General features: G+C 35.2%; 1 protein-coding gene and 2 pseudogenes across 1 annotated transcript; 2 read left to right on the top strand and 1 right to left on the bottom strand.

Moving 5' to 3' along the window:
- The first annotated feature begins 20,625 nt into the window (after positions 1-20,625).
- Positions 20,626-21,267, top strand: LOC111985465 (succinate dehydrogenase [ubiquinone] iron-sulfur subunit 2, mitochondrial-like; annotated as a pseudogene).
- A 19,757-nt stretch (positions 21,268-41,024) lies between these two features.
- On the top strand, positions 41,025-53,392 carry LOC111985466 (putative ABC transporter C family member 15). Its single transcript, XM_065766250.1, is given in 16 exon segments — positions 41,025-42,238; positions 42,325-42,489; positions 42,492-42,980; positions 42,983-43,148; positions 43,150-43,298; positions 43,301-43,749; positions 43,843-43,929; positions 44,025-44,418; positions 44,421-44,626; positions 44,727-44,891; positions 45,017-45,236; positions 45,239-45,289; positions 45,616-46,136; positions 46,253-46,316; positions 46,439-46,678; positions 52,926-53,392. Coding segments are annotated over 16 exon segments (4,332 nt in total). The 5' UTR covers positions 41,025-41,397; the 3' UTR covers positions 53,051-53,392.
- A 2,963-nt stretch (positions 53,393-56,355) lies between these two features.
- Positions 56,356-66,406, bottom strand: LOC112007693 (uncharacterized; annotated as a pseudogene).
- Between the last annotated feature and the right edge of the window lie 2,729 nt (positions 66,407-69,135).

The raw sequence follows: 69,135 nt of genomic DNA, 5'->3' as shown, positions 1-69,135 counted from the left end.
TGATGAAGTGGAACGTCAATTCTATTGGCCTGGTCTTAAGAGGGGCGTTGCCAAGATAGTTGGTCAGTGTCGTACCTGTCAACTGGCCAAACATCGCAAGCAAAACACTGGCCTGTACACGCCTCTACCTGTGCCAGACCGCCCATGGCAGGATGTGAGTATGGACTTTGTGTTAGGTTTGCCCCGCACCTTTAGGAAGCATGATTCCATTCTAGTAGTTGTTGATCGCTTCTCTAAGATGGCTCATTTCCTACCTGTTCGAAGACCTCTGATGCTTCTAAGATCGCAAAGCTCTACTTTGATGAGATTGTCAAACTGTATGGTCTTCCAAAACCATAGTGTCTGATAGGGATGTTCCTTCATGAGTTATTTTTGGAAGACCTTGTGGCATTTAGTGGGCACTAAATTGAAATTTTCCACAGCATTTCATCCTCAAACTGATGGTCAAACTGAGGTGGTTAATCGTAGTCTAGGCAATCTCCTTCGGTGTCTAGTGGGTGAAGCCAATAGAAATTGGGATTCAATTCTTCCTGTAGCCCAACTTGCATATAATAGCTCTGTCAATAGGTCTATAGGCGCTAGTCCTTTTGAGGTTGTGCATGGATATACACCTAGGAAGCCCTTAGATCTTTTGCCCATGTCCCCACATGTTAGGGTGTCTGAGTCTGCTGAGGCATTTGCACGACATATTCATGATTTGCATAATGAGATTTGCAAAAAAATTCAAGCAAGTAATTCTCAATATAAAATTCATGCTGACACTCATCGGAGTCATGCAGAGTTTCAGGTAGGGGATTATGTCATGATTCGGATTCGCCCTGAACGGTTTCCCTCTGGGATCGTTAAAAAATTGCAGGCTCGTAGTGCTAGACCATTCAAGGTATTGAAACGAATGGGCCCAAATGCTTATGTCATTGATCTTCCTTCTGATTATGGTATTAGCTCCTCCTTTAATATTGAGGATCTAGCTGCTTATAAAAGTCCCACAGCTATTCCTGATACCCCTTTTGATGAGTCTTTGCCTAATCCTATTGATGCCCCTGTTCCCACCCCTTTACCCTTACATCTACCTTATGCACATAAAGAATCTATTGATGCTATTTTAGATGAACAGATTGTTTCTACCAGGGATGGAGGAGTTCACCGTTTCCTAGTTCGGTGGCGAGGGCGACCAGATTTTGATTGCACTTGGATTACTCGAGATGAGCTATAGCGACTGGATCCTGACTTGTTGGAGTATTATCAAAGCTCTTCAGATTTCCACTCGACGGGGTCGAGTTCTTCTCACCCGGGGGGAGTTGGTGCGGACACAAGATACAAGCCCCCAATTACACGCACGTATAGGAGAAAGAAGATGGCCCAACCTGTGACCTTATGGCTAGGGCCTATTAGTCATTGGGCTTGAGTTTCAGCAAGCCCAAATATTTAATAATTAGGGTTTCTTTAGGGTTTCTTTATATTAGCTATTTAAACACTTTTTGGGATTATTGTAAGACAGTTTTGATGATTATTAAAAAAACGTGTGTTTTCTTTTACTAGTGCCGACTCCAGTTTTGCTTGGTGCTGACTCCAAGCAACCCTTAGGTGCTGACTCCTAGGGTTTTATCTACTTATTCTATTATTTCTACTGTGTTTGTGGTTGTCCTACGTCAGAGGAATAGGAGGATGTTTGAAGAACATTAATTATCTCTAGATAGATTCAAATTTCAGTTCCTAGGATCACTATGCTATTGGCTATCCTTAAATATGAGTAGACCACCTTCAATATTTGATTTCATTGAGGTTCCTCCGTTTAATGTATTTCTACCCATCCAAAAAAAAAAGAAAAAAGAAAAAAAAAAGAAGGTTGGCAGGAATTGAATCATAAGTACATTGCTTATTTTTCAAGGAGCGTTTTGGAACATCTTATAGAATCTATTTTCAAATTTTGTACTACACTGGATCAGATGGTTGTAAGGCACCAAATTTTATAGTTTTATGAAGAAAGATTAGTGATAATTAGGTTGGTACTCTCTTTGCATCCACTCTTATTGATAATTAGGTGCATGTAAGTGTATTAGATAATTACATTTGTACTCTCTTTGCATCCACTCTTATTTTATGTCTTCTGCTTCTTACCTGTTTTTCTGCAAACGTTTTTGAATCTTTATGGGATTATCAATGTATACATATTTCGGTTTACGACATTCAAGAGTGAGTAGGTGGTGATTTTTTATTCTTATTGTTCTTTTACATTTGCAAGTCTATTGTTATAAAGTGCTTCTGCTCCACATTGTAAGTCAGATTTTGCATCTTGCTTCCACATTCCCTCCCTTCCCCCACCCCTATCTCTCTCTTCCCATTCTTCTGTAACAGCTATGAATTAGTTAACATAAACACTTTTAGCTAATACTCTTTGTGTCTGGGACTTTTGTTCAATTGTGTCTGGCATTATGTTGGTTATAAAGTTAAAATCTCATATGAGACTGAATCAGTTCTGTCACATGGCTCATAAATGTCAAGGTTCATGAAGTTCTTGTTTCAAATATGACAAGAGAAGGATATGATTAATGGATAGGTTTCTAACATACCTACTGGTTGAATATGAATCTTTCTGGCAGTGGATAGGGAAAAAGCTACCTAGTTCATGAATAAGTTGCCTCTCATAATCTCCTATCTCTCTTTTCCTTGCATTTAAATTCAAATCAGTAAGATATTCCAGTTGGAAATGCCATTTTTTTCCTCATATGTCACGGAAGAGGGAAGAAAAAGAGTATTAAATTGTCCAGGCGACCTTTAGCCTGTGTGGGGATCTTACAACTTTGATGCCTAGACATGCATTCTGATATTTATTGTTTTTTTTTTTTTTTTTTTTTTAACCTTTTTCACATTCTTTTGTGTTTCAGATTGATATCCAGTTATACCTGCTATGATCAAATTTATATATAGTTGGAAAGAAAATGTACAGCAACATCACACTACACATAATCCATAATGAAAAAGATTATATATATATATATATATCTACATATATGTTGCACACATTTTTTTTCTTTCAATCTTTAAAAATTTCACATTTCTTACAACATGCTACCTCACTAACATGGTGTTCATTGCACCTTTCTGAATGCTTATTCATAGGTAGCCTTTCACAATTCTGCCACAATGGAAAGGTTGTGCATTTGGATCAACTTTATCTTCAACCTCATTGTCTTCCTTGTTTTGATCATCTTGGTGAGCCTGTCAAGGTCATCTGTTGATCCCAGTCAGAGTACGTCTCTCTTGTTCTTAATAAAGTAAATTACAAAAATGTGTGCAGAAATTGACAACTACATAAAACTCAAAGAATGGAAGAAATTGAACTCTTATGTCTCCCCAAAATTAAAACACTTCAATGTTAATGTGTGGAAATTTACACATATCAAGCATGTTTCTACCTACAAATTATCTTCAGATTTCTTTTAAATATCAACGCTTAACTAATTCATTTGATGATCTATCTCAGGCTTAGCAGGACTGGCAGCTACCTATATTTTGAACATAAATGTTCTTCAAGCATTGGTGATATGGAATTTGTGAAATATTGAGAACAACGTCTTATTGTTTGAGAGAATTCTCCAATTGACTAATATACCAAGTGCATCAGCAGCACTGAAGGGGTCATCAAGGAAAAAAAATCCACATCACCATAGATAGCCTTGACCAGTTGGATTCTCTGCTTTTGCCCTCCACTTAAGTTCATTCCCCTCTCTCCAACTACACTTAAATTTCTGCCTTGCCAAATATTGATATCTTGATTCAAAGCACAAGCTTCCAATATATCATCATAGAATGCCTTGTTCATTTCTTTGCCAAACAAGACATTCTCCCTAATTGTACCATTTGAATCCCAACACTCTGGGGGACACAGGCTTTTTATTCCATAAACTATTACTCCTCTCGCATAAATCCTTGGAATTTCACCTAGTATAGACTTTCCTGGCCCAACAGAACCACATACTGCAACCTTTTCACCTTTCAATATTATCATATTCTCCATAATTCTGACTGTAGGTCTCTGTATTTTTTTCACCACTTTCCCAAGCATATTCCCCAATATCAATTTCAATAGCAATATTGGAATCTATTGAAGTATGATAATTTATCTTCTTTTGATCTTCTCCAACTCTTGGACACGATCAATAGAGAAAAGAGGGGACTGTTCCTGCTATCAAAAGTATGTACAATATTATGCAAATTCCAAAAGTGAAAATAGGAACAAAAGTTGGTGAAGCCTAGAAAAGAAAGGCCACTAATGAGCTAGAAAATAGGTATCTTTTCAGCCAGTTTCCCTCAGATAAAGGAGATTCTTCAAGAACATGGGTTACCATGGATGCAGCTTCAACACTCTCATACTCTTTAGAGTTTCTGAAGTCACTTTGATTCTTGCAGCTTTGGCTTCCATAATCTTCGAGTGGAGCCTTTTTTGCATTTTGGCCAAAGGTGTGTTGCACACCATCTCCAAAACTGTGGCAGATGATGCAGCAATGGAGGGGGCAGCTCCTAGATTCCTATAGAGGATGATTGAGGCCAGAAGGAACTGGACTGGAAGCCAACAAACTCCGTGAATGTATAAGCAGAAGCCTCCAATTTTTTTGGCATCCAAGTTGGTTGAATTTATGATTTTGTCATTGCTTGAACCAGCATGCTTAATTGATAGAGATTTCTTGTAAATCAATACCATTAGAGTTACTTGTATTCATACACCAATGTCTGAGCATTGATTATCCATTGTCTTTGAGTAAGGAACTCCACTGTCTTTGCAAAGAAGAAAATGATTGCAAGACTGTAACTATAGTTGCTAAATCCCAAGTCATGGAGAAGAATGATTTGATAGTGATAATTCTTTGATTCCAGTATTCTCTGTACCTTTTAGTTCTGTATGGAATATTATTATAAAACAAAAATCGAATGGAGACCAGAATTTGAACAGTCATTGCTTCTCCTTTATTGGATTTATCATATCTGTTTTCCTGAATTCAAGCTGTCAATTTTTGCGCACTAAGAATATGCTCATATATGTCTTCATTTCAACGTTATATAACTTCTTAGTCCTTTTTATTTTTATTTTTTAATTTTCAGTTTTCAGTTTTGAAAGGAAATTAAAGTAGAAAAAATCACATTTGATATTGACCCTATTGAGTATATCGATTTACATTAACTGTCAATGGTGAATGTAAAAATGGTGGCAACTGCCAACAATGGATCATGTTTCCATCAAAAAATTGTGAAATATATAATTTAAATTCCTATCATTAGTCCATGCTACAAGGATCTTGAAATTTATACTACAAGGGTAATGCTACATTATGCTGCCTATGCACTTTGGTAATTGCTGCCCATCCATAGTCCTTGAAATACTTGACAGAGAAGGATAACAATTAGCAGGAACTAGAGCTCCTTTATAAGCAAATGTGACAAAGGTTGGGTTAACAATCCATTTCACTCTACAAGTTTCTGTTTCTTCTTCTTGAGCTCTCTTTGTAAGTTTTCCATTGCTGATTGGACCTTCAAAATTATCTTACAGGGTATACTAATTAAGGACTTATAATATTGGAGTGGGTTGAATTGAATAATGATATTTTATTGCGAAGTATCGCTTGTCTCTTCTCATTTGATCGTTTAAATTTAAAATTCAATCCTGACATTTGAATATTGAATGGGTGTGGTATCAATAACATTACCAATTTTCATTGTTTCATCTTTTGCAATCATGTATCCCTTAACTAGGTTTTCTCTGCATGGGGAGAATTGTACAAAATAAGTCCTTGTGTGTGTGTGTGTGTTTGAAGTAGTGTTAGTGCTACTGTGCAAAACCTTGATTTGAGGTGAATGGCAGCAAGGATTATTAATTTCCCTTTTTTTCCCAGAATTAATGGATATTGTATATCATTTACATAGCAATGTGAAAATGTGCAGATCACAGAATTTTTAACAATAAGAATTTGCTCAGATAAGGTTCCAGATATACAATGGATTCTGAGTTCAATCCTGAACTAGTTTTGTGATATCAATGCCAAAGCTCAACCTATGAATACTTTTTTGCGGGGGGGTCTAAATACTTGAAATTCATCGGATCCCTGTTTTCTTCTTTTTCTTCGTGGGACTATGACAGACAAACTCATTGTGTTAACCAATTTTTGTCATTACATGGAGGTGTTTCATTGGGCAAAATTTTGCATATTGATGTGAAATGTTATGATATTGATGCACAGCACAAAAGTAGTTCTATTTCTTGTGTTTTAGTGGTTGAGTGATTTTGACTTTGGAAAGCTTTCTTTTCAATTTATGGAGAGGGAATTGGGGAAATTGTCATCTTGTATCGACTCTCTAAGAATGTCTTTTGCATGAATCTAGTCCTTATTTATTTGGTTTGTGGTTCTCGGCTGCCACTTACTGTTTCTATTCTGGTTATGCAGGACTATGTCAGGGGTGAAAATGAAGAGAGTACAAAGAATTTATTGAAGAGAATAAATGAGAGAATTTCAAATTGGGTGATGCTCATTTCGTGATCCAATTTTGTTCCTTCTAAAGAATCTAGTTGAATAATGCCTTCAATTTTTTTAGTGATGTCTCATATTGATCAACTACACTGTAAATTATACAAGCAGAGCAACCAATGCATTGGTTACGGGTTTTGAATATATTTCTTTTGCATTTCAATGATTTTGTAAATTGGATTCAGCTTTGAATTTTGTAAGCATGTGGATGTAGACAGGAGTTTTACAGCCACAACAAAATCTTACAACATTTTATCAAGATGTGAGATGTCAATCCACCATAGCTCACAATAAAATGTTTAAAAAAAATAAAAAATAAAAAATTATAACGGAACTCACTAGAGCTCAAAACGAGGATGTTGTAAAAATGTTGATAGATTTTATTGCGTCCCTTGACTTTCTCTATAAAAATAGTCTTACACTAGTGTAGTGATGCAATTTTTTGTTTGTGCGGTCTGAAACATACTATCAATTGCAATAAAGTAGAAGATTGATGATTAATCATTCTCTGTGAGAGAAATTTCTTTGTAATTATTTTTTTGCTCATTTTTCACTCCACTTGTAACATTAACATTATTAGCCAAAAAAAGAAGAAAAGAAAAAAGAAATCGGTAAAATATCCTTTATTGAAAGGAGAGAAATACTCAAATAAGTTAAAATTGCTAGGGAAAGGAAGAGTAGATAGAGTAGTTGGTTGTTTCGTTGGAGGCTCTGCTGCAAGCCCCTTATTGGAAGTTAGAGCAAGCTCATTTTGTAGCTAGGGAAAGGAAGAGAAGGAAAATACATGGAAAAGAAATTGATAAGATGTGTGTGTGTGTGTATATATATATATATATATATTAAATATGATAGAATTTTAGTATATGGTGTCCGCTAAATGATGATTGCCTTTTATTATCAAGCTAAGGCACAAAAAATGGTTTATTCAAAGACGAGATTTTAGTAGTTGAACTAATTGAAAATCATTGATAAAATATTCTTTACTTTATTTGATAAGTTGACATTTTCTTTTTAAATACTCATTTATTTATTTATTTTTGATCCCAAAACGTTGGAAACACTAAGTGGTTTGATGATGATTTTCTTTAGGTTTCCTTTGGTAAGTTTGATGATTTTCTCTCCCTTGCTTTTAGATTCAACTGAGGCCCCAGCAATACAAGCTAGATTCAATAAATTAATTGCTTTTGTAATAATCCTTCATTTGAATTGACAGTAAGGAATCCCCTCCCATTTAAATCTTCCAGTTCTCTCCATTTTCTTTTTAATTAAACTAGTGGATATCCTGTGCAATGTGCGGTGCATTTTGATAAATTTAGTAAAAAATTATTTATGATCAAATGATTTCTTGAATACTATTATTATTTGTCATAATTAAACAATGAAGTTTTCTAGTAAAACAAAATTGAAACTAAATAAATTGGGGGGAAAATTCTTGTAATTCATGCAACTAACAAATGTCACCATATTACATTCACATTGTCACCTACAAACCCGGTGGTTCTTAGGTGTCTTTCTTGTATGATTTATTCTTTATATATAGATTTTATAGTGTTAATTTCTATATTTCTTATGCCACTAAAGTCTCTATCTCCACTATATCAACACCTATAATTTGTATGTCAGTGAAAATAGCTTTTCTTTAGTTTCAGAATTGATATGAGATAAAATTAAGGCCCATTAATATTTTAATTAAACAAAAGTTTGATTTTCTAAGACCTTAATTATAATAGGGTGAAAATTGAAAGAATGATATCTTAATCAATTAGCTATAAAATTTACTAAAATACAACAACAGAAACAATAATGTCATAATAACGCAATAATATCACAATTTAACCTCCAAATTTTAATTGAACTAAAAGCAGCCAAAACACCAAATATACTACGAATCCTTACCAAGTATATGCATCATACAAAAAGCCCAAAATCTAAATTAGCACATAATATGGAAAAACCATCCCAACCACATTACAAAGCTACATTAGTAAAAACATATACATAAAATCTAAACAAAATATTAAAGACGAACATAATATTTTGGAAGTTAACGTACCTCTCAGAAAGGGAACCAAAGATATTGTGAGAGAAATTATGGAAGTTTGATTTTTAAGTCCAAAGGAAATGGGGATTTATATTTGACAAATGTGGAGATAAATAATCATAGGACAAAACTTAGGTACAGTACTTTAGGTATTATTCCTTAGGTTCCTCTTTTAAGATTCAACCATGTGGTTAATTAAAAAATACACTTTCATTTCATGAAAAAAAATCCATATGGCAAAATTTTAAAAGGAAAACCTAAGGAACAGCACTTAAGTATTGTACCTAAGTCTTGCTCATAATCATATTACTCAATATTCATTGAATCTGACTTTTGCAATTCTGCATTGAAGTTAGACTTATGCATAAAATTGAGAAGTTTTCTTAATTCCTATATTTTCCATGACTTTTTAGATCCACCTTTATCTATCCAAAGCATTTCAAATAATAAATGTATACACATTCTTTGAATTTTATTAATGCATCAAAATAAATGCATATGTCATTACTTAATAGTTTGATATAAATGCTAAATTTAGATGAAGGGGAAGTCCAAATGAAAAGAAAAAAAAAATGTCATACAATACACCACTTGGCAGAACCTCATGCTCTTGCACATGAGGTCTCTGCTTTTATATATATACTGGTCACTAACCCGTGCGTTGCACGAGATTGTTTTAGATCAAATATTAACATGTTAAGGTTTAAACATCTCTTAAATTTCAACTATTGAAAGCTATCATCTCCAATATAAGATGAATAATGTAGTTTGAACATTTCTTGTAATGAAACAATCAAAATTTTACACAATATCATTAAAAATGAGATACATACAAATATTGAAGTAATATATTATAATAATCATAATGTGCTCTTACATTTGGTTTAATAAGTTTTTTTTTTTTTTTTGAGAGTCAATTTGGTTTAATAAGTATTACAAAAGAATCAGTAAATCAAATAAATATACAACTGCGCTTACATCTTAATATCAATAAATTTACAATTAAAGATATTAAGATTGAGTCAAACTCAAATTGGCAAAATCCGCCACAAACTTTGTAATTCAACTAATTGGCACCTCTTGGTGTTTCCAATGGAGACATTCAAGATTCAAATCTAATAATCTCCAACTATCAAACAAATTGAAGTTGCATTAAAAAAATAAACATAAAAATCTATTCCCATAAAAATATTATAATATTAATATATTTTTCACTATTGCACACCTTTGGTGCAGTGGTCACTCCACAAGTACTTGTGGGTGTGGCGGCAAGGGCTCGAGTTCAAGTCTTCAAGAGGGAACTTCACACATATATACACTTAGATTATGCTAGAATAGAAATTCTATCTTGTATGAAAATATATATATATATATATATATATTTTTTTTTTTTCAATTACAGCTGATGTTTAATGTTCTTTCTCAATAAAGCCCAAGCCAAATAGTCTTTCACTTTACAATACCTGTTCAATTGCCACTTTCCTTAAAAATTCAAAAGAAAAAAAATATATAGATATATATATATATATATATATATATATATATATATGAACAATCAAAAGTCTCTTATAATTAAATTATTATAATATTGGAACAGCTGAAACAATCATTAATATCTAGTTCTTCGACTCTTCCTCTCTTTATTTAATTGAATTACTTCTTCATAACTATTTAATTGCCACTTTCCTTTTAAAAAAAAAAAAAATCAAAAGACAGTATATCTGAACTATCAAAACTCTTTTGCAAATTAATTATTAATAATTTTGAAGTAGCAAAAAAGTTATTAATATCCACATCATTTATTTTACCTTTACATAGTAAAAGGTGAAATGAAATGTTAGAAAATGGGATATTTAAATTGGTTACTTTATTTTTATGTAATTTACATTATTATCAGAGGACATATCTTAGGTAGCTATGTTGTTTTTATTGTTTTTATAATGCCCTGTAAGTCTCATAAGACACTTTATGTGGAATTTAAATATATATATATATATATTTGAATTTAAGAGCTTCCAACAATGTGTAAATTTCAAGCAGTAATTCAAAAAATAGTTGATGTTGTTTGTTCATGCTTTGATTGTATAGTTCTATTATGGATTTTGGATTTTGAGTTATAAGTTATTTAGGACTATATATTCTACTTCCTTAGATGATAAAAACATATATTTCCATAATCTCTCTCTCTCTCTCTCTCTCTCTCTCTCTCTCTCTCTCTCTCTCTCTCTCTCTCTCTCTCTCTCTCTCTCTCTCTCTCTCTCTCTCTCTCTCTCTCTCTCTCACACAGAAAATATATGTACATTAATAGATGTGGAGGATGTAGTTGAATTTTAATTTTGAATAAAATGAGTTGAGATTATATTTTAATTGTTAAAAAATGGGTTTTTATTTCATGGAATAAAAAATGAGTTTTTATAAAATGAGATTATAAGTTTTTATTTCAGCTTAAATGAGTAAATTTCATGGAATAGTAGTAGTCACAATTGCTGACTGGTATTGATACGATTCATTTTTTTTTCCTATATTTTACAGTTTATTTTTATTAGTGCTAGTGTTTAATTGGATACCCTTGATTCATTTACCTCATGGGGGTTTGTTGTTTTATTTATTTATTTGTCATTTTAATGATAATCAAAGCAAGTAGAAGTTAAGAATGTGGGTAGTATAACTTGTATAAATTTTGATTTTCCAAAGAGGTTTTATTATTAATGGATTAAAGACTTTTATTTGATTGTTTTGACACAATATGAATTCCTATATCTGAATTCCCATCCTAAACACAAACGATTTTCCAATGAGCTTTTCTATTTTCATTTAGTAGGTTGAAATTTGCATTCATCTAATAAAACATTGAATATAATTTACCATATTCTTGTCAAAGTAGATGAAAAATCATATATGCTAATTGTATGGTCTTACAGTTGCACATTTGTTTGATAGTTCTATTGCTATTGTTTGAGGTAATTTTTCAGCATCAAAATAAATACAGCACACAACTTACTATTATTATTATTGTTGTTGTTGTTGCTGTTGCTGCTGCTGCTGCTTATGAAACTAATATGAAGTCTTGTTATTTAAAAGAAAACAATCTAATAAACCAAAACTCACGAACCAAAAATCATGGCCATCAATTGATGGTGTCAATTTTACACAAAAGTATTATAAAGCCTGAGTTATGGTATTTGTCTATAAACAAAAATGTATAAATAAAACATCAAACACGTGATGAGCAAATCACCATATGACCTTAATGTTTAAACTTAAAGATTGAAAATTCAAACAATAAATTAAGAAAGTGCATTGCTAACAAAAATAAAGTGACACCAGTCTTTTGCATTTGCATTTATATTTGTTTGGCATTTGCCTATTCCCATAGCGTAGGGCCAAATCTTGGAGGCTCATAAAAAACTCCCATATCAATAGCACAATATGCATTGCATGTTACTAAAACTATCAATGTTCATATTTTTTTTTTGTTATCCGAGCATGTCCATGTAACTATTTTTCCCTTTTTTCCCTCATCTTTTAACTGATCCCATTGCTTTTAAAAATATTTAATATATTTATTTCGCATTCATGTGAAAGTGTTGACAATTGATTGCATCCCATTACTTTTATAACATTTAATATATTTATTTCACATATATGAGAAAGTGTTGACTGTTGGTCTCTATGAGCGAGGGAGGGTGAGAGAGTTGGAGGAGTTGCCGCGTAAGGTAAGGTGAAAATTGTAGAGGCATTAAAGAGAGCTTTTATTTATTTTGGTTATAGTGTAGAAGGCATTAAAGAGTAAGACTAATAGAAGAAAGAAAAAAATATATATAATGGGTAGTCTAAACGTTTGTATCTTACATGGGGAAACAAACAAAGGGAAAAAAAAAATGAAATGAGCTTATTTTCCATGTAATTATTTTTTCTATTTATTTTTTTACATCAAGATGTAACTTATTTTTGTAATATCTATTATATATATATATATATATATTGTATTGAATTATCTTTTAGACAATAGGTTTAGGCTCAACTGTGAAAGTGCATTTTTTTTTTGTTATCCGAGCATGTCCATGTAACTATTTTTCCCTTTTTCCCTCATCTTTTAACTGATCCCATTGCTTTTAAAAATATTTAATATATTTATTTCGCATTCATGTGAAAGTGTTGACAATTGATTGCATCCCATTACTTTTATAACATTTAATATATTTATTTCACATATATGAGAAAGTGTTGACTGTTGGTCTCTATGAGCGAGGGAGGGTGAGAGAGTTGGAGGAGTTACTGCGTAAGGTAAGGTGAAAATTGTAGAGGCATTAAAGAGAGCTTTTATTTATTTTGGTTATAGTGTAGAAGGCATTAAAGAGTAAGACTAATAGAAGAAAGAAAAAAATACATATAATGGGTAGTCTAAACGGTTGTATCTTACATGGGGAAACAAACAAAGAGAAAAAATAAAAAATAAAAAAATGAAATGAGCTTATTCTCCATGTAATTATTTTTTCTATTAATTTTTTTACATCAAGATGTAACTTATTTTTATAATATCTATTATACATATATTGTATGATTGTAAAATTGATAATTTATATTTTACCTTGAAATTGGAAAATCAGAGTTACTTTTGCAATGGTTGCACCAAAACTCATTTTTAGATTTAACTTTTTTGTTGCACTTTGAGCATCCGATATAGTACCATCCAAAGTTTGTTTCAAAATTTTTTGTTGTTGCAAGGCATGTGAATACAGTTTCCTACAATATAAAAGAAAAAAAAAATTTACTTTTTTTTGGTTAAGATTATTGAAAACTAAATATATTATTGGTGTAACGTTATTGAAAAAAAAATTAGAGTACCTGATCATCTGACTCCCATTCCAAGGATATTATTTGCTTGATTTTCCTTCTTTTTTCAAGCAATATTTCCTCCTTGAATTGTAGAGGAATTCCATCAGTTCGAGTATTTTCCACATTTCTTTCATGATAGAAGATTAAAATTAAAACATAGTTAACAATCATTAGATATGTAGGTTGTTATTGTACTAAATTAATCTATTAGGATTATTTTTTTTAAATAATCGATTAGAGTAGATCAACAATCAAACAGAACAAAAAAAAAAAACTTAAAATATAAAATTAAATCACATCAACCAAAAGTAGAGTTCTAAAGATTACAAAAATTTATCAACCTAAAGCAGAGATGCAAGAAAAATAAAAACAAAAACAAAAAATAAATCGAGAGAGAGAGAGAGAGAGAGAGAGAGAGAGAGAGAGAGAGAGAGAACCTTTGTTTTCGTGACGGAAAACTATGCAAAGAATGGAAGAGAGAATAACAAATTTATAGTAAAATAGTGTGAATAAGAAGAGACAAAATAAGGGAAAGATGAAGAGTGGTATTAAAGTAGAAGGTAGTGGGGATATGAAAAAGTATAGGAGGGAGAAAATGTAAATATTAAAAAAATGAGTAAATATTAAAAAGAAATATAAAAAATTATAAAGAAATTGGGTAATGATGTGGACGCTAACGTGGCTCAATTAGAGCGTAGCAACAATAAATGCTACGCTTCAGCTTTTAGATATATATAGATATAGATTACTCGGTCAATGATTTTCCTTTCATCTTAACCTAGCCATCCACCGCCGTCCCTTGAGTTTCGGTCACCACATTTCGACATTTATGATTTTTTTTTTCCCATTTTGGCACCTTGGTGTATTTATTTCAATCAAATACTCCCTTGGTAAGTAATCAAGCTTCTCTCCCCCCCCCCCCCCCACCCCCAAATTTGAGGTCAATTTTACTTAAATCCTATTGTTTTGGTTAGAATTAGAGAAACCCTAAGTTAGGGTTACACATAAGGCATGATTTAGGGGTTTCTATGTTACACTTATATTTTCATTCAATTGATAAATAAATCATGAAATTAAGCACCAAATAAATGATTTAAACAACCAATTGATCAGACAATTTCTTATTAACATATTTTTAGAGATATTGCATATTAGAATTAGGGTTTTATGCTTAAATTTTGGGTGTTTTGTGGTTTGGCTTTTAGTCCATTAAAATTGGTTGCTCAAGAATGCAATTAAGGGTCCCAATTAAAGATTTAAACTCCCAATTTGGTCATAGTTCGATAGTTTTGAAGGTATTTAACAGAAGATGGATTTTAAAGCAACATGTTTATTATGAGAATTAAGGTTTTTCAATCTGGTTAGGGGTTTAATTAAATTGGATGAAATAATATGAAACTGGGATATCTACTAAGTGTTTTTAACACCAATGGGACGAAATCATCATAGATTTGGGATTAATCAAAGAGTTAAAATTGCTAAAATTAGGGTTTAGGCCAATTTGGGGCTTTTGGTGTCCTTAAAATTAGGGTTTTGTGATTTGGCTTTTAATACATTAAAATTGGTTGCTCAAAAATGCAATTCAGGGTCCCAATTAAAGATTTAAACTCCCAATTTGGTCATAGTTTGACAGTTTTGAAGGTATTTAATAGAAGATGGGTTTTAAAGCAACATGTTTATTATGAGAATTAAGGTTTTTCAATCTGGTAAGGGGTTTAATTAAATTAGATGAAATAGTATGAAACTGGGATATCTACTGAGGGTTTTTAACACCAATGGGACGAAATCATCATAGATTTGGGGTTAATCAAAGAATTAAAATTGCTAAGATTGTGGTTTAGGGCAATTTGGGGCTTTTGGTGTTCTTAATGCTTTTATAAGAAATTGAAGGTGCAATTATCAAATTAAGATATCTAATTTCAAGCAAGAACATCTAATTGGTGAAGTGACCAAAAATAGTATTAATTTAAATTTACCTTTAGTATAAGGATCTTACTAGTTATTAATGTATAAGATGAATATTTGGAATTTTGGGGTTAATAATATTTCTTATATTTTGTGTTTGTGTGGGTGTGGAATTATTTGTGCCTTCATTATAATTATTTGCGCATTAAGCCAACTGGGACTTCATACACCACCCCCCTTACCTTCTGCATGTTCTGCATGTTAATTGATAAAACCACTTGAATGTCCATTTTTTTATATATATAAATTTCCATGCTTATTGGATATCCTTAAACTCATTGTCATTGTCTTTACATCTTACATTTAATTCTTATATCTTTGAGTCATTTCATTTGTGAAACTCATTTGATTGTGTTTATATGAAAGTTTGATTGTACAATTTTCTTTAAATTAATTTCAGTGATCCCACCCATGGGGAAAATGCGTGGGCCATGATCTAGTGAATTTGATTGGTTTTGTGGAGATTAGGATAATGTGGTGGTAGATGTAATTTTGAGTTTTGACTGGTGGTTACATGTTTTTCAATGGCCTTACCCATGGGGAAACACATGAAAGTGACCTTGTTGCGGGGGCAAGACAAAGTACATGACATATTGAATTTTATGTTTTTGACATTGTGCTAATAATTCTGCTATGCATATAGTATGATCATTGTTTTATGAATATGTAAGTATACAAATATCACCTTGTTTCCCTTTATTTTTATGTTGGAGCGTTCTAAATATAAACTTGTATGGTTGTATATCAATTACTACTTGAGCTTTTAGCTCATTCTCATTGTTCCTATATTTTTCCAGATTAGCTACTCTGTTTCGTAGTAACAAGTTGATGCTAGAATGTGATCATTGTGCTGTAGGTGAACTATTGTTGGGATTTAAAGCACTTAGTTGTTTTAAGAAAGTTTCTTATGTATTAAGCTTTTAAGTTCAAATTTCAAAAGATAGCTTTTGTGAGGAGTTATTTAAGATTGTTGTTTATGTTTAAATCATTTGATTGTTTTGAAAATTAGTTGAACTAGTCACATACCCGCAGCCGCGGTGCGATACACAAAAAAATTTGACCATTTGTTTTTTTGTAAAGTGAAAAATGAAAATAGTATATGAGACTAATAAGAGTTAGTTTAAGGACAAAATGGCGAAATAGCTTTTTTTTGCAAAATATTCAGCAATATAGACTATTCGTGAAATATGAAGGCAGAATACCACTCTTTTAAAACTTGATTTTCAAAAAATCAAATTCTACACAAAACTTGATTTTATAGAAATTGAGTTCCATTAGTGAGGTGCTATGGTAGCACTCAATCACCTGGCTTTTATCAATTAAAAATTTCTCGTAGAACTTGATTTTAGGAAAATCGAATTATGTGTAATGTAGAACTTCATTTCCTGAATATCAAGTTCTTTCTTAAGTTGGTTAAAGTAAAGTCTTCAATTAGATGGAATGGTGGGTGTCTCTCTACTAGACTACCGCCAGAACCACTTAAGTTGTTTAAGTAATGTCTTCAATTAGATGGTCCGGTAGGTGTCTCGCGATTGGACTACCCGCCAAAATCACTTAAGTTGGTTTTTAAAGAGCAATTGACAAATTTTGTTTTTTAAACCACCCTCTCTCATTCTCACGATTGCCATTCTTTCAAACCCTCTATTTTCTTCGGCAATAATCAACCACGATCATTCACATTTCATTCCCCAACTATGTTTAAGGTACCTTCAAACAATTTACATTGACCACAATCCTTAGAGTTCGTTTTTGAGATTTTGAGTTCTCGGTTGGACTTCACTCTATGGGAACATAATTTCTTGTCAAATTTCCTATCCATTTTTTTTGTTTATTTTTTATGAAGTTCTTTGAATGTTGGTCATTGTCAAATAGTTAAATATGCAGAAAAGGTAGATTTTCACATGTTCATGCATTGCTTTATATACAGATGGTATGTTTGCATATAAGGTGTTTGATAAAATGCCTCATAGGCATTTTCCACTATTAAAAAAAAAAAACAATTTACACAAAACTTGATTTTCTGAAAATCAAGTTCCACTATATTTTCTAAAATTTTTTTTTACAAGAACTTGATTTCTAAGAATCGAGTTCCACTTAATTTTCACAAAATCGGTTCAACATGGCATTTTTTATTGTGAAAATGTCTAGTACCCAGGTATAATGGTGTGAATAGTTTTACCATAGGCTTGGGTCCGAGGACCATGCAATACCTTGGTTCTGTCTACCACTTCTATTTTTCTGTAAGTATCTAGTTTCCCCATAGGTTTGAGTCCGAGGACCATGCAATACCTTGGTTCTGTCTAGTACCCAGGTATAATGGTGTGAATAGTTTTACCATAGGCTTGGGTCCGAGGACCATGCAATACCTTGGTTCTGTCTACCACTTCCATTTTTCTGTATAGAGGTTTGTCCTCGGACCGCTTTACTGGAGATGACTCCTCCTTGGGTCGGATTATGATTTTTACACGTGGCGTTGATCTCGCCTCCAGCTCGAGGCCCCATCTTTTTCATTTATGAAGCACCCATTGTCCGTTCGTGTTCCGCGCTTGACGCTTCGGTGCGTGAAACGCGCCTTCATTAATGTCCTCATGAATTAACACGAGTCCGACGGTCTATGGCCTCCTTGGAAATTGGTAGCTTCATTATTAGCCCAGCTGATAATTCTCTTTTCGAACTCTGCATAAATTAATTCTCACTAACTCCCATCCCCTATATAAGGTGAGGAGATGGTTTCTCCACAATCCATGAACTTCCCAACACAAACAGAAAATACACCTCCTTTCAGCTTCCCAATCCCTTTTAATAACCCCGCTGGAATTGTGATTGGAGTTGACAAATATGAGGCGGCTTTGGGCGGGTGTGAGGACATCCGTGCCAAGAGCCATTATGGCCGCAGCCCCCACTGGGCTTCCGGTGCGGCAGAATCTAGGCGTAACCCTGATGGCGCCATATAAGGTGGCCCGGAGGGATGTTGTTAGAGTACCTAACGTCTCTCCTCGGAGCGCACCCCCAACGAAGAAGACGTGCGAATTCACCTCATGGGCGGTGCTCGAGTGTTGCCGTCTCCAACGGCCAACACTCGTGAGGATCGGGGAGAACCAAGGGAACATCATGGGGGAAGGTATCTCGGAGCCCCTGCATCTGCTCCTCTCTTTGTTCCAGCTCCGCCGTGCCGAGAAGGGAGTTGTCGGTGGCCTGGAAACATGATGGTCCTTCCCCTTCCCTGCCTTTTGTGTCAAGCTCTCCCATTCTCTTTATACCAATAAAGGGACGGCTTGACACTTCCCACCGGCTAGCTTTTTTAGGGCGGCTCCATCTGGGCCTCTGATTGTAGAAATAGCTGGTAGGATTAGCTTGTAAATTTTTTGGTGAAACACACCTGCCTGAGCCTCTGATTGTAATTTGTACTGTTTCTATTTATAAAATAATAATATCAAGATTTCTCACTTCGCTGTTGAATCTTCTATTATTATTATTATTTTTTTCAACCTACTGTAAAACGACTACTTAGAACAATCGCCTGGTGCGCCGGCCAGCACCCTAATCCTTCCCACAGACGGCACCAATTGTAGGGACTCAGTTTGGATTGACCCTGAGTATGAATGAGTTTTCAGCCCAACAAGCCCAAACAATAAATTTATAGAGAGTGGGTTAAAGGTTTAGGCGCTGGCCGTCGTTCATCAAGCATGAACTCCCCTTTATATAAAGAAAAAACACTTAGAGTTTCTTTACAACTGGGGGGATGCTCCTCGGCCACGGGCCGAGGAGACCTTTTTCTTCTCCTTTCTTCCCCCCCCTTCTTTTACTTTACTTGCTTTTCTTATATAGTCTTCATCTTCCTATCTCCTTATTCCATCTGTTGATCATCCATTTGCATCTCTTCTGGCCGTCCGTCCCATCAGAGGCCTTATCAGTACTCAAGTGGTTCACTCTGATCAACGTTGCCCTGCTAAGGGGTTATATCCCCATTAATGCGGCCAGGGGGGTTAGGTGAACGCATTAAATGTAAGGGTGACAGCTTACTTTGGACCTGGTCTTTCCCAAAAATCATCCTTGTCAGGCCGAGGATGAGGAAGTCTTCGGCGTGGATTGGGAAAAGAGACTTTCCCCAATTTAGCCTTGAATAGTCAGTATTCCTCGGTGTGGGCCTTGGGCCTGCTACACGATGGGCCGAGGCTATCAGGCCCACGGGCCCCATAAATAGCATTTTTAATTTATTATAGTTCTATTTTTTTTGGATGAATTTATTATGGCACTACATTACACATATTCAACTCATTTTAAAACTTGCCTTTTAGGTTAGCTAATAAAAAACACTAAGGGAAAAAGAACATGAAAAGAATTGATGAGGTATTTAAAAGGTTCTTATAGTTGATATTTATTAGCATAATGATGTCATAGTTGATATTTATTAGTATTATGGTGGCATTTATGGTGTGCATTTAAGGTTTTTTTTTTAAAAAATTGTATTTACTGTTGGCATATGACAAAAAGATTGACATGTGTACCAATAATTATATGCCACGTGGCATTATTTTTCCCTATCATACCTAGTAGATGGAGGAAGTTACAAATTGTGATACATGTTACAAGTAATGTTACAACTACAAATTATTTTTATAACATTTTTACAAATTGTTGATGTGACTAACTTTTTATTGGTTTTCAATACTTTTCATCAAGGCCCACCATTAACAATTTAACATCACTTTTTCATTTACCAAAAACTACTCACTACATCATCAGTTTGTAAAATTTTGGCGAAAAGCACATTTTAGTCCCTACATTTTTAGGCGATTCCTATTTTAGTCCCTAAATTTTATTTTTACCGCTTTTAGTCCCTATCCTGAAAAACGGTTCCGTTTTGGTCCTTGCCGTTACATCAGAAACTGATATTGCTGACGTGACAAACGGCAATAATAAATAATATTTGTTTAATGTCCACGTGGCCTAATTAATAATAAAAAAATATTTTTTGACATTAAAAAATGCCACGTCAGCATATAAATTAAAAAAAAATTTAATAATTTTAACTAAATAAAAAAAATTAAAAACAGAATAAAAAATTAAAAATTTTATGAATTGTGATCTAAGTGTGTCTTGAACAAGAACAACAAGAACACAAACTTAAACCCAATTACATAAACCCAGAAATTTAAAAAAAAAAAAAAAAAAAAAAAAAAAAAAAAAAAAACCCAAACCCAGATCAAAGTATACCTTGAAGAAGATCAAAATGAACAAAATTCCAGATCAAAATGAACATGCGCCCGAGCTCACGCAAGCGAGGCCGAAGCTCTGCAAGTCGAACAAAAGGCACGCGCCTCCACGGCGCTCAAAACCTTCTCGATCTACTGCTGGACCCCGGAAAACCCGACGAAGCTGGAGCTCCAAGACTACCAGATCGACCTCAAGGACTGTGGCCCCATTGTCCTCGACGCCCTAATCAAGATCAAGAACGAGGTGGACCCCACGCTCACGTTCCGGTGATCGCGCCATGAGGGGATCTGCGGGTCCTGCGCCATGAACATCGACGGCTGCAACGGGCTCGTGTGCCTCACGAAGATCGAGTCCGAATCGTCGGCCTCGATGATCACGCCGCTGCCGCACATGTTCGTGATCAAGGACTTGGTGGTGGATATGACGAACTTCTACAACCAGTACAAGAGCATCGAGCCGTGGCTGAAGAGGAAGAACCCGCCGGAGACGAAAGGGAAAGAGGTTTTGCAGAGTAAGAAAGATAGGGCGAAGCTGGATGGGATGTACGAGTGTATATTGTTAGTGGTGGTTTGGATTTGGAACTGGCAGTGTGTGTATATGGGTGTTTTTTCTTTCTTTGTTCTTTGGTTTTTTTTTTTTTTTAAATTTCTGGGTTTATGTAATTGGGTTTAAGTTTGTGTTCTTGTTGTTCTTGTTCAAGACACACTTAGATCTCAATTCATAAAATTTTTAATTTTTTATTCTGTTTTTTATTTTTTTTTATTTAGTTAAAATTAATAAATTATTTGTTTTTAATTTATATGCTGACGTGGCATTTTTTAATGTCAAAAAATATTTTTTTATTATTAATTAGGCCACGTGTACATTAAACAAATATTATTTATTATTGCCGTTTGTCACATCAGCAATATCCGTTTCTGATGTAACGGCAAGGACCAAAACGGAACCGTTTTTCAGGATAGGGACTAAAAGCGGTAAAAATAAAATTTAGGGACTAAAATAGAAATCGCCTAAAAATGTAGGGACTAAAATGTGCTTTTCGCCTTAATTTTAATCTAAATACACTTGATGCGGAATATAAGTGATTAGCAAATTAATTGTTCAAAGCACTCAAAAATTGCATGGATGAACAAAATAAATGCAATGTTAAAATGGAAAGGGCAGTGAGTAAAAGAATAGCAAATCCAAGATAACACGGCGATGTATTATCAAAGAGAAAATTGAAGAACTCGACAAAAAACCTCTCCACAACCCTCTAAGTTGAAATGATCCACTAATGAATAAGTTAGAGTACAAAGATACCAAAAAGACTCTCTAAGTCTAATCTACCCAATGTACTTGAGCCCCCTAAGCTTTAGCTACCAATGGACTTCTTAGAGTCTTGTCTTCACTAGTTATCCAGATCCTGCAATACTACCCGATTGCATCCGCTAAGTCTTACCGGCTTATTTTGGCAAATACCCAATACTTTCCAAACTCTAAAACACTCTCTACACTTTGAATAGGTATAGGTTATGTTTGGATACAAATCTCCTCTCAAGGTATGACAATGGAAGAGGTGAGGAGAAGAGACTACAATGATTTCTCTCGTAAGGATGAGTAACTCTCTCTAACAAGATGGGTGTTGTAGAAACCTCTCCAAGGTTTTCTTCTAAATAGCTTCCTTACAATTTTGTGGGTAATGAGGGTATATATAGTGTGAGTAAAGGGTATAAAAGTCATACTTAAAATCATCCAGGCAAAGAGTTTTGCAGGTCACTCGCGAGTTGGCCAAGTGCAAAGTGACTTGCAAAATACAATCTGGCAAAAGATTGTTCAAATTCCAGAATGTGCTTCTCACGTGATCTTTCACAGGTTGCCCACTAGTGAGTCAGTCGCGAGCTAGCCACGAACTTCACTATCTTGAGTAATCTTCACCAACTTAATATTAAACCTATTATAATTAAATCTCATAAAATATAAGGGAATAAATTAATAAAATTACAACACTTTTTGTCATGAAATAAAGTCAATATAAATGTTATGTCAAAAATCATAACTTAACAATCTCCCCATTTGGCTATTCCGTGACAAAAATGTCTTATAACAAACTCTAGACTTAAACATAAGTTTAGAAACAATGGCAAAACTCACTCATACCTAAATCTAAAACTTGTGATGAACTTGGAACCTGTAATAAGATTTTCTATTATAATTAAATATATAATTTATGAATGGGAAATAATGTGTATTACACAAACATTCTCAAATAAATGATATTTATTATCATGGATGATCATATAATGTATTGATTGTGATTAATAAAAATGTAAGAAATTAATGAATCTTGGCCCTTCTGCCTTGTCAAGAATTTTGAGTACTTATGAAATATATTCAGAGTGTTACTAGCCCTTGATTTAATACCTCATTTCTTGGGAAAAAAAATTATTAAAAATGTTAGAACATATGTGTTTCACTTGTTAAGAACATATGTCATTATTTTATGTAATTGGCTAATCCTTTGACAAAACGCATTGAACTTGTAATTGGGTAGATCTAGGTATTCTTAATACTTCAAGAAATTGTGTTTCAAGATCAAGTGTTGAAGTCATCAAGTCTGTTCAAGAAACAAGCTGAGAAGTGCAAATTTACTAAAACTCGACAGCTAGCATATGTCGAAGTTTAAGAAGCTGTTCAGCCCCGTGTGTTCGACACCTGTTCGACAGCTGCTCGACACCTTCCATCTGTCAAGGTTTAAGAAAGAAACAGAAATTCTGATATGTTTTCTTGGAATCCATGAATGTGTCTTTAGACATTCTTTACTCCTAACTCTAGATATATAAAATGATTGTTTTAAAGGCTGTCAAAGAGTACACAAGTTGCACAAGTTTTGAGAAAAGTTTGCTCAAGCAAATTGTGACCAGAGACAAAATTTTGCCCTAGTTCATCATTCTTGAAGAAGTTGCTGTGTATGTGCACCATAGGGTTTTGTGACTAAGGATCTTCTTGATCTTCATTGTATAGATGAACTGAAGAACTTTGCAGCAATCTTCTTCTAGTTGGTGATTGAAGTCGCGTACTGGGATCCGCACATTGGTTAGTCGCGTACTTGGGAGCCATGCATCAAAAGTAGAAATTGTTACTATAGAACAAGTCCAATTGGGTATTGAGGTAAGGGTTTAGCTGTAGGTTGGTATAAGGTACTGAGATTCCTTTACTTGTAACCGCTCGTTGTGATAATAGTGAAATTTTAGGAGTGGTGACCTGAAAATCACCCAGTGGGGTTTTTGCTGTGTAGGTTTTCCCCATTCGTAAACAAATCACCGTGTCAATTTAATTTCCGCTACGTACTTTGTTTAGTTGGTGATTTGTTTGTGCTACCACGCGCTTTGCATGTTAATTAACTTAATTAATTCACTTGGCTAAATTAATTAGTTAATTTATCACAAGGGGTCAATACATGTTTGGCCTATCCAAAAAAAAAAAAAAAAAAAAAAAAAAAAAAAAAAAAAAATTAATTTAATAATTATTTTAATTATATATATATATATATATATATATAAACATTAAATTAATAAAAAAAATAGAAAAATTAACTAAAATAGTCCAAAACAAATATAGATAGTATTTTTTATAACATAACTTTCATAATACAAATAAAAATTATTAAATTCTAAAAAAACATAAATAGCTATTGAGTTTTTAAATTATTTTTAAGTCATGCCAAATCACACTTTAGTACCTAATAATTTTTATTTTATGAAACCCAATAAAATAGTTAAGAGACAAATTAGTTTATTTGCTCATGGCCAAGCCCATTTGACTGCCGATCTTTTTTTTTTTCTCCAAGCCCATTTGAATAGTCACTGTTCACCATTTATTTTGAATTTTAAAAATAAAAAATAAAATCAAAAGCTAGATCTAAAGATGTCCATGCATTTAGAAATTGTTAAAGTTAAATAAATAACAAAACCCAGGAAGGAAGTGCCTGACAACAAGCAAGCATTATATGGTAGTAGTTGACACGCAGCAGCAAAGAAGAAGTCTCCAGAAGCAGCAAAGAAGTCTACAACATTTTTAGTAATACTTTCACAACAAAATTTATATAAAAAGTTGTTACTAGTTCTAATTTGAACGCATTATTGAAATTATTTTTTTACTCATCAATATTAACTAATAACAATCTGTTACTTAAAATTTATTGTGAAATATTGTGAAAATATTGTAGTAACATTTACTTGTGATTTTTTATTCTTTTTATTATTTTTCCTTTCTTTCCTTGCATCCATATGTTTCTTTTCCTTTTTTTTTTTTCTCTTGTTTTTTCGCCTCCACACATGTATCCCCATCCCCACTCCTCTCAAGTCTCATCTTGTTTTTATTTTTCTAGACTCTTCCTTCTCCACAGAGCGTGTCCTCTGCTTTTATTTTTCTTTCTTTATCTCTAGCTCTCTGTTTCTCATTCTCTTTCTCTCATACTCTCACCCTGTCACACACACATTATTGGCAGAGAACAAAGCCAGAATTTAAAGCTTGCTTCGCCAAAGAGAAGAGTTTCTAAAGAGAGAAAGCTGTGTGGTGTGCTCTAAAGAGAGAAGAAGAAGAAACATAAAGACATGCTATGTTTCTCTGGAGATAGCAGTGGCAAAGTTTCTGAAGATATGATGTACTCCCAGCAGTTGTGTTTCTTTTTCTTTTGTTTTTCTGTGTTATTTTTTTTTTATTTTTTTTTTATTTTTTTTTAGGTTCAGATTCAAAGGGAACCATGAGAAGCGGTCTAATCACGGTTCTCAGAATCGTGGGTTGAACCACAGTTCGAACAGTTCCTTACTTTTTTGGCATAGACCGGTTCTTAAGCTTAAAAGAACTATGATTGTGAGAGGTTCACGGTTTTCCCGATCAGATCATACGGTCTAGTCTAGGTTTCAAAACCTCGCACCACACATTACACCTCATAAAGTAGGGCTACTCATATACCTAGCCAACTTTGCCTAAATCGTCTGACCCAAGCATTCACAAATGACTTTGGTAAATGTATCAATGTATTATAGCTGAAAGCTCAAATAGTGTGAAACACTATAGTCAATTTACTCTAAATTAAGTGCAAAACAAGAGTAAATGATACGCAATAAAACCAAAATACTACTCTAAGGCATAAGCAAGTACAATAAATAATAAATCTAAAGCTTAAAGAGTAGGGAAGAGAGATGCAACACAAGAAAACACCGAGATGTATTATTGAAAAGCAAATCAAAGTACTTGGCGAAAAACCTCTCCATGGCTCTCTAAGCCAAAATCGATCTAGTAGTGAATAAAGTTGGAGTACATGAATAACGAAGAGACCCTTCGAGCCTAGTCTACCCAATGTACTTGAACCCTTTAAGTTCTTGCTACCAATGGGCTTCATGGAGCCATGTCTTCACTAGTTGTCTGAATCCCGCAATTAGTTCTAAATTGCATCCGTCACTCAATGGCTTCTTCCAATGCTTCCCATATGCACCAAAACTTCTCTCAACACTCAGAATGGGTGAGGTAAGTGTTTAGAATAAGAACCTCTCAAGGATGTGTAGAAGGAAACTTTAGAAAAATGGTGTAAAACAATATCTAACTCTCAAGTGTTTGGCTAGGGTTTTCTCTCTTAAAAAATTCTTTGAAAAAACTCCTTTTTTATTTTTATTTTTTATTTTTTACAGTTTTGTGGGTATTGAGGGTTTAAATAGTATTGGTAAAGGTATGTGAAAAGGCATACTCAAATTTATCAGGCAGAGAGTTTCGCAGGTCACTCTCAACTTGGCCTGAGTCGTGAACGACTCACAAAATCTAGCTTGGCAAAGACTCTTCAAATTCGAGCATCTGGTTCTCACATGGCCTTTTCATGGGTTAGCACTTACAAGCTAGTCGTGAATTCTTCATTTTCATAGAATCTTCACCAATCTCTCACACACAACTCTTACATTATATCCCATAAAAATACAGGGAAATGATTAAACAGAATTACAATCAAATTTGACACGAAATTAATGCCAATATAAAAACATATTTTTAAATCATAACTTTACAATCTCCCCTTTTGGCTATTCTGTGACAAAACCCTTAAACAGACTCTAGACTTAAAATGTGAGTTTGGGTATAGAGGCAAAACTCACTCATACCTATATCTAAAACTTGTGAAGCACTTGAACCATATACACATGCATCTTGAAGCACTTGCACATAACAAATAGATTCATTAAGTTTGAGACAATTAGAACACAAGGCATGCATATAGAGCAAGTAAAATGCGATCCAGTAAATACAGATGATATATGAGCATATAGTATAGCTTGATCAAACATGAATAGTCATTAAGAAATGACCACAATGAACTTTTAACGAGTAAATGAACATCTAGACACGTAAGCAATTAAGAGTAGTGCAAAAATTAATTGCATGTCCAAAAACACATGATGCATTAAAGAAATTAGAGCAAAAGGAAATAGATAACTAAAAGCATCAAGAAACAGCTATAAAAACCAAGATACACAAAGTGCTAAAGAAAACCTAGTTTTAGACTAAAGTACTTAAAGCTTTAAATAAAGCAATGTAAATAAGCTATAAGAGCAGTAAAAGTTTCAAAATTCTGCTCCCCCACAAAATATACTCCCTCTCAAGCTAATACCACTCCCCTTTTTTTACTAGAATGGCCAAAGATGCTAGTCTCCGCTCCCCATATCTTGTATTTAGGTAGAGAGAGTAGTGCTTTGCCTTTTGAGGTAGGTGAACTGATGTGTGGAGTAGATAGAATGCTCATTAAATGATCGTTGCAAGTGATCTAGATGGTTGAGAATAAGATCAAGGCGATCTGGAGCATGAGCTAGTGCCTATGGCTACACTTAAGGCTAAGCTTGTGGCTGCTCTTAAGGTTGAGATTGAGTAGGTGAGGCATCCATATCTTTTAGTACAAGGGTGAAGTTGTCAATCTCATCATCAGTGTTACCACCCTCGTGAGTAATGTCTTCATCTGGTGCTTCTTTTTCCTTTGCAAGACCATGAAGTCAAGCTTTGCTCCCAGTCATGGTTTGAGTAGAAATAGGATCTTCCCTCTTCATGATTGGAAAACCTGAGGGAGTCTTGACCCTCTTTTGATGCAAGATAGACATAATCAATCCCGGGAATGGAAGAATCATCTAAGTCTTCTTCTTGCTAACACACTTCGTAAGAAGATGATAGATATGAGCACAGATGTCAATGTCCTTCTTCTTGTACAAGTCATGAAGAAACAATGCTTGTGGTTGAGAAAGAGTTGTTAGATTCTGCATTGGGTAGAGGTTGAAGAGCATGATGTAGGCCAATGTTCTCATATTTGGAGAGAAGCTAATAGTGTGTAGGGACTGTCTCTTTCGTTCTCCCCTAAGATCTGGAACTTCTTCCGAAACTGGTGTTTTTCTCTTGTCATAAGTAAGAAAAGACTCAGGGATCACTGGTCGAATCTGCAGCAATTATTGGGTTGACATGGTTGAGATAGAGAATTCATTTCCTCTCACCCAACGATAGAGGTGATCTCCTTCCACGAGGGCATTCAACAAGAACTTCTGAATTAAGATATCATGCACCTGTACTAAGCCTGTGAGAAGAGGAGCCCAAGTGTGGTCTCTAAACACACAAAGAATGAAGGTTCTCTCAAGAGACTCAAGGTCCACCTTTCTCTCCACAATAATCATCACTTCCTTATAGAATTCCGAGAATGCTTCAAATACATCTCTATTTCAGAAGTGATGCTCTTCGTATCATTGACACTTAAGAGGTTTCTTGGCAGTGGTTTTCTTGCAAGGAGACATCTACAAAAAGAAACAAATAGAAACCATACACAAAAATGGCAACAAACTTGATTAAATGCAAGTTAGAACAAAAGCCAAGGAAACAACTCTTAAAAACTAAGTAAAAGAGCATATACTAGAACACAAAGACATGAAAACAATGCTAGAAGTCTAATTAGACAAAGGGCATGAAAATATGCATGACATGTCAATTGTGATAGGGTGTGTGCATCAAGTGTGCATGTGCAATGCATGAGCAAAACATGAACAAGTACCCATGGGGAAAAGTATGTAAAACCCATAAGCAATGATAGAAACATGTTACAATTAAGTCAACATGACAATCCCAAAAGTTTGGTACTCATTGGAGTCCAAATGTGTGCAAAAATGCCTAAAGAGCATTTTATAAAAAACTTTACATGCATACAATTACCCTATATGAGGAAAAAAAAATGCACGAACATATGAAAATATACCTCAAATACATGTTAAAATGCCACAAGGGGCCAACAAAAACAACATCAACACAAATGGGACTAAGCCAAATCAACAAAATTTAAAAAATTTACAAAAAAAAGAAATTAAGTTTTCCCAACCCAACACAAATAAACCTCAACCCTAAGTTTTAAGCATTCTAAAACAAAATATAAGGAATTGAAAGATTAAAAGAGATGAAAAATACCTTAGAGAAGTCTTAGAATAGAAATCCAAAAGAGTTTAGTTGAGTTTTGGAAGAAATTTTGAGTTTTGGCGGGTGGGAGTCGTGGAGAACAAAAAGACAAGGTTTTTGAAAACTGAATTTTCGAGCCTTTAAAAACTGTCTTTTTCTGCATTTTGCGAGTTAGTGACTTACAAACCATTCACGACCTACTTGCGAAATGTGTAGATGCACAGGGCAAAATTTCGCAGGTCAGGGCTGAGCCGCAAAGCACTCACGAGGGAGCCACGAAACTCTTTACTTGAAATTTTTAAAAAATTGAATTATCTAAAAAATCTCATGACTTGGAACCACTCGTGAAAGGAGTTGCGAAATGGCTAAACACAAAGTTTTTCAACACAAAAAATTTGACATTTTGAGAAGAAATTTCACAACAAAAGAGACAAAAATCACTTCCAGAAACAAATAAAATACTCAAAAATCTTTTTGGGTTTGATCATCAAGCAATTGAGCATACACACATCACATTTAAAGACGTACAGTCACACAAATGAATTAGTTCATAGTTTAGTATGAACCTTCAATGGTCAATTCAATCAAATCATACACAAATAGCACGAAGTCAAGTGACCAATCTCATTAATAGAAATGAACATATATGATTCCTCACCAAAGTGTTTACAATGATTGAAAGCTTTTTATTTTACTTCCATTTTTCATACTTTTTTTTATCAATACAACCCAATTTTTGAGCAACGATGCCATGAAATTTTAGATTTTTTTTGAAGAATAAGCCTTTAGCTTTGGCATCAAACAATTTGAATACATTTTTGCTCCACTTTTTCCTAGTCTCACTAGTTTTCGAAACAAGGCTTTTTCAACTCTTTCTCCTTTTAGAGATTGACATTTGAAAAGTTTTTTGACATAAAAATAAATGTGAGGACATATATAGGATCAAGTTTACATGTATCAAGATCAATCAAGACTATTGGCTAGACATTCATGACAAGCTTGAAGATCTATTTACAACAATCAAATATTGATTTCTAGATTTTACTCACATTCCATATGTGCATACATAACAAGCTAAGCTCGTAAATACACTACACCATTAGTACGAAGGTACAAGGCCAAACTCACATGTGATATGACATAACACAAGTGATCAAACTTTTTGAGATTTTTTACTTTTTATGAGTTTTTGGATTTTTACTCACACAAAAAAAAAGAAAGCAATAAAGTAAGATAAAATAAAATAAAACAACCTTTTAAACAAACCAAAAAAAAAAAAAAAGTTAAAAGAAACATGATAGAGAAGAAATATTGTAGTAAGAAGAATGCCTATGGTATTATGCATGATACTATGACCTTAAGACATTTGAAGTATTAATGCATGGGCATAGTGGATGAATCATGCTTGAGTACCCTTCTTCGCCTACACCGCACGAGTGCTTTAGGTGAGATCCTTAGACTAAGGGGTACGACCAACATAACTCTTAAACCTTGGGGTGAAGCTAGCTAGGCCTGATGAGATGTTCTTAAGCATTTCCATGACATCTCCAATGAATTGACTATCATTTTCTCCCTTAGCTTGTTTTTCTCTTGGCATTCTTCTTTCATTTCCTTAAGCATGCAAAGAATCAGCCCTTTTGAGAGTGTGAAGCTGGAAGCAATTTGGTCTTGTGTGCCCTCGAATACCACAATGGTGACAAAAATGCTTCACTTGAGGTCTCCTTTGACTCTTAGGTAGCAACTTTCCTTTTGCCTTTGATTTTGGCTCAATGTCCTACTTTTCAATGATAGGGATCTCAATCTTGGGCTTTTCTACAACCTTTACCGATACGAATTTCATCGCCCTTCTTGGTTCTTCACTCAAACTTCCTTCACCGGTGTAACCTAGTTTGGTTTTGTCTGAAAAAGGCTTTTGAGATGAAAGAACATTATCAAGTTTCTTGGTTGTGATGTGCTCTACTTTAACATTAGCTTGAATCACTTCAAGTTCGAGAAACTTAATCTTTAAGTAAGCATTCAGCACCTCCTCTTTCAAGTCTTTAACTTCACATTTGGCATCCTTGAGTTGTGCAAGAGTGAATTTATGGTCTTTTTCAATTCTCTTCATCTTCTTGGCCGCACTCTTAGCAACTTTGGAATACTTGCCACAATCCTCAAGCAATGCTTCATAAATGGAAGCTCAATTAGTGTAGAAACACTAATGCTTGTTTAGACCCCAATTTTAAATTACGGCTTAGTTACTTTTACTCTAACTTAACTAAGTGCGGAATAAGAGTAAAAGATGCGCAATAAATCAAAACACTACTCTAATGCATATGCAAGTACAATAAGTGATAAATGTAAAGATTCAAAGAGTAGGGAAGAGAGATGCAAATACAAGATAACACTGAAACGTGTTATCGAAGAGGAAACCAAAATACTCAGCAAAAACCTTTCCACAGCCCTCCAAGCTGAAATTGATCCACTAGTGAATAAGTTGGAGTACACGAATATCAAAAAGACTCTCCAAGCCTAACCTACCCAATGTACTTAAGCCCTCCAAACTTCAGCTACCGACGGACTTCTCTGAATCTTGTCTTCACTAGTTATTTGGATGTTGCAAATCCGTCCGATTGCATCCGCTACTCAATGGATTCTTCCAATGCTTCTCATAAACATCAAAACTTCTCCCAACACTCAGAATGGGTGAGGTGAGTGTTTGGGCTAAGAACCTCTCAAGGATGTGTGGATGGAGAGGTTGGAGTAATGGAAACTTTAGAGAAATGATGTAGACGATTATGGGTAAACAATCTCTAACTCTCAAGTGTTTGGCTAAGGTTTTCTCTCTCAGAAGCTTCTTGTAAAGATTCCTTTTTCTTCTTACATTTCATGGGTAATGAGGGTTTATATAGTGTTGGTAAAGGAATGTGAAAAGACACAATTAAAGTAATCAAGCGGAGAGTTTTGTAGGTCACTTGCAACTTAGCCTGAGTCGCGAATGACTTGCAAAATCAAGCCTGTCAAAAACTCTTCAAATTCCAGCATGTGCTTCTCACGTGGTCTATTTCTCAGGTTTGCACTCGCGAGCCAGTCGCGAACTAGTCGCGAAATCCTCATCTTCATAGAATCTTCACCAAACTCTCACACACAGCCCTTACATTAAATCCCATAAAATACAGGGAAATGATTTAACAGAATTACAATCAGATTTGACATGGAATTAAAGCCAATATAAAACATACTTGTAAAACACAACTTTACAATAAACATCTTGAAGTTTCTTATCACCTTCATTAAGGTACACTTCCTCACCATCCGAAACTTCATCTTCTTCAACATCGGTGTGTACACTGAGTTCCTCAACCAATTCTCTCAATTCTTCTTTTGAATCAACCGAGGTAATTGCCATAAACCCAAAGTAGTTACCATCACCATCACATCTTTCTTTAAAATCTGAGTTTGAGCTCTCCGAATCACTAAGTGTGGTTGTTAGCACCTTACCTTTCCCTCTCAAATAGTTCAGACACTCCTTCTTCAAATGCAAATGTCCATTGCATTCAAAGCAAACAATGCCTTGGGGTGGTGATGACTTTCTTATATCCTTCTTCTTGAAGTTTTTCTTATAATTCTTGAAGGATGAGAATTTTCATTTGCCAAATGACTTCCCATTGTTCTTCATCTTCAGAAATTTGCACAAGTTCTTACAAGATAAGCCACCTCTTTCTCAACATTATCCTCATTTGAGGAATCACCGGTTCTCTCATTTATAGTTTTGAGAGTAAGTGATTTCCTAGACTTGTGAAAAGGTAAGCTGGGCTCATAAGTTTGAAGAGAACTGACAAGCTCTTTGATCTTGATCTCATCTAAGTCTTTACTCTCCTCAATGGCAGTGACTTTGGCTAGGAAGCTTTTGGTTAAGGATTTTAAGACTTTCCTTACAACTTTGGCATCCTCAATATTTTCTCCAAGATTGAGCTTGCCAATGACAATCTCATTAAGTCTACCATAGAATGAGTTGAATGACTCATCTTCACTTCCTTAAATCGGGTAGTGAGCATTTGCAATTTGGTGTCCTTGACGTTCTTGGTTCCCTCATAAGTGGTCTCGAGAATTTTCTACACCTTTTTAATGGTCTTCACATAAGAGATCCTATGAAATTCATCAGCTGAAACACCACAAAAAAATTGTATTAATAGCTTTGCTATTGACATTTGCCAAAGTAAGGGCAACCTTGTCCCACTTAGCCTTGGGTGTTGTTGGTCTCACCCAACCATTCTCAATGGAGTCCCAAACGATCTCACCAATAGCACATAGAAAAGCACACATACATATTTTCCAAAATGCATAGTTACTCCCATCAAAGAAAGGAGATTCGTTGAGGGACTAAGATCTATCCATCTTAAATAGGGTCTAGGATCACACAAAGATAAAGAAATCCAAAATGTGTGTAAACTCTAATACCAATTGAAAGCTCAAATAGTGTGAAACACTATAGCCAATTTAGACCCCCATTATTAAATTACGACTTAGTTGCTTTTACTTTAACTTAACTAAGTACGGAACAAGAGTAAATAATACGCAATAAAACTAGAACACTACTCTAAGGCATAAGTAAGTACAATAAACAATAAATGTAAAGCTTAAAGAGTATAAAAGAGAAATGTAAACACAAGATAACACTGAGACATGTCTTTGAAGAGCAAATCAAAGTACTTGGCAAAAAATCTCTCCACAACCCGCTAACTCAAAATCGATCCACTAGTGAATAAAATTAGAGTACATGAATAACAAAGAGGCATTCCAAGCCTAATCTACCCAATGTATTTGAACCCTCCAAGTTCCTGTTACCAACGGGCTTCACGGAGCCATATCTTCACTAGTTGTTCAGATCTCGCAATTAGCTCCAAATTGCATCTACCACTCAATGGTTTCTTCCAATACTTCCCATATACTACACCAAAACTTCTCTTAACACTCAAAATGAATGAGATAAGTGTTTGAGCTAAGAACCTGTCAAGGATGTGTAGATGAAGAGGTAGGAGTAAAGGAAACTTTAGAGAAATGGTGTAGATGATTGTGGGTAAACAATCTCTAATTCTCAAGTGTTTGGCTAGGGTTTTCTCTAAAAAATTTCTTTGAAAAAACTTTTTTTTTTATTTTTTTTTTTTAAAAAATTTATTATTATTACAATTTCATGGGTAATGAGGGTTTATATAGTATTGGTAAAGGTATGTGAAAAGATACACTTAAAATCATCAGGTAGAGAGTTTCGCAGGTCACTTGCGACTTGGCCTGTCTCGCGAATGACTTGTGAAATCTAACCTGGCAAAGACTCTTCAAATTTCAGCATGTGCTTCTCATGTGGCTTTTTTGCGGGTTGGCATTCGCGAGCTAGTCGTGAATTCTTCATCTTCATAGAATCTTCACCAATCTCTCACACACAACCCTTACATTAAATCCCACAAAAATATAGGAAAATGATTTAATAGAATTACAATCAAATTTGACACGAAATTAAAACCAACATAGAAATATAGTTGTAAATCACAATTTTACAATAACCATAACGGTTTGGGTCATTTGAATTTGGGTAGACTTGTTAACCAACCAATAGTAACACCCAATGTAATTGGGTCAAGTGATGAGTTAAAACCAAACCTAATCAAATCAACCCATGAAAAATTGTACCACGTATTATTCAAGTACTCCGAAAAGGAATAATCTTGTTACATACTCATCATTGCAAACTTCCTAAATATTTTTCAAAATCGACATAATTTCAAAGAGGTATAGTGCGCTTGAAATAATCATTGTCCCTCATAAAATGTGGGAACTTAGCAGCAAATCTCATCTATCTTTATAAAAGCATGTGAGTCATACTCCACTATTCTGATTCCATTTTTAGTGAGCCCCCGTATAATAATTGAACCTTAAGACAAAAGGTGCAACATACCTTTTTACACGTTTGTTAAGAGAAAACGTGCTCGAATTTCAGTAATTTGGGAATTTTTTAATTGTGATAGAACCTAAAGAGGTCATATATGAATGAGCTCGTTCAATTAAAGACGGCTAACATTCATGTATTTAGACTAATTAAATCAAAAGCTTTGTAGTTCAACACGCATGAATTTCCTAGTGTTTTCAATAGGAAGCATTCAAAACTAAGGATATCTAAAATAAAAATAAAAAATAAAAAAAAAATGCTTTTGATATATAAAGGACTGATAGAATTACTTTTATCAGCAGAGAAAATTAGTCTCAGCACAAGATGACAATTTGTCAAAAGTGTTCTGGTTCAAAAGAAAGAAAATTGAAACGTCTAATCAATTTTTGATATGTGATCAGCTTCCTTCTACCACTGTCCAATAATACACTAGCTCTCTAAAGATTAGGATAGGATTCTGTATTTATGATTTTATGTTTGAGGGAGAAAGATGAAGGGAGCACATGTAACTCCACGATTGATGATTCATGTTGGTGTAAGATAATTCTGGCCAAGGAAAATAGTTGAAATTGTCAAATCAAAATCTTCATGGTGGTGTAAAATAATTCTGGCCAAGAAAAGGAGTTTGCATTATCAAATCAAAATCATCATACATGAATGATCAATGTAGGAAAATGAAATGGAGGTCCAGAGCTTTCCAGAAGATAGTACATGTGATTAGTAGGCGTGAATCGAAATTCAAAAGATTGGGAAGTAAGTGGTCCTTTCCAAGTTAGGAGGCTTTGAGGCTACCAAGGAAAAGTATACATCTAGTCTTCTTTTTTTCCCTCCTTTACTCAGAAATGTCGACACCATGTACTCATTGATATCATCATTTTTGGTAACAGTTAGTGTACCATGTTTTTGAAGTTAACAGTTTTTATTCTTGCTATTATAATTATTATTATTGAGGCCGTTGTTATTGGTAAATTTATTACATTTTTAACGTAATATTAGTTGACCCAACATGAATCATGGATTTAAATATGGCAGAAACTCAATTACTCAAACATGAATCATGGATATAATGAATCGTGGATATTACTTAAACTTAGATCAAGAGTTTTATAACTTAATTGGCATCTCTTCATTCACAAAGTGTTTGAAGGTTTAATGAAAATAATTCAAAAAGTTAGTAGCATATTGTAACTATGTAAAATAAAATAAAATAAAATAAAAATAGGTTCAACTTTATAGTAATTGAGTTATTCTAGCAGCTCATCAAGAGAAATATACCCAGTATCAGTTATATGCTTCTCCTCTCTCACAATTAGTAGGTCTTATCGAGTCACCAATTATAAGAGAAAAAAAATAAAATTTATCCATTGTGAGAGAGAAGAAACATAAACTCGAAGATGTAGGGAATTCCTTCTCCCATTCAAGGAATCCTATATTGCATAATAAAATCACCATCATAGGTGAGAGACAGGCTTAAAAAAAATCATTTCTTTCTCTCTCTCTTCAGTCCGGGTCCTTATATGCACTAGGCACTCTCAACTCAATATAATAGTATAAGTTCTATTCAATCAAAGCAAAATAATACTACAGTACTATTTCTATAATCAGAAAGTTTGATCCAAAATCTTTCTTAAACAAAGAAAAAGAATAGATAAATAAACAAGTCGCCAGAAAGCAGAAACTTTATTGAGTGGGGAAAGTGGGTGTCACGTGTTAATATTTCAGAATAAAGTTGTAGTGCTAAATCAAGTTGTAAAGAATGATGTCGGTTCGGATAACGCACACTGGAAAACCTAAGGTCCGTAACTCCATAAATGCACATAAATTAAATAACAATATAACATTAATTTACGTGCATACAAAACAAAAGGACCTCTTTTTAAATTCAAGGACAGAAAGGGCCACCATCCCGTTTGTTTTCGCTTTTGTTTTTATTAAAGGTTAGACACCATTATTTTATTTCAGAAAACTACAAAACCACCAAACTAAAATAGAGATTTCTACAAACATTACTCTGAATTAATATTAATTTAGTTTTTAAACATTACAATTTCAATTATTAACCCCTTAATTAGACATGAATTTACTAACAAAAATGTTTCAATAGAATTTTATGAATTTATTTTTTGATAATTCAAATATTACAATAAATGGAGGGGAAATTTGAACATTTTTATTTATTTATTGAGAAATGGATATTTAAACCTTGGTTATCTTGAATATTGGTAAAAGAGACCTATTAATTTCATTAAATTACAAAACTCTGATCGGTGGTGTTTTATATTCAAACTTAATAAAGTTAAACAAATATTATAGTAATTTAAAACAATGACTTTTTTTTTATTTTTTCTTATCGGAAACATGAGAAACATTCGCTCAAACAAAAAGATATTATGACATAATGATGTCTGTCTCATGTGATTAAATTCCTTAAGATAATACTAAAATAATTAATAATAGAAAAGGTTTTGATCAGAAAGGTTCTACCTTTCGCATTTCCAATATCAAAATGAACCCGCCAAAGATATGAAATATATATTTCTTAGGTTTTTATTTTATTTATTTTTATTTATTTATTTTTAAATAAGAATGACTATCACTCCATAATAATTACTCTTATTATTAAACTAAAAATTAATTAATTTTTTGTGCATGCTAAGCTCGAACCTTATATATATAACCTTAGTTTGGTATATCAATGTTCTAATCACAATTACTTCTTCCTAATCATCAATATCAATCAATCAATCAATATATATATAAAAGCAGAGAGCTCATGCAAGAGAGCATGAGGTTCTATCATGTAACGCACTTTATGAAGAGAATTGAGATACCCTTAAGCCATATTAGAGATAATAACAAATTTAAAAGTAGAGACTCTTTATTTCTTTTGGTTCAATATTTCAAGACTAATTTCTTTTACATTTTGTATTCAATGTTTTAAGACTACTATTTATTTCATTTGGTTCAATATTTCAAGACCTTCCATCTATCTCACACACAAAAAACTCTTTGCATTTCCATTCATTATTTTCACTTTTACTCCTTTATATACGCATGTTCATAGCTTTTCATATCATCCTATCTTAGAAAAAAAATGATGTCATTCAGCTTCAACCTTTCAATGACACCTTCTTAACTCCAACGTTGCAGTATCATTTGATCGTAACTTGTATGAGTAGGCTATGACCAAGGAAGGAGGCTTGTGTTTTTTATTCAATGACGGTAGCTTACAGTTTTGATATTGAAGTAAAAAATTGTAGATTTTGTGAAGGTTATGATTTGCTTGGAGTCTTTGGGTGTTTGAGATTTTGGTTTGGGAAAATTATAAATGTATTTTATTTTAGAACTAAGAAAAAGAAAAAGAAACATTCTAATTTATTATTTATGAAGTCAGCTTTTTATTTTATTTTATTTTATTTTATGTTAGAATTCATAATTTGTAGGTTTCTTTGTATGTAGCCATAGTGGTAAAAACAAAAATCAATGGTGACTTAAAAGTATTTTTTGTTTTTTGTTTTTTGTTTTTTGTTTTTTTTAAGTATACAGAAGCCCAACTAAATTCAATTGAATTTTAATAAATGAATGTGTTTTTAGCAAATTTCTCTTTGTTTAATCACGTTATCTTTATGTTGAAGCTTACAAATAATTTCTTTAATTCCTTTGAGAGAATTAATTGGGTGTTTATAATCAAGGTCTCTATATTTGGTTGTGAGAATAAAGTGATTGAGAAAGTGTTTGGTAGGTTGCTTAAATTTATGTAATTTTAGGATATAAAAGTATTTTATATTTTGAAATCTTATTTGCAGATTTCAAAATCATTTAATCAGTTTGAAAAATAAAATCCACTTTTAACGGTAAATATTATAATATATTATAATCTTACAATGTATACAATTTTTTAAAATAAATTATGAATTAAAAAAAAAAAATCAAGTTTCAAAGTATTTAACAATATTGTGGGAAAATATAAATATTATACTACAAAATAAGTATTAAGTATTATATGTAGATTCTAATATACATAAAAATGATTTCAAATGAAATTGTAAAGTAATTCACGTATTGCATAGAATATCATCTAGGATACGTTAGGTACGCTATAATAGCTCCTGTAATGGAATAATTATTCATTTGTAATATTAATTCGATTATTTGGTTGCATTTTGATTACATGGATTAGTTATTACATTAGAATAACTATTTTTTAAATTGAAAAATAGCTATTACTCTTTAAAATGGATGTAATAGTTATTCTTTAGTGCATATAATATGTTTTAAAATTAATATATTTCTAAAAATATAAAGTTTCCTTATACATTATGTTTTACAAGTTTTTCATATGTAACAACCAAACTTATAAATAGTAATAATTATTATATTACATTGTCTTTTATTCCCAATAATAAATATTACTATTCCTAATAGAATCTACATTCAATGTACCAAACGTACCTCTAGTTTTATTATAAACTCACATCGATGAGTGAGTAATAAAAGTCATAATACACACAGAAAAGAAAAGAAAACAATTCTTTCCTCATGAGAAGACTACTAAAAAAAAATACAATTGATTCAATAAAGTATGAATGTACAACATATTTCATACATTTTTCATAATTATATGAGATGTCTTATTATCAGGTTAATATATCAATTGATTTATGGTGATTCGAGTCCCATATATATAACCTTAGTTTTGGATATCATTGTTCTAATCACAATTACTTCCTCCCAATTTTTTTTTTTTTTTTTTTGAGAAGGACTTCCTCCCAATTTAGTTACAAACTTACATAGATGAGTGAGCAATAAAAGCAATAATACACCCCGAAAAAAAAAAAAAAAAAATCTTCCTCAAGGGAAAAGTATTAAAATAATTTTAAATAATGAATGAAGAAATAATGATATTGATAAGTATATATATATGTATATATATACACATACATTAATCACAACTTGACATCTTAATAAACAGTAAGAGCAGCTGATTTAACTTAGTGCCCACAACGCACAATTAGAGCTCGAAATATTGTAATAATTTCTTAGATTTTTTTCCCATTTTACTATTACACCTAAGATGGCATTAGAAGGGCACACTTTTACTGCCGACTGGCTTTTCCTCTCCACACTCCCACCCTAATTTACCACGTGTCCAGTCCAATCTGGGTAGTCATCTACAACTCAATGGCCGCCACTTGGCAGGACATCGGCTATGATTTCTTTTGTGACATAGGTACGAAGTCACGGGACTAGGAGTGAACTATATCAGTGGCAGAATTGCAATTCCAATTTTTTGGCTATTTTTTCATCGTATGTTTTGCCGACAATAGCATGGATTGGGGTCCACTTGAACATTTAAAAAAAAAAAAGTAGAAAAACATGGGTCTACTTGGGCATGAGCACACTTCAGTTTGTCCAAGACATCCCGTTGACACTTGTGATGGTCTTTACTTTTCCTTAAAAAATTATGTCAGCTAAGAGAAGAAAAAAAAAAATATATATATATATATATATAAAAGAAAGAAATAAATAAGGGCTTATAAATTTCAAAACCTTATTTTAGAATAGAACAATGTTAGAATACAGTAGAGTTCACAATTTATTTAGGCAACATGTTGAAATTGGTTGAGAAAGAAACATGGTCCATAACTCCAATCAATACCAATATTGTTTTCCATTTATAACTAAACAAGTTGTAAAAGAAAGTATTTGAAATTAATTTTGTACATATATTTGCTCTATTAGTCTATACTCTATAGTGTCATGGTAAGTTCTTATATATATATATATATATATTCTTTGTTAATTTTCCTTTAAAAACTGAAAAAATAAAAGATTTATAAAAAGAGTTGTATGACATTGTAATGAAGACATACATGAACACATTCTTACTTTCTTAATGCTCAAAAAATGACAGCTAGAAATTAGGAAAATAGATGTGGTCAATCCAATCAAAGAGATGCAATGACTGTTAAGATTCTGGTCTCCATTCAATTTTCCTTCATATATATTATTCCATTCAGGAATAAAAAGTGACAGAGAGAGGCTCCAAGGTGGTGGTGGTGGTGTTGGTGGTGACAGGGACAGTTCTTATGCGTGTTGTTTATTTATATATAAGAATCTCTCAGACCTGTACTGAGTACAAATACTTCAACACTCTTTTGTCCGTACCCTTAAAAGAGTCACATGGGTCCTTCAAATTTTCACAGGTTGCTTCTCTTTAACACGTCCCAACTGGTGGTACCAGTTCTTTAAATCAATAAATCCATATCCTCTGAAATTTTGCTATTGTTTTCCTTATGAATATTTAAATTTCAATTCGGTTTCTTTTCTTGCCATTGTTTTGTATTATCAAGGCATTGATATGCAGGTCTTGCTTTCTCTGCAGACTCACTTTGCTCTAGTTCTTAGCCACGATACTCATCTCACTTGAACTAGGACACTTGTAGAATATGGAGCCTGTCATGATTGGTATCTCCTTAGAGTTTCTCAACTTAACATTTGTCATAGCATTTCTGACATGGGTTTTGCAAAATGTTTGGAGACAAAGGAGAGATGGTGATATAAATGAGAAACACGGACCAGTTAGAGGGTCTAGAGTTTTTACAATGATCACTGTTATATCTAATGTCATCATCTCAACTTTGTACCTTGGTTTTGGTTTGTATGAATATTGGAATCATAGGATTATCACGATTAAATCTGTCTTCTTGTTCATGAATTGGGTTTTAGCTACTTTAGTAGCAGTCCTATCAAAAAATAGAATTCTTAGTGGAGACAAAAGGTGGCCATTAATCCTTATCCTCTGGTGGGTCTTTTCCTTCATCATTGATTCAGTTTCTCTCTCCATTTACACTATCAGACATTTGAAATCCATAGATTTTCCAAGTCCTTTGCCAGAACCTAACATAGTTGATTTTGTTTCCTTTCCTTTGGCAATACTTCTTTGTTTCAATGCTTTCCCTACTAGTTGTACTAGGAAACACAGTGACGTAGTAGAGCCTTTACTGCAAAAGGAAAATGAAACTTTCCATGGTGATGATGGTGCATTCACAAATGCTGGAATTTGGAGCCAACTTACTTTCCAATGGTTAAACCCGATTTTTAAAAGAGGTCGAGTTCAAAAGCTTGAATTACCTTATGTTCCTTCAATTCCACAATCAGAAACAGCAGAAAATGCTTCCTTGTTGCTGGAAGAATCGCTCAGAAAACAGAAATTTGAAGCATCGTTATTGCCGAAGGCCATAGCCTATTCCATATGGAAATCCTTGGTCATGAATGCAACTTTTGCAGGTACCACCCTGTACTTATAGTCTTATAATTGTTTTATTTTCTCTTCCACATAATTTATATGCTTTTGTTCTTTTTCTTCCCTATAGGAATTAACACAATTGCATCCTATACGGGTCCCCTCTTAATCACAAACTTTGTGAATTTCCTGTTGGTAAAAGAAGATAATTCAAGCACCCACTATGGTCTGATTCTTGCATTCATTTTCTTCTTTGCAAAGACAATGGAGTCACTAACTCAACGACAATGGTATTTTGTGCTCAGCGAATTGGTATACAACTAAGGGCAGCTCTAATGGTATTAATTTACAAGAAATCTCTATACACTAGGCATGTTGGTTTAAGCAACGGCAAAATTATAAATTTAATCAATGTGGATGCTGAAAGAATTGGAGACTTCTGCTGGTACATTCATGGAGTTTGGCTGCTTCCAGTCCAGGTCATTCTGGCCTTGATCATCCTCTACAGGAATCTAGGTGCTGCCCCCTCCATTGCTGCTCTTTTTGCCACAGTTTTGGTGATGGTATGCAACACGCCTTTGGCCAACATGCAAGAAAGACTTCACTCCAAGATCATGGAAGCTAAGGATTCAAGAATCAAAGTGACTTCAGAGACTTTGAAGAGCATGAGAGTTTTGAAACTGCATTCATGGGAACCCTCATTCTTAAAGAAGCTCCTTCATCTCAGGGAAACTGAGAGAAGCTGGCTGAAAAAATACCTATATTCTTGCTCAGCAGTGGCCTTTCTCTTTGGGCTTCACCAACTTTTGTTTCAGTTGTCACTTTTGGTGTCTGCATTGTATTGAAGACGCCATTAACAACAGGTACAGTCCTCTCAGCCTTGGCCACTTTTCGAATTTTACAAGAACCTATCTACAACCTACCTGAGCTCATTTCAATGATTGCTCAAACAAAGGTCAATTGATCGTATCCAAGATTTCATTGGAGAAGAAGATCAAAAGAAGCTAATACATTATCATGGTTCAAATTCTTTGAATATCGCAATTGAAATTGATATAGGAGAATATGCTTGGGAAACAAGTGATGAAAAATTAAGGAGACCTACAATAAAATTTTGGAGAAGATGAAGATAATGAAAGGTTACAAGGTTGCAGTTTGTGGTCCGGTTGGGTCAGGAAAATCAAGTCTTCTCTCTAGTATACTTGGTGAAATTCCCAGGATTTCTGGGGGAGGAATAACAGTTTATGGAAGGAAGGCCTATGTGCCCCAAACTGCTTGGATTCAAACAGGTTCGATTAGAGATAATGTTCTGTTTGGCAAGGAAATGAACAAGGCATATTATGAGGATGTACTAGAAGCCTGTGCTTTGAATCAGGATATCAAGATTTGGCAAGACAGAGATTTGAGCGTAGTTGGAGAGAGGGGGATGAACTTGAGTGGAGGACAAAAGCAAAGAATCCAACTGGCAAGAGCTGTCTACAGTGATGCCGATGTTTATTTCTTGGACGACCCTTTCAGTGCTGTTGATGCACATACTGGAACCTATTTGTTCAAGGCAAGTTAATTTTTTTCATTGTTTCTTAACTTCTTGTTTTTTATGCATGCACCATTCGTGGATTTCAATTAAATACAGGATGCTTTTTTGCAGAAGTGTCTCATGCAACTATTGTCCCAAAAGACTGTCATCTATGCTACTCATCAAGTGGAATTTTTAGATGATGCCGACCTTGTTCTGGTAAGTCATTGAAATCCTTGTCAGCCCTCTATGAAATTAAGTTCATTGTCCTCTCAAGCTTCTTAACACTTGGTTTTAAATGCATACTTTGATAGGTGATGAAAGCTGGAAAGATAGTTCAGTCAGGAAAGTATGAAGATCTGATAGTAGATCCAAATGGTGAACTTGTTAGACAAATGGCTGCTCATATAAAATCACTAGACCAAGTTAACCCACTCCAAGATGATAATACCTTAACTAGTAGACCCTGTAAGATAAATCAGATAGAAGTTACAGAAGAAAATTTTGAAGCTCCCATCAATAATGGAAAACTTACAGCAAGAACTCAAGAAGAAGAGACAGAAACTGGTCGAGTGAAATGGAGTGTTTACTCGACCTTTGTTACTTCTGCTTATAAAGGAACTCTAGTTCCAGTTATTCTTCTCTGTCAAGTTCTCTTTCAAGGACTACAAATGGGCAGCAATTATTGGATTGCATGGGCAACAGAGGTGGAGGCAAAGTCAATAGAAAGCATATGATAGGGATATTCGTTTTGATGTCTGGTGGGAGCTCAATCTTCATATTCGGAAGGGCAGTTTTGCTAGCTACTATTGCTGTTGAGACTGCTCAGCGTCTCTTCTGTGGAATGATCACATCAGTTTTCCGAGCACCCATTTCATTTTTTGATTCTACACCTTCAAGTCGAATCCTTAGTAGGGTATGTTTTTGTCTATTTCGAAGTTCAAAAGATTTATTTTTGTTTGAAGTTTGTATGAAAACTCCAGAATAACTTCCCCTTTTTTCTTTCACCATTGCAGTCTTCTACAGATCAAAGCACCGTAGACACAGACATTCCCTACAGATTAGCTGGGTTGGCATTTGCACTTATTCAGCTATTAAGTATCATCATCCTAATGTCCCAGGTCGCGTGGCAAGTCTTCCTTCTCTTCCTTGCAGTTCTTGCCATCTCTATGTGGTATCAGGCAAGAACAAATCCTGTTTTAAAATTTTATTTTGTATTTTGACAGCTTCACTAAAGATATAAGCTATATATGTTTCATACAATGGTGCATCACTAAACTGTGGTGTTCATTTCACCTTTCTGTAGGATTATTACATTACCACTGCTAGAGAACTAGCCCGAATGGTTGGAATTCGAAAGGCCCAATCTTGCACACTTTCAGAATCAGTTTCTGGGGCAGCAACTATTCATTGTTTCAATCAGGAAGAGCGCTTTGTGACAAGAATTCTAAGCCTGATTGATGATTATTCTCGCGTAACCTTTCACAATTCTGCCACAATGGAATGGTTGTGTGTTCGGATCAACTTTCTTTTAATCTTGTTTTCTTCCTTGTTCTGATAATCTTGGTGAGCCTGCCTAGTCAGCTTTGACCCCAGTAAGTTTCCCTGCCCTCTTCTTATTAATAAACAAACAGAAAAAGTGTACAATTGGCAACTAATACATCAAACAAAGAAAGACAAACATTTATTTCTACTCGAGATTAAAACCCTTCAATGATAATGTGTGGAAATGTACATATATTAAGTATGCTTCTGCCTACTATTGATACCTGATACCATCCATTCTAAAGTGCCCAACATATCCTGTTCTTATCCTTTTGTCAATGATCAAGTTATCTTTATAGTTCTTTGACTAAATCCATTAAATTTCAATGCTATACTAATGCACTGGTTGAACCATCTCAGGCTTAGCAGGACTGGCAGCTACCTATGGCTTGAACCTAAATGTTCTTCAAGCATGGGTGATATGGAATCTGTGCAATGTTGAGAACAAAATGATATCAGTTGAGAGAATTCTCCAATTTACAAATATACCAAGTGAAGCACCCCTAGTGATTGAAGATCACAGGCCAAAGCCTGAATGGCCAACAGATGGAAGGATAGAGCTTGAAAGACTTCATGTCCAGTATAATCCTGCACTTCCAATGGTTCTAAAAGGGATCACTTGCACCTTCCCGGGAGAGAAGAAAATTGGAGTTGTGGGGAGGACAGGAAGTGGAAAGTCAACATTAATTCAAGCGCTCTTTAGGGTGGTGGAGCCTTCAGGAGGAAGGATTCTGATCGATGGAGTTGATATTTGTAAAATAGGTTTACAGGATTTAAGGTCTAGGTTGGGTATAATACCACAAGACCCAACATTGTTTCAGGGAACTGTGAGAAGTAATCTGGATCCTTTGCAACAGCATTCGGATCAAGAAATTTGGGAGGTTGAACTCAAAACACTTTTTTGAAAGAATCACTGAGGCTTCTCCTCTTTTCTTTTCTTTTTTTTTTTTTTTTTTTTTTTTTGGGTTTCCTTCACTAACTTAGCTTGATATGTCAGGTTATCATCAAGTGTCATCTTGCAGAGATAGTGAAACAGGACCAAAGGCTTCTTGATGCACCAGGTATAGAACTTAGTAAATAAGTTTTAGTAAAGTAACTTATTGTTTCCTTTTCTCACTCTTTCACAAAGCCATTTATCTTTTATTGCTTGGATTTTAATTTTGGAATGTGGGTAATGATGCAGTGGCAGAAGATGGAGAAAATTGGAGTGTTGGACAGAGGCAGCTTGTTTGCCTGGCCAGGGTTCTCCTCAAGAAGAGAAGAATTCTAGTGTTGGATGAGGCTACTGCTTCTATAGATACTGCAACAGATAATTTAATTCAAGAAACAATAAGAGAAGAGACAAAGGGATGCACGGTCATTACTGTAGCTCATCGTATACCAACTGTTATTGACAATGAATTGGTTCTGGTTCTTGATGAAGGTAAATCTAGGAAATCCAGTAAACTTTAAAGTTCATTCCATCTTAAAAATTGATAGAACTCAACTCCTGTGCCCCAAAGATGTAATATTTAGTTTTTCACATTCATTGCCAGATTTACCAAATTCTATTGCAATGGCTAGATAACAATAATTTACCAAACGGTGTCGTTTCCTTTATAAATAAACGGCATCATTTGGATTAGGGCTGCCCAGAGACCCGGCCAACCCGACCCACCCGCCGTTGCCGACCGAACCCAACCCACCGCCGATTGATCCGATTTCTCTAGCGGTCGGCGACGGGTTTGTTCCTTCAAAACCCGAGTTTGGCGGGTTGGAGGTTGGTTTTCCTTCTCCAGAATCCAATCAAATCGATCCGACCAACCCACAACATTTCCGGCAATATTTGGTAGATCCGGTGAGATCTAGACCATTTTCGTCAAGATCTCGGTGAGATTTCGTCGGATCTAGACATGATATTGCCGAAAATGGCCTAGATTAGGCTAGATCTGGAGAAACCTCAAAGACTTTGGCCGGATTTTTGCCGTTTTCATGCGTGCGTTTATTTTTGTCGTTTTCACGCCGGTTTCGCCGTTTTCTGGATTTTCAACCCCGACCGACCCGACCACCGCTCGTTGATGGTCCGATCCGCCCAATCCGATTAGTTCGGGGTCGGCAATGGGTTCATTTTTTTGCCACCCGATTCCGGTGGGTCGGTTCCGGGTTGGGCACAAACCCAACCCAGACCGACCCGTGGACAGCCCTAATTTGGATAAGTGAAAGACCATGCTCTTTATGACTCAAGACATCACTGTTTCTCATTTACTAACACGACGACGTTTTGATTTAATGCTTCAGGCTTGGTCTTCTTCCGTAGCTTTGCTTCAATGTTCTGCAGTTGAAGTCATTGTGATCTTTGTTTCTACTAGTTTCTTCTAGATATTTTCTATAACAAACCAGATATTTATTCCGTAAGATTAGGATAGTTTGTTATAGTTAAATATCACGTGTTCAGTTATAGGATCTATATAAATAGAATTCCATGTAATTTTTCATTTGAGCATCTTGAATACAGTTTCTAGAATTCTCCATTATAGTTTTTTTCTCTCAACTCCCTTTTCTTTCTTTCAATCTTTTCATCTTTCGGTCATGGTATCAAAGCCACTTTCCATGGCTTCCACAGCTTCCACTACTGCTTCCACATCTAGAACTAGCTTACCTTCCACAATTCACACTCCACCATTGCAATCTCCACTACTACTCCTCTCTAACATGTCGAACTTGATGTCAATCAAGTTAGACTACACAAATTTTATACCATGGAGGCATCAACTTGTCACCATTCTTGAAGCTTATTCACTGTTTGATCATATTGATGGCACTGTGCCACAGTCATGTCAATTTCCTCTTGATACTCAAGGTTCTTCCACTGTGAATGTGAATCCTAAGTACTCAACTTGGAAAATCAAAGATAAGGCCTTACTTTCTTTGATCAATTCCACACTGACTCCACAAGTGTTCTCTCTTGTGGTTGGTGTTACAAGCTCTCGAGAGGTTTGGAATACTTTGGAACAAAGATTCACCTCTACTTCAAGAGCTAACATTTTGAATCTGAAGCTTGAGCTACAAAGTCTCAAGAAAGGAAGTGATACTGTGAATGTGTTCTTGCAAAAGATCAAGATTGCAAGAGACAAGCTTCTTGCTATAGGTGTTGTGGTTGATAATGAAGAATTGATTTGTATTGTTCTTCGAGGCTTGTCTAAAGATTTTACTCACTTCTATTCAGCCGTTCGCACTAGGAGTGATCCAATCACATATGTGCAACTCTCCATTATGTTGCAGAGTGAAGAACAGGCTATGGCAGAGAATCTTGAGTCTATTCCTCCATCTTTGGCTACGTTTGCCTCTAATTCTAGACATAATGAAAGTAACACTCAAAATCAAGGGTCTAGTAGAGGTAGAGGCCGCAATGGCTCTAATAGAGGAAGAGGTGGTGGCCGATATAAGAACAACAATGGTGGTTTTTCTCATCAGAATTTTTCTCCACATCAGAACCAATCTAACACTCAATTTGGAAATCAGTCCTATAGAGCTGATTCGGGTCGTCTTGTGTGTCAGATTTGTGGAAAAATAGGACATTCAGCATTGGATTGCTATAACAGAATGGATTTTGCTTATCAAGGCAAAAATCCTCCAATGAAACTTGCAGCTATGGCTAGTGTCTCCAATGCTGCTATCACTGGCAATCAAGATCCATGGTTGGCTGATTTTGGTACTTCTGATCACCTTTCAGCTAACTTGAACAATCTTACCAATCCTTCTTAGTATAAGGGTGCTAAACAAGTCACTATAGGTAATGGTCAAGCCCTTCCAATCAACAATATAGGTAATTTTTCTATTCATACCAAATATCATAAGTTTGTACTCAAAAATGTTCTTCATGTCCCTAGAGTAGCCATGAATCTTTTAATAGTGCACAAGTTTTGTTTACATAATAATTGCTCTTGTCATTTTGATGCTAATGAGCTCAAAATCCAGGATATTTCTACGGGGAGACTCCTCTACAGGGGCTTGAGTGAGAATGGTGTCTATCCTATCTACTCAAAGCTTCAAGCCAAGCCTTCTTCATTCACACATCCTTCATTCAATTCAGCTCCTACAGCTCCACCTTCAGCTTTTAATATCAGTAGGTCTAATAAATGGTTGCTATAGCACCGTAGACTAGGTCATCCTAGTGATAATGTTTTACATTTTGCCATTTCTATTCTTGAACATTCTGATGTTTTCAAGCTCACTTCTGATGTTGTAACACTTTGTAAGCATTGCCTTAGTGGCAAAATACAACAACTTCCTTTTGTTAAGTCTAATATTCAATCTATAGCACCCTTTGCTCTTATTCATAGTGATGTATGGGGTCCTACCCCTATTGTTTTTTAGAATGGTTTCAAATACTATCTTGTTCTTGTTGATGACTATACTAAATTCACTTGGGTTTACTTGCTTAAACTCAAATAAGATGTTTTTAATATCTTTAAGCATTTCAAAACCATTGTTGAATCTCAACTTAATCTGAAAGTTAGGACTTTTAGGTCAGATGGTGGTGGAGAATTTTCCTCTAAAGCCTTTGCTGAGTTTTGTTCCTCTCAAGGCATTATCCATCAGTTTTTTTGTCCTCATACTCCACAGCAAAATGGTGTTGCTGAGAGAAAACATAGACATCTTATTGAGTGCTCACTCACTATGCTATCTCTTTCAAAACTACCTCTCTCATACTGGTCTTATGCAGTTGCCACTGCAACTCATATCATTAATAGGCTTCCTACAACCAATCTGCATAATAGGTCTCCTTGGGAACTTTGGTCAATTCTGTTCTAGACCTAACACACCTTAGGGTCTTTGGTTGTACATGCTTCCTTTTCCTTAAGCCATATAATACTCACAAGTTACAACCCCATACTAAGCCTTGTGTCTTTCTTGGCTACCCTACCTATTCTAAAGGTTACATTTGTTATGAACCTTCTTCTCATAAAATATATCTTTCTAGGCATGTATTGTCTAATGAGAATGAATTCTTGGGTCCTGAGGTCTCTTCTTTATCCATTGGTCTCTCAAATTCAATTGCTACTTCTCAGTTTTCCACTTTTCCTGCTTGGTTGTCGTATCTCACCTCTCCACCACTTGCTCACACATCCTATCCCACTGCTCTTGTCCTTGCACCACTGTTGTCACAATCCTCTGATTCACTGCTGACACAGTCCATTACTCCTGCTCCAGTATCACAATTATCCTCACCTAATGCACAGATATCACCCATTAGCTCTACACCTCCTGTAGAAATGCCACATACCATTCCTCTTTCCACTACTTCCATTATTACTGAGTCTTTGACTACTACATCACAGTCACCAGATATTGTTCCACCAGTTGTCATTCCTACCACTAATACCCAGCCCATGGTTACTAAATCTAAGGTTGGCATTTCCAAACCAAAAGCCTATGTTGCCAAACCTACCTCCATTGACTATACTCTTACTGAGCCTCCTACATACAAGATTGCCGCTCAATTTCCTCAATGGTGTTCTGCCATGGATGAGGAGTTTGAGGCCTTACAAAGGCAGGATACTTGGAGTTTGGTTCCTCCATCACCTTTCAAAATGTTGTTGGCTACTAATGGGTGTTTAAGCTCAAACACAACTGTGATGGTTCTATTAGTAGGTATAAAGCTCGGCTGGTTGCTAAGGGGTTTCATCAGCAATATGGTGTGGATTTTGAGGAAACATTCAATCCTGTCATCAAGCCTCCTACAGTAAGGATTATTCTCTCTTTAGCTGTCCACTTCAATTGGCCTCTGCGGCAGCTTGATGTCAGGAATGCTTTCCTTCATGGTTTGCTTAAAGAGGAGGTTCACATGGTTCAACCTCCAGGGTACATTGATCCCATCCACCCTAACTATGTTTGCGAGCTCCATAAGTCACTCTATGGCCTCAAGCAAGCCCCTCGTGCCTGGTTTGACAGATTCTCTACTTAGTTGCTTCATCTGGGATTTCATGCCTCACTTGCTGATTCCTCTCTTTTCATTTTTAAACAAGGCAAAATTCTGGTTTATCTTCTTGTCTATGTGGATGATATTGTTCTTACTGGCAACACCCCTTCCTTTCTCAATCCTCTCATTAAGCAACTTAGCCACGCTTTTGAGCTTAAGGACCTTGGTGATCTTCACTACTTTTTGGGTCTTCAAATCACACAAACTGCTAAAGGATTGTTTTTGAATCAAGCCAAGTATGCTCATGATCTTCTTGAAAGGCACAATATGCTTATTTCTAAGCCTGTCAGTACTCCTAGTGCTCCTCACATGAGACTTGTGCCTAATGAAGGTTCTTTGCTAGTAGATCCCCATCCTTATCGTAGCTTGGTGGGTTCTTTGCCTTACTTGACATTTACTTGCCCTGATCTCAGTTTTGCTGTGCATCAAGTTTGCCAGTTTATGTCCAAACCCACTGATGTACATCTCATTGCTACTAAGCATATTCTCAGGTATCTCAATGGCACTATGAACTTTGGCATCTTCCTCCAACCTAGTCCTTTTTCTCTTTCAACCTTTTCTGGCTCGGATTGGGCTAGTGATCCCTATGATAGGTGTTCAACCATAGGTTATTTGGTCTATTTGGGGTATAGCCCTATCACCTAGAGTGCCAAGAAGCAACTCACTGTGTCTCGTTCTTCAACTAAATCTGAGTATCGTGCTCTGGCTTCCACCACTGCTAAACTTTGTTGGCTTCGTCAATTGTTGAAGGATTTGGGCATTTTTCTTTCTTCTCCTCCCAAGCTTTGGTGTGATAACATCTCTGCCCTTGCCATAGCTTCTAATTCTGTCTTTCACACCAAAACGAAGCATATTGAAGTTGATTATCACTTCATTCGTGATTGTGTACTTCGCAAGGATCTTCAGGTCAAATTCATCATCACGGCTGATCAACTTGCAGATGTGTTTACTAAAAGTCTTCCTACTGCTTGATTTCAATTCTTGCGCTCCAAAATCATGGTGCCTCTCGCCCCCTTGATTTTGAGGGGGAAGGGGGATGAAAGAGGAAGACATTCATTGCCAGATTTACCAAATTCTATTGCAACGGCTAGATAACGATAACTTACCAAACGGTGTCATTTCCTTTATAAATAAAGGCATCGTTTGGATAAGTGAAAGACCATGCTCTTTATAACTCAAGACATCACTGTTTCTCATTTACTAACACGGCAACGTTTTGATTTAATGCTTCAAGCTTGGTCTTCTTCTGTGCATTGTGATCTTTGTTTCTACTAGTTTCTTCTAGTAGTTTCTTCTAGATATTTTCTGTAACAAACCAGATATTTATTCCGTAAGATTAGGATAGTTTGTTATGGTTAAATATCACGTGTTCAGTTATAGGAGCTATATACATAGAGTTCCATGTAATTTTTCATTTGAGCATCTTGAATACAGTTTCTAGAATTCTCCATTACAGTTTTTTTCTCTCAACTTCCTTTTCTTTCTTTCAAGCTTTTCATCTTTTGTTCACAAGTAGATGACACACACACACACACAAATGCTTACAAGAACAGAAACTAGTACCACTATTTATTTAATTTCACTAACTATAAAAGATTCAGACGAATTAAAATCCAAAAAACATAAATTAGCACTATAGAATTACTTAATATTAGATTTAACTGTGAACAATTTCAGCTTATTAGTGCTGATATTTTGCTTAATACAGGCAATGTTGTAGAGTATAACTCCCCAGCTCAGTTACTCAAGGATAAGTCATCTTCATTCTCAAAGTTGGTGGCTGAATTCTTGAGGAGATCATCCAAGAGTAACTGCCATAGGGATATTTCTTGAATGAAGGCCAAGATTATGATGCAAACCGATAATAGCAGCCCCCTTGAAAGTCAGACAGTGAATCATTCAAGTTCCAAGCGCTTGGGAACCATCTTACATACCAAACACCCTGAACAGCCAAAATGAGACTTCCAGCAAACAGCTCTGACAATTGACACGTTCAAGATTCATGAAAGCAAAACCATTATTCCGAATAAATTGTAGATCATCAATGACACCATTGATATAGTTTCTAACAGCATTGTTGCCAGAGAATTATACTGTGGCAACACCATCAAGTAATGAAATATTTTAACCAAAGAGTTACAATTAATGCAATTGCAAATTTGATAAAACCTATAACTGCAATGAACTTTTTCTCTCATGAAATTTGGTGTACTACTATTTGGATTGGAGAAGCTAATCTTTTCTTGTTTACAAGAAATTAATTGGCATGGTTAAAATCTATGGACTACCAAATACTTCCTTTGTAATGTGGTATAGCAATGTGAGCTAAAGCAAGAAAATTGTTGGTAAATTACCTCTGTTTCAGTTGAGAGATAGGAAAAAGGATATTACGACACTTCCACTACAAATGTATTAATGTGTCAACGTTGTGATCAAAGAGATCCATTCCCAAAGAAAAAAATTCTCAAAATCCATGCTCAAAAGCTTTAAATAATTAATGATCCAAGCCTCAGAAAAGATAAAATCATTGTAGCCAAAGTTATCAACGGAAATTCTTTTATTTAACTTTATAAGTCCTAACATGAAAGAAAGTCAAGGAATCAGAATTCGAGATCCTTAAATATTGGTGAAAAATAGGGCTGAAGTTATGAACACAAAGCATGAACACTATAATTGCACTGTACTCAGTGCAGCAAAAAACAATTCTGGTAGTAGATGAGTAAGGTACTATGCTACCTATACAATGCTACCCGCCTCTGGCATGTTAGCCAATCTTAATTCTTAATCAAAGGATCCATAGTATTCAGGCAAGTAAATCAGCCAACTTGACAATTTCAAACTCAATTTTGAGGCAATTTCAGATAGAGGTTTTTCCCATATGTGTTTCTTCTTTTCTTTTCTTTTTTTCCTGAAGTAATTGTAGGTCGAGCTTTTGCATTGATGCCACAAAACTGGTTCAGGACTGAAATCATAATGCTTTGTATATTTGGAAACTTATCTGAGCAAATTTTTATTGTTAAAAATTCTGTGATCTGCACATTTTCACATTGTAGAAGCTATGTAAATGATACGCAATCTGTGTTAATTAAACAACGACTTTTATGAGGATGTACTGGAAGCCTGCGCTTTGAACTAAGATATCAAGATTTAGCTAGGCAGAGATTAGAGTGTCGTTCGAGAGGGGGCTTAGAACAAAGGCCTATAGTAATGTCAATGCATATTTCCAGTACAAGCCTTTCACTGCTATTGATGAGTATACTCAAATCATTTGTCAAGAAGTATTCTTCCTGATTGAAACAGTGACTGCACTAGTGATATGAGTCTTACGAACTCCATCCATTTGAGCTAGTTCTCTGGCAGCGGTAATGCTATAAGCCTGCAGAAAAGTTGAAATAAGCACAAACTACATATAAAAGAAAATGATGCATGAAGCATACATGCTTATGAATTATCATTATGGTGAGATAATACATATAAAATTTTATTCATTGAGTATCATAAGTAGTGTGATGCTATATATATAGGTATAATCATTGAGAAGCAGTTAAAAAGCATATCAATATTTAAATTTGTCCTTGCCTGATACCACATGGAGATTGCAAGAATGCCAATGAAGAGAAGAGGACATGCCACGCAAAGGATCTATATTACTAGAGAGAGACTTGATTTTGCTGTGAAAGATGATCAGGGCCAGGAAGCAACAAAACTCCATGGATTTATCAGCACAAGTCTCCAATACTTTCAGAATCCATACTGGTGAATCTAATGATTTCACTGTTGTTTAAACAAGAACATATAGTTAATGGATAGAGAATTTTTGTAAATTAATACCATAAGAGCTGCGCGTATACCAATGCGATGCACCATAATACCAATTTCTTTGAGTTAGTAAATCCACTGTCTCAAAATTCCAGAATTGGTGAATGCACACTCATCACCAATGAACTTGTAGTTACCTCTTGCAGTAAAGGTTGTACTAGGTCATTGTGTTTATTAGTACAACTGGTAGTTAAAGCATTGAAACAACCATAGCCAAAGGAAATGAAGGAAAATCAAATATGTTAGGCTCTCATAAAGAATTCTCAAATCTATGTACTTCAAATGCGAGATTAATGTAAATGGAGAGAGAAACTGAATCAAAGATACAGTGAAACAAGATTAATGGCCACCTTTTGATTTCTTTGGAGTTCTGTAAGGTAGGAATCGCCAGTTCAGTCACTCAAGAATTCTACATTCTCAAATTTGGTGGATGGATTCTTGAGGAGATCATCCAATTTCAAATGCGAGATTAATGTAAATGGAGAGAGAAACTGAATCAAAGATACAGTGAAACAAGATTAATGGCCACCTTTTGATTTCTTTGGAGTTCTGTAAGGTAGGAATCGCCAGTTCAGTCACTCAAGAATTCTACATTCTCAAATTTGGTGGATGGATTCTTGAGGAGATCATCCAAAAGTCACTGTGCTAAGGTTGTAAGATATGAAATTTCTTGACTTGTGATATGTTAACCGCTTTTTTATTTTAGTGAAGACATGTTGACCAATCTTAATCTGAACTAATGGCCTATTTGGATGGAGGGGGGAAGGAGGGGGAGTAGAGTAGTGTTAGCTAAAAATAAACTAATTTTGTGCTAAATCTAGTCTACTCTACTCTACTCTACTCCTCTTCCCTCCTCCTCAATCCAAACGGACCATAAAGGATTCATGGCATTGAGGCATTAAATTCAGCAAGTTGATAATCTCAAATTCAAGTTAGGAGCAATCTATAATGCTTAGCCAGAGATGAGGTAGTAACAGGTTAGGAAAACTAAAAGGGGTTCTCAGCTAAAAAATTTTCTCTTGTGTGTGTGTTTTCAAATTTCAAATCCTGATGAATTGGTTGGAGTTCTCCTTGCATTGATACCAAAAAATTTATTTCAGGGTTAAACTCAAAATTCTTTGTATATTTGGAGATATATCTGGTCAAATTCTAATTGTGAAAAATTATGTGATTTTCACTTTTTTTTCTTTTTTTTTTTACATTGCAAAAGTTTAATCTCTGCCAATTCTGGAAAAAAATATATTTATTTTTCATTGACAACAAAACATGGTTTTGAACAGTAAGTACTGATTTTAAATTTTATTTAAAAATGCTTTATGCACAAACTATTCAGTCACAGAAACTATTGACTGCAAAAGATTCTCAAACTTTTGCCTGCTATTAGAGAACAAAAATAACCAAGTCTGAGTTGTGTTCAAAATTCTCTTCTTCTGTTTTGAACTTTTTCTTTTTCTCTCTTTTTTAACCTGCACCACACGCAACACAGAGAGAAAAAGGGGGGGTGGAGGAGAACAAGAAAGATGATGTCCAGTTTGTAAATATTGACCTTATTACTCCATGGTTGAGCTCATGCATCAACATGATGGAACCCTGTTGAACGTAATTATCTCATGCCTCATCTAAAAAAAGTAGCATCTCTTTTTCTCCAAATCAAATATTTAAGCAGACAGCCACCATTTTCAAAATTCAAATATCTAGCAATCTTCAATTCACAACATTTGATTCAGTTTGGAATCTTTGGATCCGAGAAGAACTTGTTGATGGATGGCATGATCTGCGGGGATCTATTGCATACGAACTTCCTGACAGCATATTATGAATATTTCTTACCCTCTTCAAAGTTGTCAAGCACTCCTGCAGTTCTGTGCTCTTTGGTAAACCTGATAGCGTATTCAAATTTGGATATGTTAAACTATTGTGGAGACTTTTTTCCTTTTTCTTTCCTATGGGAATTTTTTTTGTGCTGTCCAACTTATCTTCCAAGATGAATCCCTGCAGATGCAGTGTTGTATCTTCAAAGAACTATAAGACCCTTGACAAGAGTCTTGTAACTCAGTGTCGTTGCTTGGTCTCCTTTATAAGGAGAACTAGGGTTCAAATTCCACCTTACCCACTTGTTGTGACAATTAAAAAATAAAAAAAAAATAACTATAAGACACTTCTACGGGGGCATCTAATCAAATACAAGTAATTCACAAGGACTTGAGTATTAAGACAGAACCTTATTTTTGGTTTAAATATCAGCAAAGATCTTATAACATGATTGATTAGCATGGACAGAAACAGAGGACTTGAATAACTATAACACTATAAGATGCTGTGCTGGAGTGAGGCTTTCCAATCAATTACCAAAATTCACACGACTCACATACTCAGATTGGCAGTTCACTTTAAGCTTAAATAGCAGAAAAAATCATAATAGACTTGGAATCAAGGTAGCATAAAATAGATTACCTCACTTCAAGGTTGGCACAGATGTTCCTTACAAGCTGCATGCCACAAATGCCAACAGCTACACCAACTGCTGCGAAAAGTGGGTATAGCTATAAAATGGGAAAAAAATTGAGAGAAGCTTATACTGTAAAACCCGGTCTTGACTGGTAGTGAAAAAACTTAGCACATTGACCAATGGACAATCTTATAGCATAAGAAGTTTAATCGGCCTAACCATCTTACTATAAGACTTAATACTCCTCGAACTGAAACCTAGGACTAGGTCCTAGGAAGCTAGAAATTTGTTTCAAACACAGTATATATCCCCAAGACTATGGCAAGATAGGATAAAATTTCTTGCAGAAGTACCTCATCTCGCACAAAGATTACAATAGGAAAAACTGAGGATGATAGCATATTGCTTTCAAAGCCTGACTGATTGTGCACATTGGATACATATGTATGTTGTCTAGTGAGTCAGTGACGTTGCTAAATATGCAATGTGATATATAAGATCATATCTAAAATATTGGTGACAAGGCTGAGACCCCTCCTCCACAAGCCCATATCCCCCGCCAGTTAACATTTATACCGGATAGGTGGGTAGTAGAAAATCAAGTTATCGTCTAAGAGATGCTACTTAGTTTCAAAACAAGGAAAGTTAAATCCAACATGATGGCTATAAAGCTAGTTCTTCAAAAAGCGTATGATAGAGTCAATTGGAGACTCTTAAAAGCTGCCCTTGCACAGTATGGTTTCAGTTACATATTTATTAGTTGGATCCTTGTGTATCCTTAGTGTCTTTTGAGGTCCTAGTGAATGGAAGGAAATCCAAATAGTTCAAGGTCCTAGTGTCTTTTGAGGTCCTAGTGAATGGAAGGTCCTAGTGTCTTTTGAGGTTCTAGTGATATTCCACCGTAGAATTCTGCTATGGTACTGTCCTGCGGTAACGTTGTTGCAATGTTCTGCCATAGAATTCCACCACACTGTTGTGATATTCTGCCATAGGATTCTGATATGGACTGCTATGACGTTTTGGATACTTTCCTGAGAGTATAGCTTGGAAGGTTTAAGAACGTTTGCATATCTTACTTTGGTAAGGACTTGGAAACATGTTTGCGATGGAGAAATATCTCATTCTCCCCATCTTGATCCCAACTCCCCAGTAGAGTCGCCATTTTAATGTAGGGGCCTTTTTTGTGTTGTGCGTTGGGCTGGGTTGCCTCCCGCGGTAGTAGGCCCAAGTTTTTTCTGAGTAAAGGAGTCAGGACCGGCCCAATTGGAACACACCTTGGTTCGGCTTGTGCACAAACGTTGAGTCCAAGTATGAGGGAAGACACAGCAAAGTAGGCTTATCCTCTGCTTCTGCCGCAAAAGGCTTTTCTCCAGTTTCTGCTGCAGGATTGACCTTTCTGCTGTGCAGCAATACTTTCTGCTATGTAATGAAGTTATCTGGTGTGCGATAAAGCTTTCTGTTTTGCAGTAAAGCTTCCTGCCGTAAAGCCTTCTGCTGTGCAATAGAACTGTCTGCTGTACATTAAAGCTTCCTACTGTGCTTTAAAGTTTTTTGTCATGTGAATGACTACTCCTCATTTTTACTGCAGGAATACTTTTCTACTTCCTGCACATAAAAAAAATCTTGGCATGGCTTGTGCGCAAACCACACCATGTCTGCTAAAGTCTGTTTATAAGCTCACAGCAGGCAGAGTCATTGTTAAGAGGTTATGGCAGGCAGATATAATATGGAAAACGTAAAGAAAATGCAGTCACTATTTCTGCCGCAATAAATAGAGTAAATGGCTTAAAAGGCCTCACGTTCAAAGAATAAAACTTAAATAAAGAGTAGAACGGGGTTAGTAAAATCAAAGTAATGGGTCTGCCACACCAAGTATTACCGCGGGACTCTAACCAGGGAAGGAAAAACTGTTCCCTCAACGCAAGTAACTTCAAAGGAGAAATTAATTGCTTTGAGAGGCCAGCCCCAAATGGTATGTGCCCGGGTATGAGTCATATTTTCCTCCAATAAAGAGCAAGGTTATTGAGGGAGAGAGGGGGTTAACCCATTTGGATGCATGCCTGCCATAAAACACTCTGTTTTTCCTTCTTTCTTTTGTTCTCTGTTTTTCTTATCTTTTCTCTCTGTTTTCTCTCTTAGAATTCTTGCCTTTCTTTTCTTTTTTGCTTTCTTTCTTTCTTTTCTTTGTTTTCTCCTCTTTGTTTTTTCTTCGAATTCCCTCCTTCCTTTTTCCTGTACACAACTACGGGTCTTTTATATAGAGCCTGTCGTGACCGGTTTTATTGTTCTAGCCCCTTAATGGCCCTTGTCTGGTATGGGAGCCTTTTGCTGACCACTTACCGAATCAATGGTTCTGACTACCACTATTGACCTGTGGCTTTCAGACAATGAAGGTTCATTTTCTACTCGTCCAGTGTGTACCCTCTCCCTCTCGGTCTCTCATGGCATGCACCCAGTGGTTCTTGCCCAGTCTTGCCTCTTTTGGGTGGCATGTCATCCCAGCAGGACTATGCCCACCAAAAGAGCCTGGGCAAGAAGCACAAGAATGGGTTTCCACTTCTCTCCCCACCGCCAAACCGTGCCCTCTCCCATGACCTCACCCTTTCCCATAGTGGCTGGGTATAGGCTGGTGATGCCTGGGTCGTACGCATGCTTTACCTTCTTGATGTTTCATACGTTTGTCGAGGTCTGAGAATAGGTGTGCATATCCTGCCGTGCGCGTTTTGGCTTTTTCTGGGTTGCATCTCCAACGTTTATGACTTGTCCCTTTCTTTGAAGGGTTGGGCCTTGTTGGATCATTGGGCCTCCCTTTAGTTTGGGTGTTTGCTTCGTGGCTTGGCATCTCCTACCATACCAGATTGTTATGCTTGCTGCTTATCTCAATCCTGCCGGACCCTTTTGGGCTTGCCATGTGTTTTTCTTCTTAGTTTTCACGCCTATCTTTTTTATACAAAAGGATTTGGGCCTTGCTTCTCACTAGGCTTTCTTCTTTATAGGCATTTGGGTACAAATTTGTAAAAAATGGGCATCAACACATAATATATTTTGTAGTTGGATATTATATATAGTAAGATTAGTATGAAAACATAATGCAATAAAAAGTTATCTTTTATAGTGTGAGAACTATTATACAACCTTATAACCATGTATACTATAAATATGTATGCAAATCAACTCTTATAGGTGTATTTTCCTCCAAAACATAGATCAACATCTCTTTCTTTCTCATAATCATTAAATTATATATCATAAAGTAGAAAAATAAAATAAAATCAAATGAAAAGACAATTTTTTTTTTCATCACATGAACATATGAACAAATCCCACAATATATAACTCTTCAAATTCATAAAACACATGATTACTTAGATTATATAGTAAAATAAGACCAACTTATCCATCATGACATTGCAATATCGTCTAGATGTAATTATATAAAAATAACATTTTGTTGATCTTGTCTTATAAACCAAAAGTATCATCTATATTGCTAATATTATCTTTAAAAAGTAACATATGACAGAGAATTCTTAATTTAAGCAACAGAATATATATATATATATATATAAATCATTTAACATGAACGTCTATCAGAAGATAGAATCTATAACTTTAATACGAAAATTTGGCTAAACGATTGAATAGAATAGTACCTTCAACTTAGTGAGATTAAAATATAGTTTATCTTCGACATATTATTATTCATCTATTTTAAAAAATTAAACATATAATATTTTACTTAAATTCAATTAATAAAATTGTCCTCATAAAGTGGAGGAATGTTAGGGCACATTCATTCTCACTCGCAAAGCATCAAAGGGAAAATGGAATACAAAACAAATGTCAATTTAGAAACACTAAATTTTAAATTAAAAAAAAAATTAATGAAGATATCAAACCAAATATAGCAAAAAGAAACTAACAATGCATATTTATTAATGAAAAAAAATCATCATCAAACTTTGGTTAAAAAATTAAATCAATAATCAACAATTAAATACAATACTACATTTAAATTTAAAACTAATCAAACTCTAATCATGGAAAACATATTTAATTGTTTTTTAAGTTATTATTCTTTATGATTTGTGACCTGTATTTTGTAGCATTAAAATGAAGTCTTTATGAATTTGTATTTTGCAACATAAAATTGAAGTCTTCATCACTTTTCTAATGTCACACACTTAGAATTCTCATATGTAATCGTGGAGGTTGCAATTAAAGGCTCATTCACATGCTTAATTAATGCCTTTTTCTTTTTTTTTTTTGGGAGAAGGAGCTTAATGCTTGACGTAAAAGATTTACTTGTGCGAGCTATTCCTTATTGAAGATTCAACAATAATAATACAAATTTGATGACTAACGAATAAAAAGGGTTTTCTCAAAAAAAAAAAAAAATACTGAATAAAAAGGGTTAATTAATAAAATATCACTCTAAACTAAGGAAAACTTGCACTCCACATCCCAAATTATGAAAAATTCAGATTGGTAATCTTTTTTATTTTTTAATTTTTTATTATTATTATTTTTATAGAAGTTCAGTGCATATTATTAAAAGAAGTTGTTCAAATCAGCTTGTAGCACAGAAATAATGTCTGGTAGTATATCCTCCATCCAAACTGATAAGGGTGGAAAAGAATTGCTTTTTTTTTTTTTTTTTTTTTTCAAATGAATGAACAACCTTATTACAATGCCTACATATATGGGATAAATTGAAAGCTGAAAAGTGCGAATTAAGGAAGTGAATATCTTTTGCTACCACTTCAAGTGCTCGTCTTGTTGTCAAAGTTTCCACCTCAATGACCGTGGGCGGCAAAGGTATTAGTTGTGACAAAGAAGCCATGACTAAACCTTCATTATTCCGAATGATAACACCCATACCTACATTGTTATCTTTATCAAAGGTAGCTCCATCGAAATTTATTTTGTAACAGGGAGATTCAGGAGTTGTCCATGAAGGTACTTATCAAGTCGGGTGTACAGGTGCAATCGTGGGGAGGGTTGAAAATTCCGGTATTCATTCTTTCGCTTGTTTCAACAATTGGCCAAGGGTGATAGTTTGTTTACCCAACTAGAGATTAAATCATGGACAAAATTGCTTTTTGCCCCTTTCAAAAAAAAAATCCAACATTTTGCCCTTTTTCTCAAATTAATTAGGGAAATACCCCTCTTTTGAAAATCGAGTTTCTGAAAATCGATTTAGGCCCTATAGCGGCATTTTTAAGGACCCTATAGTGACGTTTTAAGGACCTATAGTGACGTTTTGTAACTCGATTTTCATAAAGTCGAGTTATAGGTAAAAAAAAGAAAAAAAAAATTGCATGTAACTCGACTTTATGAAAATCGAGTTACAAAACATCACTATAGGTCCTTAAAACGTCACTATATGGTCCTTAAAAACGCCGCTATAGGGCCTAAATCGATTTTCAGAAACTCGATTTTCAAAAGAGGGGCATTTCCCTAATTAGTTTGAGAAAAATGGCAAAATGCTGGGTTTTTTCTTTGAAAGGGGCAAAAAGCAATTTTCTCCATTAAATCATATTGTACTTTGCTTAAGAGTGCTGTGGTTTCATATTGGAATTGTATTCCAAAAAATGCCAATTTTGGGAAAAGGAAAAGAGCATGAACCATGTCCTCTTGGTGATTATAGAATAGCCTTGTGAGAACTGATATTCTATTCATAAAAAAAATTTCAAATTAAATCATACACCCAATTGATGGTTAACAAGTTGCATGACGCATGAGACTTTGAAACTAATTTACTATTGTATTCAGTGGCGGAGTTTGGATTTGAGTTGAGGGGAGACAAAACTTGTATAAGATATATGCACTTTATGCACATCATGTAAATATATAATATTGGAAACACTAAAACATATGTGGAAGGCATGCTAGTGGAGGACTTGTGGTTACTTATTAGTTTATTTAGGTGGAGTTATGCTCTGTTTCAAGACTAAAGAAACAGAGTGGGATTTTATTTGGCTAAATTATCATTAAGTGTGAGTGAGTAGAGCTATTGGTTAGATAAAATTCCTCATAAGAAAAGGAAGATAGTCCAAATAGATGTATTACTTTGATCTAGATTGCTATTTCTATCAAAAGAAAAAAATAGATTGGAGTTTTTAATAAGTATTAGCGATAAACTAAGGGGTTTTTTTTTTTTTTTGGGCTGGCCAAGGGGGGCAGCTGCCCCTCAACCCCCCTAGCTCCGCCCCTGGTTGTACTCCCTCTAGCAATTTTAAAGACTAATATAACTTTTCCAATGGCCTTATAACTCAAATGACACATCTAGGATTTAAATTCCCCCACCTCTAATTATAGAATTATAAAAAAAAATAAACAATGAAATTAAAAACCCTAATATAACCCTATAAATTTTCCTCATGAACTAAAATACCCTATCCATTGTCTTCTGTAACTCATCTAATTTCCCTAAAATCTCCCTAACTCTCTTAACCCACAAGATCCATCTTACTGTGCTTGACCCGACCCACACTGGCAAGACCCATTGCAAAGAGCACCAGATCGAGCGAAGTCATACTTGGTAAGTTTTGTGACACTTCAACCAGGGGTGTAGCTAGAAAATTTTACTTGGGGTGGCCGAATTGTAGTATTGATATATTAACCATAGTTCATATTGAATACAAAATTATTAACTTTGATATATTGTTATATTCTTAAATATTAATGAACATACAAAAATTATATAGTTTATTATAGACAAATACCAAAAAAAAAAAAAATCCAATAAAAGAACACTTCATATCAAAATTATGCCCAACAATCTTTAATGGAATAAAGATAGCAATACAAAAATGTGAACAAAAAAATCTTAAATACCCTTATGCATATCAACACACACATAGTGGTAGAAGAAAGAAACAAAAATAATACTATAATGGTAAAATAACATTGATGATTGATAAAAGAGGGAGAAAAGAAAATGCATTTGCATATTCACTTTTTTAAAGAGTCAAGAAGATGATGTTACACCAGGAGAAAAAATGGATTAATAATTTTGGTTGAGATAGGAGTTTTTGTGTTGAGAAGACAGAAAATGGGGCAATGGGCTGGCACTAGCAGCTACAACAAAGCTCCGTACGTAACCAAAGATGAAAAAAAATTGAAATTATGCTGGGAAATGGGTTGTCAATGATGCTAGAGAGTGAGTTATTATCCATTGGATTAATTATAAATTTTTTGGAAAATTGAAAAGATCAACTATTAGTCATTATCTTTTAGACTAACTAGAAATCTTAGAAATAATTGGGGGGGCCGATTCTAAGTTTTTTTGGAGGAATATATCCTATTACTAGTATAGTTAGTAGGAGAAAAAAAAAATTGGGGGGCCCATGAGCAATGTCGCTACGCCCTTAACTACAACGTCATTGTTTGTTGTACAAAGCCTTTCATCATTGTGGTTCGGACGCTGACCCAAAACAAAACAAAAAATAAAAAAGAATGAAATTTTGGATTCTACTTGTTGAATTTCTAATAAATCCAATCATGCGAAGTTCCAAGCTCCTTCAATCAAAATTTAAAATAACTCTTTTAAGTTTTGAGTTGTAAATATAAATAAACAAAAAAAATAATCTCCAGTGAAAGCCAGACTTTCAATTCCTTGCAAATATTGTGTGGCCGGAGAGTTTGGCACTAAAAGCCAGACTCTTAGTTCCATGCAAAAGGTAGCTTATTGGCAATTTGGCACCTAATGAAGTTCCATAGACGTTTTGCAATCTAAGAATAGGAATAAAAGAATTTTGTGGGTTTTGATGCCTGTAGGGGCCTTTATTGTGTTGTGCGTTGGGCTGGGCTGCCTCCTGCGGTAATGGGCCCAAATTTTTCTGAGTAAGGGAGTTGAGACTGGTCCAACTGTAACTCAACTTGGGCCGGCTTGTGCACAAACTATACCTCGCCTGCCAGGTGCGTGCTTACGAGAGACAGAGCTGTTTCAGATGAGTTATGACAGGCAAATATAATAATAGCAACAAAACAGAGTACTCTGACTATTTAAAGGAAAATGACCAAGTAATACCTACTTATGAAACATAATTACAGTCATAACAATGTCTTTTACGAAGAAAGTAAAGGAGAAAGAAGATAATATGAATTAATCAAGAATGAGTATAAAAATCAAGTTTAAGTTCAGTCCGCAGAAGCAAAACCAAAAAGGAGAGAACGCCTCCTCTCAATACAAATAATCTCCCAAGAAAGATCCTGCCGTGGGGATTAATGGCTTTGAGGGAACCGGTCCTAAATGGTTAATGCCTAAAAAAGAATCCTCCTTATGTTGTGGAAGAGAGCAAGATTTAAAGGGGGAGAGAGGGAAATCGACCTACTGGTGCATGCCCATTATATTATATTTCTTTGTTTTCTGTTTTCTCTCTTATCTTTTTTTCTTTCCCTTGTTTTCCTTTTGTTTTCATTTTACTTCGTAATACCTCTGTTTTTTGATCCCTCTACAAGGCAAGGCAAGGGTCCTTTTATAGGGCCTGCCGTGACCGGATTTTACCACTTTACCCCTTAACAGCCTTTGTCTGGTCTAGACGTACTTGTTAACCACCAAAGAGTTCGTCTGTGTACCACTTACCCTTGCCAGACAAAGGCAGGTTTATGTCGTTTGTTAGTCCACCATGACACCCTTTCCTGCCACGGCGTAAATGCTTTCTTTCTCTCTCCCTCATGGCATGCACCCAACGGTTCCCTCCTCAACCTTGCCTCTTTTAGGCAGTCTATCATCCCAGCAAGACATACCTCTCAAAAGGGTTTGGGCAGGAACTACAAAATAGGTCTTTTCCCCTCTCCCCACCACTAAACCATATCTCCTTTACCTCTTACCTCTGACCCATGGCCCCACCATGTCCCATATTGGCTGGGTACAGGCTAGTGGTGCCTGAGCCTTGCGCGTGCTTCCTTTTCATGTATGTCCAAAATCTGCCTGCTGCTCATGCGTTTACCGCAGTCTGGAGCTTTGTTTACTTAGTCTACCGCACCTATTCGTTCTTTTATGTGGGCCGTTTTATGATTCACTATTCCCTTTAAGGGCTGGGCTTCATTTGATACTGGGTTTTACATTTCTCTTAGCCCATTTCTTGATTGCCATCATGTCCTGAGATACTATTCTGTCATTCTTGCTGTAATGACTTGGTCCTGCTGGTCCTCTTTTAGACCTGCCATTTACTTTCTTCCCCAAATGGCTTTGCATGGCCATGGGCTTTCTTACTTAAGGGCTTCTGTGTCCCCTTGGGCATCCTCAGGCCATTTACTTGTTTTGGGCATCCATGGCCCATTTACTTGTTTTGGGTTTCCTCGACCCTTTTCCTAACTTTGTGTTCTCATGGGCTTATACTTACTTCATTGGGCTTTCCCGACCCAATTACTTCATACTCATCCTTGGAGTTTGTGGGCCTGCCAACAATCTCCTACTCTCTTTGCTTACATTACTTTAAATCTGCCGCGGCCCATTCTTATTTTTTCACATCATACACTGCCCATGGGTTTGTTATTCTCTCTTTCCAGGCCTTTTGAGCCCACTTGCTTCCTCAAGGCCCATTTATTTATTTTATGGACCTGTGACTCATTATTTCTACCGCTTGGGCTTAATGGATTTATTCTATGCTTGCCACTTCTATTTGCTGCCTGCATTGCTAGGTTGGGCTTCCTTCCTTCTATTTGCGTTTTACAAAAATAACCCTCAACATTTAGCCCCCTGAACATATGGAGCGTTCTTGCGGTGCATATGTGAATAAAAGGCCTTCTTGTCTTTTTCACTCTACTTCTTTCTTTTCCTTCGCGAGCTTTTTTAAACTATGGACTCCTTCTAATATATATATATATATATATATGTATTTTCCTGCCATGAACAGTAGTGACTCTTCGAATTTCTCAAAATGGCAATTGCTTTAAGACATAACCGCCGCCTCATTAATTTCATTCTTTTCTCGATGGCTGACCAGTCACCTCCCTTCATGCCGGCATTAATAACCTAGGTATTTAAGAAGAGAGTCCCTTTCCAATCCAGACATAAACTTCTTCTTTTTCCAAAATATCCTATCTGTTTCTCTTCCTCCATCGTTTTCTTCTTTTCGAACACCCATTCCCATTTTACTTTGATCAAGTTCTCATGCTATGGCACCGGTGAAAACTCAAGCCTCTTTCCACCGTAAAGGGAAAGGGGTCGTTTCCGATCCTTCTGTCAAACAAGAGATAAAAAAAGAGGCCTTGCACTTCGATTCGGACCACTCTGATGAGGAAGAGGCACACCATGACCCAAATAGTGAGCGCGCCCCTCTAATTGATCATTGGTATAATATCAGTCCTCACTTCCCCAAGATTCTCGGTAACTACATGTCGTCGCCGCCGGGCTGTGTGTGGCTCGCTTTTTACCGACGAAACCCTGATTTTTCTTGGGCCCCGGTGTCTTCCTCCATCTCCGATCTAGTCATTCGTCAAGGGATTGCGCTCCCTGTGCCTATCCATTTCGAATTTGGGTCAGGTACTGCCTCGGGTTGGAAGGAGTGAGTTGACAGCGAGCTATCTGATACAGGCTTCATGGGTTTACTTCAGCGAGCTGGTGTTCTAAAGGCTATTGTCCTATCCCGAAGTCTATCCAATTTCTGAGACCTCCAGAACCTTCGTCATTTGGTTCGCCGGTGGTGTGCCACCACTCACACATTCCTCTTCTCTTGTGATGAACTCACCGCTACTCTTGAGGACATGGCTAATCAGTTACTTTTGCCGATCCTTGGTGATGTTGATCCTGCCACCATTGAGCTTTCTCTAGAAGAATAAGCTATTGAAGTGGAGTTGAAGAAAAGGATGGCCGAAAATGCTAAGTTATCTTACTGGGTTAGTTCTTCTTCCAAATTTTTTGTTGTTGCCCACCGTGTGACTTTTGTTGCTTTTTGGCTTTGCAAGTTTGTCTTTAGGTCCCATCTCCATTATGCCATAAAGTCTTTGTATTTTTGTTTGGCCATAAAAATATCTACCGAAGTGAGTCTGCCGCTGGCCCCCATGTTCTTGGGGCATCTATATGTTCAACTAGATATCCTGCGGAGCGATGAAAGTCAGGCTGGCTCCTACCACATAGTCACTTCCTTTGTACATAACACCATCCTGCAGCAGTTATTATTCGAGCGTTGTGCCCAATACTTGGCGAAGTGTAGGCCCGTTCAATTTGCTAAAGAGAAGTACCAATCCTGCCCGCAGGTAATTACTAATTTCTGTGGCCGATTTGAGTCTGACTTTCTTCTGGCTTTCCATTGTTCCGATTTGAAGTCTATCGATCATTCTGTTGTTGAGTCCTTTGATGAAGGAATTGGTTTTTCCTAGAGAGCTTACAGATATTTGGTTACTGGTTACACATGCATAGATTCTGCTATGGGTTCTTTTGTTGATACTGTTGGAACTACTACTCCGTTAGCCGGTTTTGATGAGATGGGTATCACCTATTTGGCAGCCACCAATGCCGAATGGTTGCCCTATTTGGCCGATGAAGGTGTCAGGTTTGTCCATTATCCTGCCAACCGGGTAAGGAGGCAATTTGGGCTGGATCAAGATATTCCTAATGACCTTTCCTTCCTCGTAGAGTCTCCAACTTCAATTAGACCTTTTCTGCGACACACTGCTTTTGATTTTTGGAGACAGCATT

This window comes from Quercus suber, unplaced genomic scaffold (genome assembly GCF_002906115.3).
Source record: "Quercus suber isolate HL8 unplaced genomic scaffold, Cork oak 2.0 scaffold_695, whole genome shotgun sequence".
In the NCBI taxonomy this organism is placed as follows: Eukaryota; Viridiplantae; Streptophyta; class Magnoliopsida; order Fagales; family Fagaceae; genus Quercus; species Quercus suber.
Note: the sequence above shows the minus strand (reverse complement) of the source record. Positions and strands in the feature narration are given on the sequence as shown.